The 71401-nt window shown below is 39.7% G+C and overlaps 2 protein-coding genes and 2 long non-coding RNA genes across 4 annotated transcripts in view; all 4 read left to right on the top strand.

Moving 5' to 3' along the window:
- The first annotated feature begins 17598 nt into the window (after nucleotides 1-17598).
- Nucleotides 17599-34235, top strand: LOC311096461 (uncharacterized protein). Its single transcript, XM_084135633.1, has 25 exons — nucleotides 17599-17662; nucleotides 21744-21796; nucleotides 21898-21951; nucleotides 22163-22216; nucleotides 22792-22845; nucleotides 22992-23036; nucleotides 23130-23183; nucleotides 23631-23675; nucleotides 23986-24039; nucleotides 24767-24865; nucleotides 25518-25562; nucleotides 25668-25766; nucleotides 26194-26247; nucleotides 26328-26435; nucleotides 26529-26582; nucleotides 27596-27694; nucleotides 27782-27835; nucleotides 27971-28069; nucleotides 28927-28980; nucleotides 29112-29165; nucleotides 29251-29304; nucleotides 29473-29517; nucleotides 30247-30346; nucleotides 34044-34097; nucleotides 34192-34235. The coding sequence occupies exons 2-23, from the start codon at nucleotides 21749-21751 to the stop codon at nucleotides 30310-30312; spliced, it is 1392 nt and encodes a 463-aa protein (XP_083991759.1). The 5' UTR covers nucleotides 17599-17662; nucleotides 21744-21748; the 3' UTR covers nucleotides 30313-30346; nucleotides 34044-34097; nucleotides 34192-34235.
- On the top strand, nucleotides 31373-45839 carry LOC311096555 (uncharacterized protein; the record flags this gene model as incomplete). Its single annotated transcript, XM_084135752.1, has 18 exons — nucleotides 31373-31489; nucleotides 34044-34097; nucleotides 34192-34290; nucleotides 34381-34434; nucleotides 35153-35206; nucleotides 35515-35776; nucleotides 36512-36618; nucleotides 36903-37010; nucleotides 37132-37185; nucleotides 37862-37969; nucleotides 38418-38471; nucleotides 38555-38662; nucleotides 38729-38782; nucleotides 41585-41692; nucleotides 41859-42117; nucleotides 42222-42412; nucleotides 43120-43362; nucleotides 44511-45839. The coding sequence occupies 18 exons, from the start codon at nucleotides 31373-31375 to the stop codon at nucleotides 44655-44657; spliced, it is 2181 nt and encodes a 726-aa protein (XP_083991878.1). The 3' UTR covers nucleotides 44658-45839.
- A 550-nt stretch (nucleotides 45840-46389) lies between these two features.
- Nucleotides 46390-55230, top strand: LOC311096730. The gene is made up of 8 exons (XR_014609074.1): nucleotides 46390-46645; nucleotides 46751-46813; nucleotides 46915-46976; nucleotides 47614-47707; nucleotides 51506-51717; nucleotides 51898-51964; nucleotides 53316-53442; nucleotides 55142-55230. It is a non-coding gene; the product is annotated as an uncharacterized lncRNA (long non-coding RNA).
- Nucleotides 55231-71000: 15770 nt separating this feature from the next.
- The window catches only part of LOC311096608, a 1691-nt gene continuing 1290 nt past the window's right edge, over nucleotides 71001-71401 (top strand). Inside the window, exons 1-2 of the long non-coding RNA XR_014609061.1 lie at nucleotides 71001-71145; nucleotides 71206-71295. This is a non-coding gene — a long non-coding RNA (uncharacterized lncRNA). The remainder of the gene's footprint in view (nucleotides 71146-71205; nucleotides 71296-71401) is intronic.

Here is a 71401-nt window from a genome sequence, read left to right as displayed (position 1 = left end):
GCGACAGACTTCATCTCTCTCCTAGCCTCTTTCAGTCTCAGACGGCTCATCACCACAGGCACTCACACATCAGGCAACCAACTGGACCTGGTCTACACACGGACATCACAGACAACATTCTGGTGAGACCTCTCCATGTTTCAGATCATTTCCCCATTACTTTCAGTCTACAACTCTCTACCCCTGCACCACCAACCCCCCCACCAGTCACTTTCAGACGAAACCTGTGCTCACTTTCTCCCTCCCATCTCTCCTCTGCCGTGTCATCTTCTCTTCCCTCACCCTCACAGTTCTCATCTCTGGATGTGAATACTGCAACGGACACCGTATGCTCCGTCTTAACCTCTTCTCTAGACATTATCTGCCCTCTCTCCTCCTTCTCTCCACTAACCGATGAAGAAGAATCTAAACTTCTCCTCTCCAGTCATCCTCCCTCCTGTCCTCTAGACCCCATCTCCTCACACCTTCTACAAGCCATCTCTCCCACACTTCTACCAGCACTCACACACATCACCAATTCATCCCTCCATACTGGCATGTCCCTACAGCATTCCAGCAGACTCGGGTAACTCCACTGCTTAAAAAACCATCACTAAACACATCACTTGTAGAGAATTACAGACCTGTCTCTCTCCTACCATTCATTGCGAAAACACTTGAAAGAGCTGTTTTCAACCAAGTAACATCCTTCCTGTCTCTGAACAACCAGCTGGATGTCAAAAAGGAAAGGCAGAGGAAGAAAAATGGAAATCTTTGGAGATGCTGAATGCATTGAAGAAAGCAGATAAAATCTTCATGGAAAAGCAACAACTTAAAGCTCAAAAAGCTAAAGAAGAAGGAAAAGCACTCCAAGACATCTACAAACAACAAATGGTGGGTATTATTTTAATATGTTTTATTTTATGCATGAACTCATAATTTCTCTCTAATGCAATATTGGTTTTGTAAAGGCTGAAAAATGTGCAAGGGATCTCTGTACGAGAAAAGAACAGAAAGATTTGGTGGCGAAGAACATCGCTCTCATTGTTGAGGAGGAAAACCAGTTCCAGAAATACGCCAAACAAGTAATCGAAACAGCGGAGAAGGCAGGGAGAGACATCTACCCCCTCCTGAAGGACAAGCGGTCAGTCCGTGGATACGGCAAGAGCGCGCAAGTGTTTTTTTCTTAATATCCAGTTCTCCTGTTGTTCACTTTACTATTTGACTCAAGGTAAGGCTATTTTCGATTCTCTGCGTATCAAAGAACTTGCTGACTTTCTATCAGAGTTAGTACTGGTTGCAGATAAAGTCATAATTGACCCTTCGCTAAGCCACGCCCGAAAACCACCACTGGCCAATCGTGGCTTAGCAACCGTAACTAGGCGCGGGAGGTCTGGCAAGCTTTCGAGTGAGGGAAACATGCCCAAGCGTTATGCGTATGGATTGTGCAAATCTGATACCCGGTATCCTAAAAGTTTGGACGGGGTGGTGGATTTTGTTCCCTTCCTGAAACCTAAAACCCAAGGGGAGAAATGCCGGGCGTCATCTTCATTTATATAGCGTTTTTAACAATGTAGATTGTTCCAAAGCAGCTTTACATTGATAATAGGAAATTAAAAGTAAAGTGTTTTGGCTTTATAGCAGCTCTAGAATAAAGTTATTGTCCAGCTCGTGGATCAAGCAGTGTGATTAAAGGCAAGACGGAGGCTCACTGACATAACTTAACGTTACTTAAAAATATATTTCAGCATTTTGTTAATCGACGGCTAAACTAATACCCCAATCCGATCGCGACTCTCCTAGTTAGTTCTAGTATAAGTAAAAGGTAGTTAGTAAAAGGAGGGAACATCAGGGGGCTTGCCGGAGATCTCCAAGGAAAAGGTTGGTATGCAAACTTAATCAGTTCATAACAGTAACGTTAGTCACTTATGTGACCCACGACGTGTGAGCTGTAAGTTAGCCTGGCGCACTAAAAATATAAGCGGGAGAATGTTATCATTGCAAAGTGGTCAGGCTAATGTCTTGTGTTTATTCCACAATACTTATGGATAAGCTGTTTGATTTATAAATATTAGATTTTCAAATTTCACTCACCCTGCTGTGCATGCACATAGCTGTTCCTCAATTTGTATGTTTCCCATTTGAATGGTCAGCGTATGAGGCGCTGCTGCTTGCGCTGGGACCTAACTAGGCTTTAGCTTCAATTTTGATGAAATTATTCTCTAATCGTTTGCATATTATGTCGTGGATATATCCCTCGAATGCATACTGCAGTCCCTTTTGTCTTGCTCTCTCAGATTTTCACCTGTTCGCCAAAAATGACTAATTATCTCCTTGGGAATGTCTGAAACCGGTGCATACATACTGTAATAGACGTGCCAGGCGCAAAAGCTTGACAGGCGTAGCAACAGTAACTAAAGAGGGCGGGGCTTAGCGAAGGGTCAATTGCTGGTGATTTTAATATACATATAGATAATGAAAATGATGCATTGGGATTGGCATTTAAAGACATTCTGAACTCTATTGGAGTTAGACAACACGTGTCAGGACCTACTCATTGTCGTAATCATACCCTTAGATCTAATATTATCACACAGAATCAGTGTTGATGCCATTGAAATTTTGCAGCAGAGCGATGACATAACTCTCTCTTTTCCAGCACTTTAGACTGATTTGCTCTTATCATCCGATCGTGGTTGTATCTCTTTATTAGTGTTACTCGATCTTAGTGCTGCATTTGACACTATTGACCACAACATTCTTTTAAATAGACTCGAAAATTATGTTGGCATTAGTGGAATTGCATTAGCATGGTTTAAATCATACTTATCTGACCGTTATCAGTTTGTAGCAGAGATGTCTCATCGATCACAAGTTCAGTATGGCCTACAACAAGGCTCAGTACTAGGACCGTTGCTGTTCACTGTGTACATGCTACCTTTAGGAGATATCATTAGGAAGCATGGAATTAGCTTTCACTGTTATGCTGATGACACTCAGCTCTATATTTCTTCACGCCCTGACGAAACTTACCAGTTCACAAAATTAACGGAATGCATAGCTGATATAAAAAATTGGATGACTAGTAATTTCCTACAACTTAATTCTGAAAAAACAGAGATTCTAATTATTGGAGAAAAAACTTCCTCACGTAATAATCTAGAATACTGTCTAACACTTGATGGCTGCTCTGTCAAGTCTTCGTCGTCGGTTAGGAACCTGGGTGTGCTCTTTGATACCAATCTTTCATTTGAAAGTCACGTGTCTAGTATCTGTAAAACCGCATTTTTCCATCATAAAAATATATCTAAATTACGTCATGTGCTCTTATTGACAAATGCGGAACAATTAGTTCATGAGTTCATGACCTCAAGGCTAGATTATTGTAATGCTCTACTGGGTGGTTGCCCTGCACGCTTAATAAACAAACTACAGCTGGTCCAAAACGCAGCAGCTCGAGTTCTTACCAGAACCAGGAAGTATGACCATATTAGCCCTGTTCTGTCAACACTGCATTGGCTCCCTATTAAACATTGTACACATTTTAAAATATTGGTGATTACTTACAAAGCACTAAATGGTTTAGCTCCGCTGTACTTGTCTGTACAGGTGCTCCTGTCTGCCTCGTTGCTTCTGCTGCTGTTGCGTTGGTGTGCGTCTGAAAGCTTCATATATCTTTCTGTTTTGAATCATTATTTACTATCATTCCTTGTTGTTCATACTGCTAAATATAACTTACTCAACATCACACATTAACCTGATATCACCTGATTCAATCTAAATCGTTATTGCTAGCACAACACGCTAGTAATTCGCTAGCCTGTTAGCGTGCCATCTGTGCGCTCTTTATTTATTTATTTATTTTTCTCGCTCGCGCCTTTTACAAGTCCATCAAACAACTTAGGTGAGTAAGATCATGTTTATATCAAGATATGTTTAGCATATCCTTCTCTGTCAGCACAGGATTTACATGTGATAAATGCAGGGAGATTGTAAAGCTGACAGGGAAGATTCCAGAACTAGAGACATCCAAACTTTCATCGAGGTTAATTGTAAGAGTGCAAGGGCTTAACCCTCTGAGGTCTGAGCTGTTTTCTGGGCCCTGGAGGTGTTCTGACATGCTCTGACATTTCTGGTTATTTCTGTTACTTGTGACATTTTCATGGCTAAAGTCTGATTACACTGTATTCAGCACAAACTCTGCTACAATAATATATCAGCAGCATGTATGTAAAAGTTTGTAGTTTTGAGATAATGACATTTATGCGTGGTTTGTGAAAATACAAAAAAAAATTCTCACTGAAATAAGGCCATGAAACCCATACTGATTATTTCTTCACAAGACTTTTGAAAATTGTATCACATAGCCTAGAATATTTGCTCTAAAACTATGTGAAAATCACCCCGACTGCTCATTCAGATAAGACAATATATTGATTTAAAACTTTTACGACGTGTTTTGTGTGAAAAATGCGGAGCTCATTAATATGTAAGTTTCACACCTGAGAAAGACAAAGACACTCCCCTAACGGCCCTATTAGGAGCTATCAGGCCCTGTGATTCTGAGCAACCTTGCACAATACTGTAAATGAGGAGATTTAAAAAAGAATGGCTTTTAAATTGTTTGGATTTATTTACAACACAACATAGTCCAAAGATACACAACAAATGCCAAAAAGCACTTATTGAAAACAATGATCCAAAGACAGAGACCTTTGTGCCATTCCTAAAAACATTGTACATACCTTTCATTTCCAAGGTGTTTGATTTTCATTTTACCATGTTCATGTACAGAGACTCATGTGAATGTTGAAGTCCTCAGTGGCATCTGGGCCCTGAAAAAAAAAAGTGAACATACTGATATCAAGAGAAAGGCATGCACGATTTGGGGAATAAATTTTAGATTTTTCTGGTTAAAATGGCTTTTTAAAATTCACAGAATACACACACACACACAAATGTTTCCAAAAATATATAATATAATGAACACCAGGTTTGTTGTGCCTTGTAGGCATAAGCTATGCGCAGTGCTGGATAAAATAATAATAACAATAACCAATAGCAGTATAAATCTTCCAAAAGATTTCAGTAACAACTAAGCTAGAGAAAAATATATTGATTATCATGTTACTTCAAATGTTTCCATTCGTTATGATGATATGAATTGAGATAATAGTAAAAACATGAAGCCGTTTGCTTTTCAAAAGCGATCGCGATCCAAAATATGATACATTCAAACGCGATCATGATCCAAAATATGATACATTCAAACGCGATCGCGCTCAAATATAAAACATTATGGTTACCATATACATATCTACGTTTGAGCAGATATCCACAAACACAGTAACAGTAAACACAGGTCTAAATATTATAATATTCACCATATATCTAGCAACAGTTCAACTGCAATGTGAAATTTATGCAACAACAGCAAACTAATATGTAAGAATTTCTTACCTTACACCTTTCTTTTCTTCAAATCGCGTTCTTCTTCTTCTGATGTAAATCCAATGTAAGCTCAGGCGCGTCTAAAAGCAGAGACTTGTGAAGTGTTTTGGTGTTTTGTTTTTGAGGTAGGCCTAATGAGCGCGATCGCGTTCCATGTGGAGATTTGCATGTGAATCTCTTTTGCGCGAGTGGGCGTGGTAAATTAAAAAAATAATTAGGAAGCGTTTGACAAGCTGGACATCTTGTTGGTTTTATACAAATTACTTAAACAGAGAATATTTGTTTTCAGTTTGAATCCGATCATTTAAAAGTACACACTTAAATGTTTATAAAGGTATATGGCTCATAAATGTGTGACAAGTATTCGCTGAGTTTTGTTTCAGTTTATAGACGTGCTCAAGAAAAAAAAGTTCACCGCGACGGAGAGGCAGAACGCACACCCTGTTTATTTTCTTTATTTTACAAAAGCACAATGTTTTGATTTGATTGTAAGTGGACACATACAAAAGTAGAAATATCACAGATTCTTTTTTTATATTTCTTTTTTCTGTATGACCATAAATGACGGAGTAATTTAAGTTTATAGTGCTACAATGTGGAGAAAATCCAGCAAAACGCGCCGGCGCGTTTGCCGACCTCAGAGGGTTAAGATACTGCTTTGGATGCGACTAGCTTAGTGACCTCTGTACATTGTTCGGTTCTGGCTGAAGTAGAGCCCGTGCAGCAGGGCAATTGGGTGACGGTGAGACGCTGTAGTCCCAGGACAAAACACCACTCTTCCGTTCCGATTACAACTTCAAATAGATTCTCCCCTCTCAGTGAAACACCCACTGTGAATCCTGTTGAATGTGCCCTAGTTATTGGCCATTCTATTACACAGAACGTGAAAATAAAGACACCAGCCACCATAGTCACATGTTTGCCGGGATGCCTGACATTAAAGCAAATTTAAAAGTGCTGGCTAATGCTAATCGTAAATTCTCTAAGATTATTATTCACGTCGGCACGACTGATGTTCGACTCCGCCAGTTGGAGATCAACAAAATTAATGTTAAAGAGGTGTGTGAACTCGCAAGTACGATGTCAGGCACTGTAATTTGCTCTGGCCCCCTTCCTGTTCGCAGGAGTGATGAGATACTTAGTAGATTGTGTTCACTCAATGGCTGGTTTTCTAAGTAGTGTCCGCAAAATAATATAGAATTCATAGACAATTGGAAAAGTTTATGGGGCAGACCTGACCTGTTGAAAAGAGATGGTATTCATCCCCCCTGGGATGGTGATGCTCTTCTCTCTAGTAATATGGCACATAGTCTTAGAGCTCAAACATGACAATCTGGGGCTCAGGTCAGGAAGCAGACAGACCGGCTAAACCGACCGTCTGCTAGCTGTCTCACGTCACCAAGGTCAGATAAATTCCATCACATAGAGCCTCTTTCACCTAGAAATCAGCATATAGAGACTGTGTCTGTTCCCCGAATTAGGACATACAAAAAACTTCCAAACCCATTTAAGGGTAAATATTTAATTGGATGTTCAACAAATAAAAAACAGATATAATACAAATGAGCAAATGATAAAGCTTGGGTTGCTGAATGTGATATCCCTTACTTCAAAAGCACTTATTGTTAATGATATGATTACAGACTATAATCTAGATGTGCTGTGTTTGACAGAAACCTGGCTAAAACCAGACGATTGCATGACTTTAAATGAGTCCACCCCACAAGATTACTGTTATAATAATGAACCTCGTCTGAAAGGCAAAGGGGGAGGTGTTGCTGTAATTTATAGTCATATTTTTAGAATTACTAAGAAGTCTAGTTTCAAATATAATTATTTTGAAGTGTTGGTGCTTAATATAGCAATATATAGTGTAAATGATAAATCACGTTTGAGATTTGTGCTGGCTACTGTATACAGGCCACCAGGGCACCATACAGACTTTATCAAAGAATTTGCTGACTTTCTATCAGAGTCAGTACTGGTTGCAGATAAAGTCATAATTGTTGGTGATTTTAATATACATGTAGATAACGAAAAAGATTAATTGGGATTGGCATTTAAAGACATTCTGAACTCTATTGGAGTTAAAGAAACACATGTCAGGATCTACTCATTGTCGTAATCATACTCTAGATCTAATATTATCACACAGAATCAATGTTGATGCCGTTGAAATTCTGCAGCAGAGCGATGACATCTCAGATCATTATCTAGTCTCATTATCAACTTCATTTAACCAAGGCTGCAAAGCCGACTCCGTGTTACAAATATGTTAGAGCTATCACTTCTGCCACTAAAGATTGCTTTATTAATAAACTTCCTGATCAGTTTCATCATCTCAGCATCCCAGATAGCTTAGAAGAACTCGATATTGCGACAGAAACTTTTAACTCTCTCTTTTTCAGCACTTTAGACACAGTTGCTCCTTTGCGCTTAAAGAAGATTAAAGAAAATAGTCCAACGGCGTTGTACAAAGAGCACACTCAGGCACTTAAGACAGCAGCCAGAAAAATGGAGCGCAACTGGAAAAAAACAAAACTAGAGGTATTTCGCATTTCATGGAAGGAGAGCTCGATTGAATACAGAGAGGCCTTAAAAGCTGCTAGATCTGCTTATTTTTCAACCCTGTTAGAAGAAAATAAACAAAACCCTAGGTATTTATTTGAAACAATGGCTAAACTAACGAAAAAGAAAGCTTCAAGCCTAGAAATTTCCAAGCAACATGGCAGTAATGGCTTTATGAACTTCTTCACTTATAAGATTGATAATATCAGGGACAAAATTATAACTATGCAACCGTCTACTACAGTATCGCATCAGGGAGTGCATTGTAGTCTCCCCAAGGAAAAATTTGATTCATTTATTGCTATAGGAGAGGAAGAATTCGATTAAACTGAGTATATCATCTAAACCGACAACATGTATGTTAGACCCTATACCGACTAAGCTACTGAAAGAGATGCTTCCAGAGGTCATAGATCCTCTTCTTACTATCATCAATTCATCTTTGTCTTTAAGATACGTACCAAAAACTTTTAAGCTGGCTATGATTAAACTGCTTGTTAAAAAAACACAACTTGATCCTACAGAATTAGTCAATTACAGGCCGATCTCGAATCTACCCTTTCTGTCAAAGATACTAGAAAAGGCAGTATCTTCACAACTATGTTTCTTTTTAGAAAGAAATTATATCTGCGAGGATTTTCAGTCAGGATTTAGACCGTACCATAGTACTGAGACTGCTCTCATTAGAGTCACAAATGATTTGCTCTTATCATCCGATCGTGGTTGTATCTCTCTATTAGTGTTACTCGATCTTAGTGCTGCATTTGACACTATTGACCACAACATTCTTTTAAATAGACTCGAAAATTATGTTGGCATTAGTGGAATTGCATTAACATGGTTTAAATCATACTTATCTGACCGTTATCAGTTTGTAGCAGTAAATGAAGAGATGTCTTATCGATCACAAGTTCAGTATGGCGTACCACAAGGCTTAGTACTAGGACCACTGCTGTTCACTCTGTACATGCTACCATTAGGAGATATTATTAGGAAGCATGGAATTAGCTTTCACTGTTATGCCGATGACACTCGGCTCTATATTTCTTCACAACCTAACGAAAACTACCAATTGACAAAATTAACGGAATGCATAGCTGATATAAAAAATTGGATGACTAGTAATTTCCTTCTACTAAATTCAGAAAAAACAGAGATTCTAATTATTGGACAAAAAACTTCCTCACGTAATAACCTAAAATACTGTCTAACACTTGATGGCTGCTCTGTCAAGTCTTCGTCGTCGGTTAGGAACCTGGGTGTGCTCTTTGATACCAATCTTTCATTTGAAAGTCACGTGTCTAGTATCTGTAAAACCGCATTTTTCCATCTTAAAAATATATTTAAATTACACCATATGCTCTCATTGACAAATGCGGAACAATTAGTTCATGCGTTCATGACCTCAAGGCTAGATTATTGTAATGCTCTACTGGGTGGTTGCCCTGCACGCTTAATAAACAAACTACAGCTGGTCCAAAACGCAGCAGCTCGAGTTCTTACCAGAACCAGGAAGTATGACCATATTAGCCCAGTTCTGTCAACACTGCATTGGCTCCCTATTAAACATTAGCCTGGCTAACGTCAGACCTCGTCTCATTGAGACGTGGTCTGGGAACCACATGTTCATTTTCTCGTATTTGAGGCGTGGTTTACGAATGCCCAGAGCCGTTTATTGGGCGCTACGAATGTCTATCAAATGTGCCTGTACGTAGCTCATAGCCAATCGTTTCAATTATACCAGATGACGTATGTAGAGTGACAGAAATTCGACGAGGAAGAAGATGAAATAAACTTGCGTTCTAAACTACTTAGAACACTATCTAAGGCTGCATCGAAAGGTAATTTCGTGTCTGCTGCCATGTTGGATCCATAGATATAAACAAACTGCTTCTGTGTTTTGCATAGACTTTGTCATCGTCTTGCTGCTCCCTCCCCATTCCTTGATTGGTCCCCTCGCTGAGGTGAAAATCTGGTCCATGGAATCCAGGCTGCCTAGCAGCGTGAATAAAACCACGCTGCGCGCAAGGCAGCATGGGGAAACCCAGGCTAATTAAACATCATATAAATGTTTAAATATTGCTGATTACTTACAAAGCACTAAATGGTTTAGCTCCGCAGTACTTGAGCGAGCTCATAACGCATTATAGTTCTTCACATCTATTGTGATCTCAAAATTCTGGCCAGTTGATAATACCTAGAATATCAAAATCAACTGCTGGCGGTAAATCCTTTTCCTATTTAGCACCAAAACTTTGGAACAGTCTTCCTACCATTGTCCGGGAAGCAGACACACTCTGTCAGTTCAAAGCTAGATTAAAAACACATCTCTTTGACCTAGCATTCACATAACACATTATAGACTTCTATAATTCAATGTTAGGCTGCATAGATTAGGTCAGCTGGAACCGGGAACACTCCCCATAAATCCTGATGTACTCGTTACATCATAAGAAGAATGGCATCTACGCTAATTTTAGTGTTTTTGTTTATCCCAAGGTTTTCCCGCAGCCTGCCGGATCCAGATCTGATGAAGAACCTGCGCCTGGACCCGATGTCCTAGCTGGGTGCTAAAATGCCAACTAGTTTCTCCTTATGGAGGATCCCTTTACCACTCTACAGATAAAGCGTTGTCGGGAAAATTCGGTTTGCGTATCTACCCCAAAGTGATAAAATCTGTATCAAAATGTTAAGGCCAGACAAGTAGTTTTTTAAGGCTTGGTTTGTTGGGAATTACAAACCTGCGCACATATATTCAAACGAGCATACCAATAGACTGAACTCGTAATACGCATGTGCACGCCATCAGCGTTCTCACAGGTTTCGCGTTTTAAGTCTGTGTAGAGTTTCCTGTTAAAACGGTGTTGTGTTAGCGGCCCCTAAGTTAATAACTAATGATCATTGCGACGGAAGTGAATCAATCAAATGAACTTTAGCTGGAAAATAACTTTATTCAAGAACTGCTATAAAGCCAAAACAATCTCTGTTACTTTAAACTATCCTTGTATCTCTGTAAAGCCGCTTTGGAACAATCTACATTGTTAAAAGCGCTATATAAATGAAGATGACTTGACTTGACTTAGGCCTACTTTGCTTAAGATATATGTATAATATTTCTGATTATGGCATAGCTTTCTCCCCAACTAATAAAGTAATGATTAAAAAGCACAAATGCTTGATCAAGGGCCCAGCCCGGGCCGAGGATAGTGGCGGGAAATATCGGCCTGACCCGGCCCGCGGGAGTCTCTGTGTGTTCCAGGATCAAGGAAACGCCGGACGCAGATCCTGCTGAACCTGAGTCGGGGGGTGTGTGTGTGTGTGTGCCAGGCCAGGTCTAGAAGATCTGGAGTCTCTGTGTGTCCCAGGTCCCTCCAGGATCAAGAGTTTCCGCCTGTGCCAGATCTCTCCAGTTTAGATGACAGTGAGTCATTATTACTTTGGTTCATGTTATTTCTGCCATCTGTTATTTTCTTTGTTCTATTCTTCTTGTTATTACTTTCGGTTTGACATTAACTGCTTAAAAATCTGAGCATGATATTTGTTGTACTATTTTCATCTTTAATTGTATTGATTGGTTGGTGCTGCTCTAATAGTCATTCACAGAGATGTTTCTAAGAATTTGCTATTCATTTTTCTTCATTTTAGAAAAAGCTAAAAAAGGAAGAATATAAAAAACTGGCATCGGGATCCCATGGCATTGTCCATGAAGGAATTTGAAAATTAGATGACAAACAAGTATGTTGCTCTTTTCCTCGAAAACTCCCCATTTGAGATTATATAAAGAACATGTCGAGGCAGCCCTCGCGTTCTGAATCGTCTCAATAACTCTCTGAGGTAACCCGGCTGCGCTCAGGTTCACCCTCTCACAGGTCGCACGCGATGAGAGGAGAGACCTTCTGCTCCACATTATTAGTCTCTTCGCTAACATGTGAAGCATGTAAGAACAAACTCCTCCCTGCCGATTTATGTAGGCAATCGCCGTTGTATTGTCTGTCCTGACCAATACGTGATGATTCTTGAGAAAATGCACAAAATGTCTCAGAGCTAGAAACACTGTCAGTAGCTCTAGAAGATTGATGTGCTTCTCTCTCAGTGCCGGAGACCAAACTCCTCTCACTGTTCTGCCCTCGAACACTGCGGCCCAGCCTGTGAGTGATGCATCCGTCGTCACCACTTTTCTCAGTACGATAGGACCTAGAGGGCATCCTGTCCTGAGAAAGGATTGGGCTCTCCAATGACAGAGAGCGCTCGCGCATTCTGGTGAGATGCACACTCTGTGGTTGGGGCGAATGCCTTGTGACGCTGTCCAGTTCTGAAAATCTCTCATTCGCAGTAGTCCCAGGGGAACCACGGACACCGTTGAGGCCATCAGTCCTAGTAGCCGAAGACACATCCAGAACGAGACTGTTTTTCCTCTTTGAAAAAGGGAGAGGCAGCTGTGAATCATCTTGATGCGATCCTCTGATAGGAAAGCTCGAAACGTCACAGAATTCAACCTGAGACCCAAGTAGATGGAGGTAGACAACTCTTCGGGCCCAATTTTAACGATCTGAAATGCCAGTATCAAGCTCGAAACGCAAGTAACTTTGTGGGCGGGTCTTGGGCGCTGTTGCTATTATACCGGCGGGATAAATGACTCTTGCGCCCGACGCAAATCTAAAATGGGTTGGTCTGAAGTAGCTACATTATTCATAGGTGTGGTTTGGGCGTAACGTGAAATAAACCAATCATAGCGTCATCTCACATTCCCTTTAAGGGAGCGGTTCACACCCGAGGAGACCGGCGTTCTCGTCAGGGCCGTAAACAAAGAGAAGTGACATTGTATGGGGATGGGAGAAACCCACCCAAATTAAACCGGCGTATAAAAATTTGGGTAAATGTATAAGCTAGATTTATGCCTATTTTTTCACATCTTCATGGACACAACAATGGTTTCCCTCGTGTGTTAATATTTTTCCTTGTAATAATGTATGGTTTTCTAAAAATGAGAACTGCTTCGTCTGTGTGTAGATGAGATAAGCAAAGTGCATGCGTGTTGTGCACATGCTACATTGATTATGACTACAAGCATGCGCCCTTAAAGGGTCATGAAACCCCCCCCTTTCAGCTCAAGTCTAGCTCACAATCTTTTTGAAAAATGCAACTTAAATGGGCGTGGATGGCTGTGAGAAGAAGGGAGGGGAGTGGGTGTGGCACGGCAGGGGAGAGGAGAGGAGAGGGGGGGGGGAAACTGTCATCGCCAGTGGCCCATGCATATCGACTGTCACTAAAAAAATCTGTGGTAAAACGTGAGGAAATGCTAGATTTTCTTTATAGCTGACAAAGTTAAAGTCTAATGAAATACACTGACACCTTATTTTTGTCCTTTCAAAAGTAACTGAATGCCCTGCTACATTCATTAGCCTACAGTAATCATAATTGTATTAAAAACATATAAATGTACATGTATATGTATAATTATGTCATTATAAAATATATATTTGTTTATATACACACTATAAATGCATATGTTTGAAAATAATACATTTTCTACTTAAAAAAAAACCTAGATCTACGAGCCCCCTAAACCCACATAATAAAGATGGACAGTGACATAGAAATTTGCACAAATTAAGCATACGTTCCATACACTTGAGGTATTATCAAAATATCAAAATTTTAATAACGAGTGATTATTTAACAAAAGGCAAGTAAAACGGTCAGGGTTACATTTTAGACACACACACACACACACACACACACGCCTCTGAAGCGATAGAAAAGTCCTCGGGACCGCATCACTCGCAAGACGCATTGCTGTACAAGGCTGAAGTCCACCATTCTCCAGTTGAATGGTTGCTACACACACATAGTTTAGATGTGTTGTGGTTGATGGCCAACCAATCGCCCACAGTCAGAGTCTAGCCCTGGCAGCATCGTGGGGAAAGTTCCACGTGGTGTCATGAATAATTAAGAGAAAGCGTCTTCTCTTTGGATAAGAAAACTCAGTCACATGAATAATTATGAGACACCGATGAGTCATCAACGTACTATACGCTGATTTCACGCAGCCGTTATTTTGAAATCGAAAGCGAGGCTCCGGTAGGAAGAAAACCGGAAGTGTCGCCTTTAATCATAGGAGAGTCGAATGTGAAGGCGTATTGTTGTGTTTAATGATGTTGTGTCAATTCTAAAACTGTACATACATTTCTTTCGTACTTTAGACTATATACAGTGAAATTAATTTATAAATAAAATAATTTTTTCATATAATTCAGAAAGTAAAAAAAGAAGCAGGAATGAACTATATACATATCCTATATTGGATATTAACATCCAAAAGTGTAAATCGCGGCAGCAGCTTCAGGTTGGTAGTCCAAAGGCATTGTTGTTTATCTTTACTTCCGGGGTTTTTCCCACCGGAGCCTCACTTTCGATTTCAAAATGGCGGCTGCGTGAAATCAGCGTATAGTGCTCTGTGACGTGGACACGATGAAGATTTTAAACCCGGAAGATGAAAATAGCAGAAAAAAACAAAAATGTAACCATTTTCCCCCTACTATTAAATCTAACAGATGCTAACATTGTCTTCAATGGTGTTCAACACACATACCTCTGTTAAAATCTCAGAAAATTTGGTTTAGGGTTTCATGACCCTTTAAAATAGCATATGAATAACATGTGCAACGCGCCACTGACTTTAGACTAGGTTTTTCCTGGTCAGTTTTCTAGAAAGTTCTAGAACTTCTAAGAACTTTCTAGAAAGTTTTCTAGTTTTCAGAAATTGTTTTCTAAACCGCCAAAATAGCACCAGGGAACGTTTGCGCCAGACCACGCCTCCTCTTTTCGCTGAACCGCTACCGGGAGCGCAAATGCATTTCCTAGTTTCCCGACGTGTGTCTGTGGAGGGAAAAGTCCGCTGTGTGCGGGTGCAAAATAGGAATGAGACATGCGTCGGTGTACAAAGTCAATTGCGCTGGGTGCAAGATAGGGCCCTATATCTGGTTTATTTTGAAACCTGATCTCTTCAGATGCGTCGCTAGTGTGTGTGTGTGTGTGTGTGTGTGTGTGCGTCGCTCTCTGCTTGCCGTTGGCACGGCGCGCAGAGGAGAATATCGTCCAGATATGATGAAACCCTGAGCCGTAATAACCTCAATGGTGTCAGGGCCACACACTTGCTGAATACTCGAGGGGCTAAAGCGAGGCCAAACGGTATTCTCGTAAACTCGTATGCTGTGCCCTGATAGGCGAACCTCAGATATTTCCTGTGCGCAGGAAATTTGTTTGATTTCAGGCCTCTAATCGTTTGTGGCGACTTCAATGAAGATCAGCTTTCTCATTGCAACAAACCTATTCTCAATTTGTTTGAAGATAAAGGATACACACAGCTAATCAGCACCGGGACAACAGAAAAAAACTCTCTTCTAGAACCTGTCTTTATAAGCGGCGCACACTCAAACGTCAGAGCAGGAGTTCTACAGACGTATTACAGCTATCATGATCCTGTGTAAAGTGTTTTGAAATCAAGTCATCAAATAAATGTAAAGTGTTTTGAAAAGTGTCATCAAATATATAAAAATCTGCATAGATCACACATGCAACGCTGCTGTAAGATAACATCTTTATTTAAAGCTGCAGTCCGTAGCTTTTCCTCCTTGTCAATCACCGCGCTGGTGGTGTGGATACTGTCATTCAGAATCAAAGAATATACTTTTTGGAAGTATGACCAATATTAGAATTTTCAATGGAAAATCCAATACTTGACAACGGAGGAGGCGGGTTTGATTTTCTTGGAGTAGAAAATTCTCTCTCATAGCTAGCCCAAAATAATTCATATTTACCATAATAGCAAAACGAGAAAGGCACGACAAAGGAAACTCCGTAACTGTGTAAATTAAGCGAACAAGTGCGCTACTGTTACGTAATTAAACTATTGAAATGTCTTACCTGTCCAGCAAAATAAAGCCGTCTCTGCGTCCGTTTTAAACCCCTTTAAAACACGGAGTTCACGCCATCCATAGATGTATACACTAGGGATGTTAACCGATGACCGTTTGACCGATGGTTGACCGTATCAACGTTAACCGATCAAAGTTGTTGGTAGTCTGTAAAAAAAAAGAAAAAAGTAATCTCTAAATTAGGCTATTATAGACAGTGGACTAAACGCTACTACATTTAGCCATCTCATTCCAAGATCTTTTTGTGTGAAGTGAACAAATCCCTCACACTCAATTTTTCATAACTCGCCTGTTTGTACTTAATAAACCAATAAAAACATTTGGCGCAAGGTCACAGCGTTTGGGTTCGCGCGCTCACAAGGTTTGCAAAAAGTAAATGCTACAGGCTAAAACACTCGAGGTTAGAGCCAGGGCAGACGACAGGATGAAGCGTGCAAAGAAAAGTAGTGTGTGTGACCATTTCACCAAAAAGAATGACACAGATGTAAGTTGCAACTTGTGTGATACAGTGTTTAAATACAGTAGTAGCACATCATCTATGATGTAAGGTGATGATGATCATCATCTTTCTTTATTATTGTTAGCACTAACGTTACCTCAAACTAAAGCGGCGTCTCTTCAGAGCAGTCATTTTCTTAAATGAGCCGCGGCAATGTTTCAAATGAGCTTCTAACGCTAGACAAACGCCTTTATTTTCAACGCGATCACCTTGTACCCAAACCATTTCGAAACTAAGGAGCCATTTGTCCTCCGATTACATACAAGCTCCTCGGCGCCGCGTTTGCGGGACTCATGTTTCGCGCTGTAGGGGATTTAAAAAAAGTGACGTGAGTGGAAGGGCGGTAGTGTGTGTGTGAGCGAGCGGGAGGCAGAGCGGCAAAGAGATGCGACAGAGTTGCGAAATTGCAGGCGCGGCTCGAAATGGCTGTTATTTCAAATAGCGTAGCATATTTTAAACTAATCGGTTAACCGGTTTCAACCGGCTAATGAGGCTCGGTGGTCGGTCAAGAACATTTTTAGTTTTCGCCATCCCTAATATACACGCCATCTTTCAAAAGCCCTGCCGATGTTTATCCTTGTTTTCGTAGGGGCCGGTTGCACTCTCTTTTTTTTTCTCTAGCCACTCCGAAGTCTTTTGGGTTTTACAACGGGTGAATCTCCAGTTGTCACTGGTGATTGTTGTTTGAAACATTCTGGATCCGCTATAAGTTTAATTATTTCAAGTGCTGTGAGAAGAGGCTATAAATCTCCACCTCCAGCATCCTCACACGCAATATAGCCTGCTAGCCGGCACTCCTTCTTTATGTGGACAGATGTGACGTAATAACGCAAAGACATGCTCGAATTTCCCGTGGAAATCCACCAGTACCACTGGAATTAAAATCATTATTAAAAGCTAACCGATTTTAATCGAGCTACGGCAAACAGAGAGTTTTGAACACTGGCTGGTGATGTTTTTTTTATTATTATTTTGGATCATTTTTAACACAAAGTTACGGACTGCAGCTTTAAAGAAAAAATAATGCTAATACAAATAAATTTAATAAATGTATACCACTAAATTGTTCACATGTTGTCTACTTTGTGTGTGTTTGTGTGTGTGTGTGTGTGAATGTGTTTGATATAGTGTGTGTGTTAGATAAGGAATGAATGGAGAGTGAATGTCTTTTCCAAAGATCGCCACCTTGACGTGGTGGAAAGGCTTGTGTGTTCCAGTGATCCCAAGAGTGAGTAATTCTGGAGTTTTTACTCAGTTTGACTTACTTAAGGGTGAGGTTCCAGACTAAGTGCGATCCAAATGGGCATTAACTAAATAAAAGAATTTTTGAAGCATAATTACTTTCTTGATCCACACACACATTCAGACACACTCACTCACTCACACACAGACATGCTCACTAACTCACACACGCACACACTCACACATGCACACACACACACAGAACACACACTAACTCGCTCACACACTCACACACATACACACTAACTCGCTCACACACTCACTTACACACTCAGAGTTTATATGAGTTTAGAGTTTATAAGTTTAAATGAAGTAGTTAGTTATTAGTTTTATGTGTTAGAATAATCAATAAAGTCTTGTTTGTATTTTAAAGAGAAGTGTTACTTGTGTTATGTGCTTACGAATTTAATGTCTTAAACTGCTGATCTAAGTTACCTTGCTAATAAATAATGTTTCACTATAGTTTGGATATTTATATCCGCTGCAGCTGATAGTTACGGCCGGTTCAAATGAACGCTGGACGAGTCATTTCACAGATAGCAAAATTTGTCTGGCCCACCACAGTGCCACATCCTTGCTTCAATTCTGGCTCAGTTCTGGCTGGGTCCCTGGCCCAAAACTGGTCCACACATGGAAAATAGACACAAAAAGTTCCTCCGGCCCAGATTACAGACATCCCAAGTCTCCCGGAAGTTCCGGGAGTCTCCCGCATGTCGATAGCAGCTCCCTGATGCCCGCAAATCAGTTAAAATCTCCCGGAACCTAGAGCGAGCGAGCAAGAGCGCGCGCACGGCAGAGAGAGGGAGCGAGAGACCTTGCGTGTGTGTGCTAGTGTGCCCCACGAAGCGCATGTAAGGACCCAACCAATCAATTGTCAGTGCGGGGGGGCTTTTATCTATACTATCGAACCGAATTAATCCAACACGAACCCCCCCCGTTGGAGATTTCTGAACTCCCGAACACCCCCCACCCCCGTTGGAGATTAATTCCTGAACACACCCACCCCCTCCGAGATTTCTTGACTCCCGGAAATGACTTTGTGCAGGTTGGGATGTCTGAGATTAGGCCCACACCCTGTAAAATGATTTGTTTTGTTTATGTGGCCCAGTTCTGGCCCAGACACTGTAAAGCAACTTTATTGTTTTATTTGGCCCAGTTCTGGCCCAGACACTGTAAGACAGATCTGGCTGAGACTCGGCTTGGTCCCTGGGCCAGATGTGGTCCAGAAACTACGACATGTAATAAATTTTAGCAGGAAAACACAAATTCAAACACAGACAATTATGTTCACATTCATGGCACAATTCAAACGGGACCAGAAAATAATTATTTTCTCACATTCACTTGCATTGACGATTTTTCAACCTAGGTTTAACGGATGGGCGGGACTTACCAGCTCTATAACCATAAAACATGGGGCACGTACAAGTTCAAAACGGTGCGCAACGTTTTGCTACGGTTTCCGGGTTGAACGTCATGTTTCCTGGAAACGGCGTGCACCGGTGTGCTACCTTTATATACTGTCTATGTGTGCAACGGGGTTTGAGATATGTTTTCTCTTGTTTGGTGGGTGTGTCAGAACCATAGACAGTATAAGAACTGCAGTCCAATCAGCAGCAACGTGTATAAAGCACGCGGTATTAAAGTGAACTCGCACAATGGGTTCAAGGAAAGTAATTTACAAATGTGTTCGATGCAGCTCGGTATACGCAACAACTGAGGATATTAGAAGACATGTTTGTCGTAAGTTTTATTGTAAAAATATAGGATATCAACATAATGATGTAGTTGTTTATATTTTTAGCTTCATTGCAAGTGTATGACATTTGCTATAGAAACAAACAATGGTAATCAAGTGCTTTTCCTAAAAATGAGAAAGAAAATACAGGGTATTAAAACAGTATGAACTACAAATAAAGTCAGTATGTGAGGCTAAATAGATGTGTTTTAGTCTGAATTAGGTAAGATGTCTGCTTCCATTTCACTTTCAGCAATCCCTTCACTCGATTGGGATGTTCTCTTTTGTTCTGGGCGGCAAGTGCAGTAACTGTAACATCGGGCATATTTTGTAGTATTAAACACATATTTATACCGACTTCATCAGGCTCTGAAAATTCTTCACAAAGAACACAAAGAATGGCCTTCTCAGCTGCCATAGTTGCAACTCTTGCGTCATCAGAACAGTGTGTTCAACGCATCACCGTTTCTGTTTAAAAAAACGTTGTGCAACGTTTTGTCCGGGCTGAACGCAGCCATGGTAAATCATGTTAAACCATACTAGAACATTTTCAAACTTTTTCAAACTTTCTGGCTAGGCTTTTTCAAGCCAACTTAAAGTTTGTCTACGAACTTTACCATCTAGTTCAGGATTGTGGTCTATCATTCTGATTTCAGAACAACAAATGCGAAACCTGAACCCCCCCTCGGAAAAACCAGAGCCCGTCTACGGAGAGCCTTGGCACTTCCTATTAAGCCCTATTGTACCGAATTGTGGTTGTAGTTCCACCAGAGTTCCACTGGAGGTGATCGCGGGCGAGTGCAGACTGAATTGGAGTCTATATGGGGCTAGACGGCTACATTTGTCTCTTTCACCCGATTGCCGTTGAGAAATCTCAGATTTGATTGTAGGTTTTGCAAGTTCAACATGGGTTATAGGTCGAAAGTTGAATGAACAAGTACTTATGTCCTTTCGATTTCTTACAGGTTGAGTTGTTGTTGCCCATAACACGCTAGCATTCTGCTAATGAACGCTGATTGGTCAGTGAAGGACTGATTACGACCAGAGATACCGCTTGATGGCATCGTGGCATTCGAAGCGGGACCAGAAACAAACAAAACAAAAACTGTATTTACCTGTGTCAGCTGTGTTGTCGATGCCTCGAGAGAAAAGAAAGTGCAGAGCGCGAAAGCACCAAAACGACTGAAGGATTGCCGTAAAGCAGTATCTCTGGTCGTACGATGTGTATGACGTCATTGACATTTTAAAAGACTTTTTAAAGCAAATAAGTGACTCTAAAAAATCTAACACCCAGCAATGTGTAATTTCTTTGCATCTCCTTTCGAATACAACATTCAAATTACTAGACCAAAAATTATATCCTGAGAAAAGTGGATTTTGATGGGTATAGACCTCCATTCATTCTGCACTCGTCTGCGAGCGCCCCCGCATGGACAGAGACGTGTTACTGCAGCCAGTCCAGAAACCGGAAGTAACCAGAGAGTGCCAATTCTTCCTATAGAGAATATTTGGAGACCGTGAGAAGGATGAAAAGTCCTAAAGCAGTGTATTTGTACTCCTTATTGGAAGATTTTGGTTTTATAAATTGAATAATGTCCTACTCCCCTACTTTATATATTTATTTGTTTGTCTATTTTTATTTTTATTATTATTATTTTATTTTATTTATTTTTTCTTACATTGGCTTCAATTTACTTAGCCTACTGATGGGAATGATATGTATATTGTGATGTAATATTTGTATGTACGCTCAGGTTTGTTTGTAAAATCTGAAACTACGAATGCCTTTTTGTTAATGTACTATAAATATGTCAATAAAAAAAAAACAATAAAAAAAAATTCTTCCTATATAGAGCCTAAGTCCCTCCCCTCTGCTTCCGGCTCATGGGACCTTATTTCGGAAAGAATATGTATGGTAGTCAATGGCGAGAGACAACTTATCTTTTTAATTTAGATAACGCACGTCTAAATTCTCCTCCCCCTTCACATCGGTCACAATCATTTTAATTTATACTTTACCTTTGCAGTTTATATAAACCACACATCTCACATATTTCAACAGGGTATCTTGCTTTATTATTATTTATTATGAATTTCTTAAATAAACAAACTTCAACAACATAAGGGCAGATCCTTTGAGCGCTGCTGATGACGCGATGAAGTGACGCTTGAGTGATCAAGTATTCCAATGTATAAAAAAAGTTATGTTCGATTCCTCCGTCCTCGCGTCTTTTCCTTGCAGCCTTCCATAGATATAATCATTTTACAAAACATGCGTATTTTACCAGCGGCTTGTGAACATTATTCTTCTGCTGTTGTTGCCTGCAAGGTCCAATGGGTTCTCGCGGCCCTGCCGGTCCTCCTGGAAAGAACGGAGAGGATGTGAGTTTTCTTTTTCCTCACTGCATCCACTCCATTCGCCTCTGAAATAATCCAGCACAGGCCTTTAAGCCTCTTCTCATGTCTCTTCTGCTCTTCCTCAGGGTGAAGCTGGCAAAGCAGGACGTCCTGGTGAGCGTGGACCTTCTGGGCCTCAGGTGCTCACACACGCTTTCCTCATTTATACACACAAATTACTGCCATATTGCAGACATGGTCAACTTATGAAGCGTTACACTAGAGTATAAGAATGCTCACTGGAATGAAAACATTTTAAATGCGCATTATTTCTGATTAGTCAAATAATCAAGCGTGGTGGAAAGAGATTCACACTTTCGTCATGATTATATTCTCTTGCTTGTTTCACAGGGTGCTCGTGGATTCCCAGGAACCCCTGGACTCCCTGGCATCAAGGGACACAGAGTGAGTATGACCCTACCTTTTTACTGTAGTTTTAAATTGGTTAATTATTTATTCGTGTTTAAGGTAACACTTTAGTTTAGGGTCCGATTCTCACTATTAACTAGATGTTTATTAGCATGCATATTACTAGGATATTGGCTGATTATTAGTACTTATAAAGCACATATTAATGCCTTATTCTGCATGACCATATTCTACATCCCTCAATCACCCAATAATTTGAATCTAAACTAAAGTGTGACCATATATATTTATAGATATATAGATATAAAGAGATATATAGAAATTGATAGATTAATGCACATATTTTATTACATTTGATTAATTATTATATCCATTTTTTTAATTTTCTATTTTATTACATACTACATATTTGTATCTGTTTATACATTAATATTGGCCACCATATGTGTTTTTCACTTTTGTGTTTTGCATAATTAATGTACATTTACATTTACATTTAATCATTAGCAGACGCTTTTATCCAAAGCGACTTACAATTGAGGAGAGCAATAGCAGCAGTTAAACTACCAATAGTTAAGTAACAATGCAATGTTTTCTGTCGCCTCTTACAGGGTTTCTCTGGTCTAGATGGAGCTAAGGGAGACGCCGGCATTGCTGGACCCAAGGTTAGATTTTTCTTCAATTGTATGCTCTTGTATGTTCTTGTGTACATGCAGATATCAGATTCGGCCTGTGAACACGCATGCTAATTTGACTTTACAGATGTGCTGATGTAGTGTGGACTCTCTGTTGATTGTGTTTCTGATTACAGGGAGAGACTGGTTCTTCTGGTGAGAATGGTGTTCCTGGAGCCATGGTGTGTGATTATAGATGGCATTTAAAGTCCATGAATAGTTCTTCGAAATGATGCCATTCTTCTCACATTTCCTCTTCCATCTGCTTGTTTCAGGGTGCTCGTGGTTTGCCTGGTGAGAGAGGTCGCCCTGGTCCCCCTGGCCCTTCTGTAAGTGTCACATCCATGCATTATTGTCTCTGTGGAGTAGAGAATAAAAACCTTCATTTTTACTGTACAGTATTACATATTCACCTCTACTGAGTTTGTACACAGTATGAGACTCATTTTATACTGTCTAATATACTGTTCAGCTTATCCAATGCAGTTCAACTCAATGCAAATTAACTCTTAACTCTGATTCACCATGAGCAACCATTTATAAATGTCAAAATGAGAATGCACCTGGTGGTACACCTTTTGTCTAAGATAATGAAAACTAATTAAAATACATCTGCCACTCGTTCTGGAGAGTTCTTGAGGCATGACGTTTAAATGCTCTCTTTTGGACAGAGTTGTTGATCTTCAGGCAGGGTTCAAGGCCATCATTCAGTGTCATTATCGGTTCATAAAAATGAACGATTGTAATGTTTTTGTTTATTTCTTTGTTTTCTGCAGGGTGCTCGTGGTAATGATGGCAACACTGGCGCTGCTGGACCTCCCGTAAGTCTCTTAAGAGCAATATTCTGGTAATACAGCAGTTATTTACTAGAAGAATCTACTGATAATTCAAATATCACAATACTCTATATTTATTGATACTAAATACAATTTAATGTTCAAAGGACTCATTTTAAGATGTGAAAATGAAGCAGTGGATTTGGAGGAATGATTCAAGTAATCATGATGTTAATAATAGTTTAGTTATTATTAGTACTACAACATATTGTTACACCTGATCAAAGTCGAATTAATCATTTTGATGTATTATAGTGTGTTTAATTCACTGATTATTATTGTTCTGCTACATTAGGGACCCACCGGCCCTGCTGGAGCTCCTGGTTTCCCTGGAGGTGCTGGTGCTAAGGTATGGTTCACATGACAAATGATGGACCCACTTCATTATTGAACATTTCAATTAATCGTTTGATACAGTGCACTTATTGTGTGCATACATGTTTTTACATTGTACTTATATTTAAAAATACCTGCATGTCATTACATCTGTAATTCATTTCTGTAGTTACATCTATAATTACACTGTTGACCTTCCATTACACCTTAAACCTACACATACCACTACACCTGTCACTCATATGCAACCTCAAAAGCAGCAAAATTGTTTTGGGTAACACTTTATTTTTTTATAGTGTCCTTGTTACATGTACTTGCTGTAGTAGTAACACTAAGTTGTGCATAATTGCATGCAGCTAACCCTAAACCAAACCCAATTCCTAACCCTAACCCTATAGTAAGTACATGTACCTTATACAAAGTACAAGTACATTTGCAATACAACATGAACTGAATAAGTGCATTGTACATAACAATTAATTTAAGTAATGTTTTTATGGTCATCATTGGTACAGATGCCAACAGTTGTCATGTTCATTAAAGCAAAGCAAAAATAATTAAACAAAGCTATAAGTACTTCCTAATTCTAATTGATTGTTTCTTGACCCTGTTGTTGCATGTACAATATTCTTTGGATAGAAGTGTCTACTAAATTAATAAATGGAAACGCCCGTGGGAGTCACCCTCCTATAAATAAACTGACAATTCACTGTTTTCTTCTTCTTCTTTGGCTTCTATAGGGAGAAACTGGCGCTGCTGGAGGCCGTGGTTCAGAGGGACCCCAGGGAGCCCGTGGTGAGCCTGGTAACCCCGGACCCGCTGGTGCCGCCGGTCCTGCTGTGAGTATTCGCATCACAAAACACCACTGTGTATTTGCTAGAAAGATTTGAAATGAACTACATTTCAAAAGGAAATTTGCTTGCATAGTAGCAACAGAATAATGGTACGTTTAAATTACAGTTGTAGATTCAAATGTAAACTATATTATCTGCTGACATGAATATACAACATTTATTACTAAAATAGTTTTCTGTAAAAATGCTTTGAAACAATGTGTCTTTTAAATACAAATAATTTTGACTTGAGAGATTGTACGGAGCCCCTAAAGGGACATGGTAATGGAAAAAATATGAAATGGGAGGAAATGTATAAATGTCAATGCTTTTGAGAAACTTTTCAAACTTTTGAGTTTGAATGCAAAGTTTCTCAGGGGAATGCAAAACTTTTGCAAGGGTACCCAAAAGCATTGAAATATTTTTTTTTCACCCATCTCATATTTTTTTGTCCCTTTAGGGACTCCTTAAGTTTAAGATATCAATGGATGAATATGATCTTGTATAAAATGTACGACAAATGCATGGATAGCCCACCTAAAGCTGAAATTATCTACAAAACAAAGTGTGATTGGAGTATAATTTAAATGAATTGAAATAAGTTCATTTAATGGTGTGGAGAATAAGATGAACATGACTTCACTTGTTTTCTGCACAGGGAGCTCCTGGTAGTGATGGTGCTCCTGGTGGCAAAGGATCTCCTGTAAGTATTTATATGTAATATATAATATCCCACACCAATCTGTCTATATCTTTTATTTATGCTGTTGCCCTCTTTACAACGATGATTTGCAATGATGTTTTGTAGGGTGCTGCTGGTATTGCTGGCGCTCCTGGTTTCCCAGGATCCCGTGGACCAGCTGGACCCCCGGGCCCTTCTGGTGCTCCTGGCCCCAAGGGAAACAATGTATGTACACTGCATTTTATTAAGAATGCATGAAAAGTATAGTAATGTTTCAGTGCTTTCAGGATTGCAGATATGCTATCTTTAGTTTTGAAACTGATATTACAGGAGGCGTGACTTACGGCTGGATGCAGCACAGCCCTTTTGCACAGATTTTCGCTCCGATTTGCAGTCTGATCAGTAGATGCTATTATCCGAAAATCAAAGCCAGTCAGCAGATTATTGGCAGTCAGAATTGTCACAGCAGTGTATGATGGGTACAGGCTCCGTCTTTAGGCTGTGATTTCATCCAGTTAGTGCAGATCAAGAATATTTGATGTTTTCAGTTAACATCTTAACCTCTTAACCTCTTTCCTGTCTTATAAATGTACATTAAGTTGCTTTGGATAAAGAGGAGTGGATACATTAGAGTCTTATGCTCTAATTCCAGGGTGATCCAGGTCTCCAAGGCCCTAAGGGAGATGGCGGTCCTAAGGGAGAACCTGTAAGTAGCTTTGAAGCATTGATAATTTCCTAATATTTTCAGAAACCTGTAATAGTAATAGTTGCTATTCTCTGTTTTAGGGCCCAGTCGGACCCCAAGGTCTCGCCGGACCTTCTGGTGAGGAAGGAAAGAGAGGAGCTCGTGGTGAGCCCGGTGGTGCAGGACCTGTCGGACCCCCTGGAGCCCGTGTAGGTTAACCTTACCAAAACTGTGACAGTTCGATTCCAGCATGCTTTTTTTGCTTGTTTGTTTCTCACCTTTTGTCTTTTTTCTTTCGAAAGGGTGCCCCTGGCAACCGTGGTCTGCCTGGCAGTGATGGAGCACCTGGACCCGGGGTAAGATTACTGAGCTCGCAAATCAAGGCCGTGAATCTTGCTAAACTGAAGCTCTGAACACTTTAGTAAATGGTTCATCTGGTAACCTTCAAATGTGCTTTACACTACCAGTCAAAGGTTTGGAATCATTAAGGCTGCATTTATTTGATAAAAAAAAAGAAAAAAGTAAAATGTTTAAAAGGATCATTTTCTATTTGAATATATTTTGAAATGTAATTTAATCCTGTGATCAAAGCTGAATTTTCAGCATCATTACTCCAGTCTTCAGTGTCACCTTCAGAAATCACTATAATATGATGATTTGATGCTCAAGAAACATTTATGATTATTATCAGTGTTGAAAACAGTTCATATTTTCGTGGAAACCGTGGGGTAAGATAAAAAAAAAGAGATATTAATAATTTTATTCAACACAGACACATTAAATAGATCAAAAGTGACAGTAAAGACATTTATAATGTTACAAACGATTTCAAATTTCAAATAAATGCTGCTCTTTTAAACTTTCTATTCATCAAAGAATCCTAAAAAGGGTTTCCACAAAAATATTAATGCCATCACAGGAATAAATTACATCTTAAAATATATTAAAATAGAAAACTATTCTAATAATATTTCACAATATTATTGTTTTTACTGTATTTTTGATCAAATAAATGCAGCCTAGGTCAACAGAAGAGACATCTCTCAAAAACAATAATATATCTTAATGATTCCAAACTTTTGACAGTAGTGCACGTGGCAACAAACTGATTTTAAGTTAGAAATATTATTTAATGGGACTGAAATTACATAAGAGTCAAGTTTACATAGTTCTGTTTAGTCTAGTTTAACCCATATATCAACATTCAAATCTAAAATTGAAGGGTTTAATGTATTAATTAACAGCACAGCACTCAATCTAGTCCTGACTGCTCACTGTAATGCTGTTTAATGCATTGAGAAGGAGCTGTCCAGGGTCCTGTAGAAGATTGCTGTTGGTAAAATACTAAAAGTGGCCATTTAAATCACAGGGTGCCCCTGGTGAGCGTGGAGCTAATGGACCAATGGGAGCTCAAGGAGCCACTGGAGAGTCTGGTCGCCCAGGAGAGCCAGGATTGCCTGGATCTAAGGTGAGAATTAGGCTCTTTAATGTTATGTAAAACCATATTAGTAGAATAAATAGTCTGTATTTTCGCCTAACCTGATGCTTGTTGTAGGGTATGACTGGTGCCCCTGGAAGCCCTGGGCCTGAGGGCAAAGCTGGACCTTCTGTAAGCAAATATATATATATATATATATATATTATAATTCCCTGCTTGTTTTTGTTTGTATGCAATATAAGACTCATATTAGACTCTAAATCTTGTTTTTAAAGTAATGTTTGCGTGAACCTCTTTTACCCGTAGGGCAATCCTGGACAAGATGGCCGACCCGGACCTCCAGGACCTGCTGGATCTCGTGGTGCTCCTGGTGTGATGGGATTCCCTGGTCCCAAAGGAACTGATGTAAGTTACTGCAAAAAAAGCTATGAATTATATATTTAAATAGCTTTATCTTGATCAAAACCAAACCTTCTCTAAACAACACATTAACCCTGTAGAGCCTACTGTATCAAGGCCTCTAAATGATCAACATGATCAAAACTTTGCTGAAAAACCTGTTGCACACAATCTACTACATGCCTTCTGTCGTCTGATTGATAGTTTAGACTTTTTTAATATTTGAAGATGAACATTTACTGGACTGAAGCAAAATACTTATCCATACATCATTTTTAGAAAAATTAAGTTCAAATGGGAGAATCAAATATGATCCATCAGGCTTTTGATACATCATCCTTGTATTGTATTGAATTATGTGTTTTAAAACTACAGAGCTTTGATCATAAAACTATGCATTTAAATATCATATTATTGGAAGATGTAGAGTTATGACTGATATTTATATGCATTTTATGTAAGTAGTCTGTAAGTAGTAATTGATTTACAAGCGATCAGAATTTCATCTTACTTTTTAGCCATATGAATATCAGCATCTGAACCAAACTTCATAATTGTGCTCAGTTTGGGCCTGAGGTGTTTTTTCCTCAAACATGAGCTTCATATTCTCACTATATCATACTAAATGATCCATAAAAGCCTGATGTATAAATATAATTCTCAACAAAACACTTATGCAAACTTTGTTTATATAGTATATATTGTCTAAAGCTTCAATAGATTGTTCCTTTTCGGAATATTATTTGATATGTCAGGTTTACAGGGTTTATTTCTTACTCTCTTGTGAAATAAAAAGATTATAAAAATATCAGATTTACAAACTGCTCAATGACATTTTTAATACCTTGATTTATTTCTCTTAGGGTGAGGCTGGTAAGGGTGGTGAGAGAGGTGTTGCCGGACCCCCTGGTGCTTTGGTACGTACTGAATCACACAGATCTGTAGTATTTTCTGAGCTTTATGCAGCCTTAAGCATTGCTTTAAGCACTTGAATCATGTCTGAGCAGGTGCATTATGATGCAGTGTTTGTTTCTGTGTGTTTTTATAGGGCGCTCCTGGCAAAGATGGTGATATTGGTGCTCCTGGTGTTCCTGGACCTGCTGTATGTGTGCTTAAACCTCTTAAATTTGATATGTGAACTGTTTATGTTTCTGCTCTAACTTTCTCACTGCTCTGTGATCTCATAGGGTCCATCCGGAGAGAAGGGAGAACAGGGATCTGCTGGTCCTCCCGGGTTCCAGGTACGCTTGAACACCCTTTTTATATTTACTTTGAGTGTAATTTAGATGAAAATATGATGATATGTTGCCCTTACTTCTTTATTTATCCTATGCAATCACAAATATGTTGGTTATAAAGGAGTGCAGTATTTTTGTTCAGTGTTATTTATTATGTTCACTGTCCAACAGGGCGCTCCTGGTGAAAGTGGTCCTTCTGGTCCTTCTGGTCCAAGAGTGAGTATCTCTTTCTAAATCAATTCACCTATTAAACTATAAGAACAATCTGACTTCTATTTCTACCTTATTTTCACTATTACTATTACTACTCTTATGCTTACACTGCAAAAACACAATCATTCTCTTAGTGTCAGCATTGTTTTTCAGGAAAAATATCTTAACATCCTTAAAACAAAATAAATTCACTTGAGAAGCAGAAAAAGTATTCTAGGAATATATCTTGATTTATTTTAAATAAAAGTTTTGAGAAGATAGATATATCGCTTTATATATACAGGTGAAACTCGAAAAATTAGAATATCGTGCAAAAGTTATAATTTTGATGATTATGGCTAACAGCTTATGAAAACCCCAAATTCAAAATCTCAGAAAATTAGAATATTACATGAGATCAATAAAAAAAAAGGATTTTAAATACAGAAATGTCGGCCCTCTGAAAAGTATAATCATGCATATGTATATAGTTATACTAAATATATTAGTTTCACCTTTTCATTTGAATTACTGAAATACACAAACTTTTGCATGATATTCAAATTTTTCGAGTTTCACCTGTATGTATTTTTGGTGTATAAAAAAAATTATACACCTCAATAAATGTATTTTTTTATTAAACAATATGGTGGCTTTTCCTCTTCCCGCTTTCCTCACTGCTCTAGTATACCGTTTCTGTTAGTCAGCTGGGATGAAATACAGCAGAATGATATTTCTAAATGTGTCACGCAGGGTGACCGAGGTTTCCCCGGTGAGCGTGGCGCCCCTGGACCTGCCGGCTCTACCGGTCCCATATAAAACTCCAGGACTGACTGGCCCTCGTGGTGCCCCTGTAAGTTATTAGGATGCTCCCGAAAACCTCATGAAACATGGACATAAACACAAAAAATGCTAAATTGCACACACAGTTTTGTCACAGTGTCTGGTTTGTGTTCCCTGGGTGTCCACTAGAGGTCCTCTTCCCGCACGGTGTCCTACACTCTGTTACTACATTTCCCATGATCCTGTCTGTCACTGAGTGTTCATTGTGTTCAGCTGTTTCTCGTCACCTCATTTAGCACTTGTGTATATATACCCTGTCAGTTTCAGTGTTTGTCACGGAGTCCTTGTTTAATGTCCTCACACTTCTGTTCGCTGCCTGTTCTTGTTCGTGTTTTATGTTCTTGGATTGACTTATTGGAGTTTGACCATTTGCCTGAACTGATTGTGAGTACGGATTACCCCAATAAATTAACTGCACTTGGATCTCTCTCTTTTGTGTGTGATTCGTGACAGAAGGACTCCGTCACCTAAGAGATCCAGCATGATGGGGTTCCGTATCCTCCCTCCTACCACTGAGAAAGAGAGGATGGGGCGTGTCCAAAATTTGATGAGCTTTCGTCAGCAGGGCCTGCCGGTGGGTTGCATAGCTCAGTCATTTTGGACGCTCTCGAGAGGAATGGGATACAATGAGGCAGCATTAAAAGAAATTTTTAATACCTGTCTTGATCCATTGCCAGGGTGGGAAATGAAGGGTCTGGAAGTCTTGGACTTTTGGAGTTTTACCAGATACCTTGAGCATCGGAGTCAGTGGGATACTCCAGTGGTCCCAGTTCCGGTGGTCCCGAAACGGAGAAGGAAGACTCCCTCCGTGACTGTCCCGGTGGTCCCAGTTCCTGTGGTCCCGAGTCCGGTGGTCCCGAGTCCGGTGGTCCCGAGTCCGGTGGTCCCGAGTTCGGTGGTCCCGAGTCCGGTGGCTCCAAGACACAGGAGGAAGAGAAAGGCTCCCTCCGTAACTGTTCCGGTGGTCCCTGTTCCAGTGGTCCCTGTTCCGGTGGTCCCGAGTCCGGTGGCTCCTAACACGGAGACCATCCCGGAGATGACTGCCGTCCCTGATGCACCACCCAGGCGTCTTGCTCTGCCCGCGCCGCCCAGGCGTCATGCTCTACTGGCCCCGCCCGAGCTGCTCGCCTGCACCACCCCAGCGATCCGTCACGTCTGCCGGGCCTGTGTCTTCGGACAAGATGGCCGCCACAGAGACTGTTCACGTCACGTCTGCCGAGCCTGTGTCTTCAGACAAGATGGCCGACGCCGAGCCTGTTCACGTCACATCTGCTGAGCCCGTATCTTTGGACAAGATGGCCGCCACAGAGACTGTTCACGTCACGTCTGCCGAGCCTGTGTCTTCAGACAAGATGGCCGCCACAGAGACTGTTCACGTCACGTCTGCCGAGCCTGTGTCTTTGGACAAGATGGCCGCCGCCGAGCCGGTGGTGTCTGTTCCTGAGCCGGTGATGTCTGTTCCTGAGCCTGAGCCGGTGGTGTCTGTTCCTGAGCCGGTGATGTCTGTTCCTGAGCCTGAGCCGGTGGTGTCTGTTCCTGAGCCTGAGCCAGTGGTGTCTGTTTCTGAGCCTGAGCCGGTGGTGTCTGTTCCTGAGCCGGTGGTGCCAGTTCCAGTGCCTGAGCCGGTGGTGCCAGTTCCAGTGCCTGAGCCGGTGGTGCCAGTTCCAGTGCCTGAGCCGGTGGTGCCAGTTCCAGTGCCTGAGCCGTTGGTGCCAGTTCCAGTGCCTGAGTCGGTGGTGCCAGTTCCAGTGCCTGAGTCGGTGGTGCCAGTTCCAGTGCCTGAGTCGGTGGTGCCAGTTCCAGTGCCTGAGTCGGTGGTGCCAGTTCCAGTGCCTGAGTCGGTGGTGCCAGTTCCAGTGCCTGAGCCGTTGGTGCCAGTTCCAGTGCCTGAGTCGGTGGTGCCAGTTCCGGTGGTACCAGTTCCAGTGCCAGTTCCGGTGGTGCCAGTTCCAGTGCCTGAGCCGTTGGTGCCAGTTCCAGTTCCTGAGCCATTGGTGTCTGTTCCAGTTCCTGCGCTGTGGCCGCCTGAGGGGTCTTCACCGCCGTGGCCGCCCGAGGGAGAGTCTCCGCCCTGGCCGCCCGAGGGAGAGTCTCCGCCCTGGCCGCCCGAGGGAGAGTCTCCGCCCTGGCCGCCCGAGGGAGAGTCTCCGCCCTGGCCGCCCGAGGGAGAGTCTCCGCCCTGGCCGCCCGAGGGAGAGTCTCCGCCCTGGCCGCCCGAGGGAGAGTCTCCGCCCTGGCCATCCGAGGGAGAGTCTCCGCCCTGGCCGCCCGAGGGAGAGTCTCCGCCCTGGCCGCCCGAGGGAGAGTCTCCGCCCTGGCCGCCCGAGGGAGAGTCTCCACCCTGGCCGCCAGATGAACTGTCGTCTCCGCCCTGGCCGTCAGATGGACTGTCTGCTTCACCCTGGCTGCCGGCTAAGCTGTTCCCCCCTATTCCTGTTCCCCTCCATGGACCTGGCCCCCCATCCCGCCCCCTGATCCTCCACCATTTCACCTCCCGCCTGGACTCTTGTTTTGTTTGTCTTGGAGCGTCTGGTAGCCGCTCCGTAGAGGGGGGGTTATGTCACAGTGTCTGGTTTGTGTTCCCTGGGTGTCCACTAGAGGTCCTCTTCCCGCACGGTGTCCTACACTCTGTTACTACATTTCCCATGATCCTGTCTGTCACTGAGTGTTCATTGTGTTCAGCTGTTTCTCGTCACCTCATTTAGCACTTGTGTATATATACCCTGTCAGTTTCAGTGTTTGTCACGGAGTCCTTGTTTAATGTCCTCACACTTCTGTTCGCTGCCTGTTCTTGTTCGTGGTTTATGTTCTTGGATTGACTTATTGGAGTTTGACCATTTGCCTGAACTGATTGTGAGTACGGATTACCCCAATAAATTAACTGCACTTGGATCTCTCTCTTTTGTGTGTGATTCGTGACAAGTTTATGATCAGCATTGCTCTGTAACTGCACTTATTTATGACCCTAAAAACCCTACACATTTTTAAGGCCGCTAAACCATCAACATGTTCAAAACTTTGCTGAAAAACCTGTTTCACAATCTATTACATGTCTTATGTCATCTGATTGATGGTTTCTATCAAGCCTTCTAGCAAAATTCTATAGCTATCATCTTACTAAGACTATCTTATTGGGAGATATAGAGTGACAGACAGCTGATATTTATATGCATTTCATGGAAGTAGTCTCATACATTCATAAAGATCTCATTGATTTATATTACAAGCTATCAGAATTTCATCTTACTTTTTGGCCATATAAATATCAGCAAAATGCACCAAATTGCATATTTCTGCTCAGTTTGTGCCTCTGTTTTTTTTTCCTTCTTGAGTTAATTTTTTTTTTTAGGTTTAACATAAACTGTTCCATTTAAACATAAAAGTTTGTGTTTACATAATGTGTGTGTGTATAGTATAATTTTTTACATCTCATGTACATATACACACATGTGTTTGTGAGTGTGTGCATATATACACAGTATATACACATAGACATATATATACACACACATTATGTAAATAAACTTTTTTTAAATTGTTAGATGTGATTAATCGCGATTAATCGATTTGACAGCACTAGTTTAAATGGATTTTTCAGATTTTTAATTGATATGTCAGGCTTTACTTGATTGCATTGCATTTAAATTTACAGAATGTGAGTGATTTATTGCAAGTCATTGAAACATTTCTGTGCCGTATCTTCACAGGGTGGGCGCGGTGAGGTCGGTGCCCCTGGACCTGCTGGTTTTGCTGGACCTCCTGTAAGTATAACAATCTCATCCTACATTTGTCAGTCAGTTCTTACCTTGTGGTATTTAAAATCACTGAGCGTAAGTGTGTCTGTTCTGAATGCAGGGTGGCAACGGACAACCTGGTGCTAAGGGAGCGTCTGGTGACACCGGACCCAAGGGAGATGCTGGAGCTCCTGGACCTGGTGGACCCGCCGGCCCACAGGTATTTCATATTACATATTACTTTTCTGTTGTGCTTAAATAGATGTACATCCTATATAATATCCTTATCATCGGTTGTTGTGTTTAACAGGGACCCGCTGGTGCTACTGGAGCTAAGGGTGCTCGCGGTGGTGCTGGACCTCCTGTAAGATTCAATGCTATCCGTCATTTATTACCAAATTAGATATTAGAAATTTGTCACAATTCAAAGCCTTGACTCTATACTTTTAAAACAATATTTATTATTTGTTATTTTAGTATTATTGAGATCCTATTATAGTTCCAGTATATATTATTTATTTATATTTTATGTTTTTTCTGTTTTGGTAATTTTGTTTTTTATGTCTAGTTCCCCCCCCCCCCTTTTTTAGTTTTAGTTATTTTATTACATCAGGTTAATCTGTTGCTTTGGCGACTAGCTCAAAATAAAATAAATGTAAGATTTTTTTTATTTATTTACATTTTTATTCCATTTTATTGTCATTGCATAACTTTCAACAAAATTAGTTAGCAAACCTTACGGTGCATCCACACACGACAGCACAGCAACAGTTAACAGTGATTTTATTTCAAATTACATTTTTATGGTTTTAGTTTTAGTCTAATATTCTGGACTTTTAGGGGCTTTTTATTTAAAGACCTCAAGACATATTAGCAATTAAGCATATCAACTTCCATTGCATAAAATATTAAACTTATATGATTTAAAGTCAGTTCTATTCAAGTTCATTTTTTAATTGGTTTGATATTTTATTTAAATACACATACAGCCATACTAAATGTAGCAATACTTGTTTGCTCTGATATGATATTGCATAGCATGTTTCTGTTGCACGGTTTCCAAGTGTCTTTGTTTTTAATAGGGTGCTACTGGTTTCCCTGGTGCTGCTGGTAGAGTCGGACCTCCAGGTCCTTCTGTAAGTATTGTCTGTTCCAAACAATGTCTAAACCAGGGTTTCCCAACCTGGGGTTTCCTGGGAAAAAATATTAAATTATTTATTTGTGTGTCAAGTGACCGTTAAGTGACATCAGAGAACCATTTACATGTGAATGTGTTGTTAAATTATCAAAGTATACTCGAAGTAAATATTTCAGGCCAAAATGGGTTCGGCTGACAAAATTGTTTGGGAATCCCTGGTATAAACAAATACTTAACATATATTGACTTAATATATTCAGTGTTTACGAGCTTCAAATCATTTAATTTCATGTCATATTTTCTCAGGGTGCTGCTGGACCCCCTGGCCCAGGTGGTGCTGCGGGTAAAGAAGGACAAAGAGGTGCCCGAGGTGAGAGAGGTCCTGCTGGTCGCCCTGGAGAGGCCGGTGCCGGTGGACCCCCAGGACCCTCTGGAGAGAGGGGTAGCGTTGGTCCCGATGGTCCCGCTGTAAGTAATCATAGTTTCAACCATAAGCCGCTTTTCCACAATCAGGCCAAACCGTTCTCACTGCTTAAGCGCTCCATTCCATGCCGATCCGGCCCAGCCGGTACGGATATGGTTTCATTTGTGTATAGTTGGTTAACCGTGCTGAGAACAGGCCGATAATTGTTTGTGATCGCGCCGTACCGAACCAAGCTCAAGTGGAAAATAACTGGAACCGTTCAGCCGGTGTAACTGTGGAAAAGCATCTGTGATGCTAAGTTGAAAGTAACCTTCAGTTTGCTCCGCTGTCAAATCACATGTATAGCGCTTTATACAATACAGTCTGTTTGCTTCACAGTAAAAAAAAAAAAAAAGCAGGAAAGTTAATCAAAGTTCGGAAATGAATACAATTTCAGCTCTAAATCAGCTCTGAACAGAGAATAGGATCACTGAACCACTCAATTTGGTTCAATGTTGATTAAATTCAGTTCAATAACAGTGTCTTAGTTTTTGCAAAGCGAATCAGTTTAGAAACCAGTTAAATTTCTCTAATTATGATCATCTAAAGATCATCAGTGTGAAACAAGCTCAAGTCAGCAATACGCAGCGCTACAGAAGAATCGAATAGTGTTGTTATCAAGCTCAAGTCAGTTCAATGTTGATTCAGTTCAATTCAAAACAGTGTTGATGTTGCAGAGTCCATCAATTATGAAACTAATTCAAATCAGCTATAAAGCAGCTGTACGGTAGACAATATTGTCATTATCCAGCTCAATTTAATTATTATCCCGTAGTGTTGGTGCGGTCAAATCGATGGTATTACTGAATATTAAGAGTCTTTTAAACCCATTGTCTTTAGGGTCCTGCTGGTTCTCCTGGACCACCTGGTGTTATTGGATCCCCTGGTATTGTTGGTCTTCCTGGACAAAGAGGAGAGAGAGTTTCTCCGGTCTCGCTGGACCATCTGTAAGTGCTTAAATAACAGATTAAATTTAATATAGATAAAGTCAATGTAAAATCTAATGTAAAATCTAAATGGCCCCTGTTTGCTTTAATGTGCATTCCTCGTCATATTGTGCTTGAGTCGTTGGTGCGTTTGTCTGCATAATCTAATTGTTCATCCAAGGCCAAACTTTTCTCCTCATTCTCATGTGAAAATATTCTGTTACTGTTTTAAACTGGGTTGCAAATGCAGTTTTAATGCAGTACACTTTTGACATCCCTCATAATATCCATCCCTATCACCCCAGGGAGAGCCAGGCAAGCAGGGACCCTCTGGGCCTCTCGGTGAGCGTGGACCTCCTGGACCGATGGGCCCTCCTGGACTGGGTGGAGCTCCTGGTGAGGCTGGACGTGAGGTGAGCAAACTATAGATTTCAAGACTTATGTTAAACCAGATTTGTTCCGGTCAGACAACAAAAGGGCCACATACTGTACAGCGTGATGGAGTTATTTTCATTACGTCACTCCTCTCTGCAGGGCAATCCTGGACATGATGGCGCTCCTGGCCGTGATGGTCCACCTGGACCAAAGGTAAGCGCAATCACACACTCTTACATAGGCATCCTATCCAATCAAGACATTCTTTAAAATATTGTAGCTATTTGACATGAAATATATACATTTTTTATTCTTTTTATAATTATTATGCATGCAGCTTTTATGACCTTATTTTGAATTCAGAGGTTATTAATTGGAAAATGTGTATTTTGTACGTTAAAAAAATTATTTGTCTCATCGCAAGACCATTTATGTTATCTAGTGAAGAAAAGCGGCCCACTTCATATTAAGTGTTTTTAACTACTATGTACTAATATTTAAATTAATAATTCGATACAGTGCACTTACTGTGTACATACATGTAGTTATGATGTACTTATATTTAAAAATACCTGAATGTAATTAATACATCTTAACTACTCCTTAACCTTCCTTTCAACCTAACCATATCCATATCCATATCCCAACCCCAATAGCAGCAAACGGTACAACATGAACACAATAAGTACATTTCTTTAGATGCATAGCATTAGACACCTTATACAATTTATATATACAGTATATACAAACACATAAATATTTATAAAATCGGTTAATGGTTATAGGGTAATATACAGTCATTATCACCCTACTGTCATGCTATCTGGGTTTGTTTAGTATCCCTTACGAAATAAATGAATGCATATAAGTTGTTTTCTGCTTGGCGTAGGGAGACCGCGGTGAGTCTGGCAACCCTGGTCCTCCTGGTGCCCCCGGTGCTCCCGGAGCTCCTGGTCCCATGGGTCCATCCGGAAAGAATGGTGATCGTGGAGAGGCTGTACGTTTTTAAATCCCAGAATTGTTTCTGAAAAATTTGCCAGAATTATTTTATAAAAAAAAAATGAATAAATACACGTAATGCATCCATACCAAAATTACAGGTTTTATTATTATTTTGAATGATTTTATTTCATTCTCACTTTAAATTTAGTTACAGTTTTAGTACTTTTAGGTTAATTTGAGTTATTTTTGTACTTTAACTTAATCTGAATGGAAATGAGATATTTTATCATAGGTCAAGTAATGAAAATGTTTTTATGGTTTTAGTTTTAGCTACGATTATAACGCCGCACTGTAACACTAAAAACATTTTATGACATATTGATATATTATCCTGAATTATCTCATGCTATGATTGTGTTCAACATTGTTCTTTTCTTTCTTTCTTTCTTTCTTTCTTTCTTTCTTTCTTTCTTTCTTTCTTTCTTTCTTTCTCTTCCTTCCAGGGTCCTGCTGGTTCTGCTGGTCCGTCCGGTCCTGCTGGTGCTCGTGGTGGCCTGGTACGAATTTCTCATTTGTATCAGTTATTCATCTTGTAGTTATTCATCTTGTAGTCTGATCATTGTCATCTCTCTTCATGCAGGGTCCAGCTAGTCCACGTGGAGACAAGGGTGAGGCTGGCGAGGCTGGAGATAGAGGCATGAAGGGACACCGTGGCTTCTCTGGAATGGCTGGAGTTCCTGGACCTCCTGTAAGTGAGCATAATATCACAGTTACACACTGAATCTGAACCGCTGAATCCACTGAATGTTTTTAGGGATCTCCTGGTGACCAAGGACCTGCCGGACCCTCTGGCCCTGCTGGACCTCGTGTAAGTAGCACATCACATATCATGGGTTTTATATGACCTCACTTAAATAATAGTCAAAAAAATTATTTTTATAACGCTTTATACAATAAAAAATTCATCAATTATGAAATTGCTTTAATTACAAGCTCTACAGAAGACATTATTGTCAGTTATTATCCAGTTCAGTTCAGTTCCAGTTTTGTTCTCATCTCATAGTGCATTACATATTTCTAAATATTAAAGACAAAAGTGACATTAACCAGGTTTCCATCCAAGTGTTTTTTTGCGAAAAAAGGTTTAGCGCATCAAAATGTTGACCGATATAGCTGATGGAAATGGCAATTATCGATATTTTTTTGCAAATGTCGACACAATCCTTTTCCGTTTAACTTGAGCGCATACATTCTATGTCGATACTTTAAATGACGCGAAAAACTAGTTTGGAAACACTTTTTGTCGAAAAAAAGGGCTTTAACGCAAATAAATGTGGTGTCACATGATTTTCATCACGTGCGCACTAGTGGCGCCAGGATTTTGATTGTAGGTGAATCAAAGAAAACTGGATGGGCCAGTTAAAATAAGCAACAAAAAAAAACGGGTTCCCCTTCATCTCCGTTTCAGCGCTTTTCTGCGGCACTGAGGACAGCGACTCAGTAGCCTACCTGAATTTAATGCGTAATTAGCATAGGTTTAAAAAAAATTAAACAGGAATTTTTTGTTGCTTTTTTAACACAATTACAATTTCATTTAATTTATTGTTTAATAAAATTATAGGCCTATTATTTTTAGTTTATTAACAGCAACAACAGCTGTAAAGATGAAGTTGACGATCGCCATCTCCGTAGTACGCGCCTATAGAGAGAAATGCACATCATGAATTACATAACCAGAGAGTAGCCTATTTCTTTTCATTTTAAATTGTTAAAAAGACATTTCAAGCTTTCTTAAGATAGGCTATATTTTATGTCTGTGAGGCATATGCTGAGTTTCGTTAAGTTAGGATGAGATGCGCTCCTGTTCACGAGCAATGCAAGTGACCGCGCGGGCGCCTCTATGATTGTTGTCTGTTATATTTAAATATTTGTATTTATTAAATGCAGGCAATTGGTTGATAAATTTTTTTTTTTAAATTAAGATACAATTTATACAAAACGAAATTCACTTTAAAAAAAGTCTTTCAGCAAAACTTAACTTAATTAAGTGGTCAAAATCATGTCTGACCCGCTCCATGTCTCTCGATATTGCTCATCCTATCTTACTCGTGCGGTTCACTTTTCATAATCAACATAGATGAAAAAATAACATTATAATATTTTAACAAATATGAAACTAAATGCGCTTATTTAATGGCAACAACAGAGTAGGCCTACAGACTCTCTATTTGTACAACTTGCTGCACATTCATTTTATTCTGAATTTTGCACACATAAGTTGAAAGGCATTTGTTTGTGCATGCATGTAAAACATATCTGCAACATTCATCAAGTTCACTGATAATTATGCGTGCATTTATTAATTATTATCAGAGAGAGAGAGTGTGTGTGTGTGTGTGAAACGGCACAGGTTTTGTGATTTTGGCTAAAAACGGCATAATCATCATTTAAAGACCACTGAGAATGTTTAAAAATAGCTCAAAATATGATCAGAGTGGGACTTTAATGAATAATGTAACAAGGAGCATGTAAACTGCGTTGTTTGTTTATGGAATGGATCGCAAATAGATCTGAATGAAGAAACGTAGCCTACCATAGTAGAAAATGTACCAGGCCCACCCGGGCCCAATGGTATCAGGACCAATGAATCCACACAGCATCTCAAACGTCGGCCGTGTCATTCTAAAATGTTGCACCCAGAGACTTTCTGTAAAGTGTCTCTCCACAACTTCCTCCCAGAACGCCGTATTGCATGGTCTCTCCCAGACCCTTGGACTTCGTCGCGTAACGGTATAGTTAATTTGAGCCCTATCAGATGAGCAACTGTTTAATTCTGCCGTCGTCTTCTGATATTTCGGACACTTGCAATTATTTGTGAAATTGAAATGACAGTAAGCTGGCAAATTTCAATTAACTGCCTGAATACTCTCTCCATTATTATTATTTTTTTTTTGTATTTGTTTGTTTGGTTTTGGGGGGTGTGCTGACTGGAACCCCAAAAGGTAGAATTTGCGATAAAAAATAAAATAAAATAAAAGATGTATGGAAACGGCTCAAGGGCACATTTTTTTTGCGATACACCAAAACATATGCGACAAATCGCTTTCGTCATTCGTGACGTCATCACGCACACAATCTTATCGGTAAAAGGCCAATTGAATGGAAACAGTCTGGAGACGGCAAAGTTCGTAATGTTTTTTTATCGCATATTCACTTTGTCGATAACATAACAGCGCAAAAAGTGGATGGAAACTAGGCTATTGACGATAGTAGAGAAAAAAAACACATTTACTTTCTTTGGCTTATACTACATGATATAAAGACATGACATTCTGTCATTGTTTATTTACTTTAATGTAGTTACAATCTCATATGACTTACCTTCTTATGTTGAAGACTAAATTAGATGTTTGGCAGAATCAGGGTTGCCATATCCCAAACCAAACAGTTTAAATGTAGCCCGATTCTGCGGGAAAACTGCAAACTTGGCAACCCTGGGCAGAATGTCCTCACTGCTCTTTTCCATACGACAATAGCAGTTGACAGGCTGAATCTGTGTGATAGTTTGGTGTGTTTTGCTCTGAAAACATTGCTCTGAAATGAGAAATCACAGGACAAGCTTCTGCATGCAAACATTGTAATATTCCGAACGGTTTCATCTACTTAATAGGGACCTTCTGGTTCCAATGGATCTCCTGGTAAGGATGGCATGAATGGTATTCCTGGACCCGTTGGACCCCCTGGACCCGTGGTCGCTCTGGAGAAATGGGACCCGCTGTAAGTCTGAAATCAACACAATTTTACTGCTAAATTATCTCTTTTAAGATTTTTTTGTGGTCTCTGTTTTAGCCATAGACTGTAAAAAATGGTTTTAGCGTGGACTTCAACAGATCTAAATAACATCCAATTGGATGTACTCATGTGATATTCTCTCTCTTAACTAGGGTGCTCCTGGTCCTCCTGGACCTGCTGGCATCGGTGAGCCCTTCCTTCCCATGCCACAGAGCGAGAAGGGTCCAGATCCACTGCGTGGAGGCTACAGAGCTGATGATGCTGGCGTTCGTGACCGCGATGCTGAGGTTGACACCACCCTGAAATCTCTGAGCCAGAAGATTGAGAACATCCGTAGCCCCGAAGGAACCCAGGCCAACCCTGCCCGCATGTGCCGTGACCTGAGGATGTGCCACCCTGAATGGAAGAGCGGTAAGCATGGACTCGATTTAAGGCAGTAGATCAAATGCAGATGTATTGAAATGATCGTGCATTTCGAAGCTCTGAAATTCACTTAAATCTGTTTTTCCTGCAAGGATCTTACTGGGTGGACCCCAACCAGGGCTCTCCTCTGGACGCCATCAAGGTTTTCTGCAACATGGAGACTGGCGAGACCTGCGTCAGCCCATCTCAGACCACCATCCCCATGAAGAACTGGTACACTAGCAAGAACATCAGAGAGAAGAAGCATGTTTGGTTCGGAGAGTCCATGCCTAATGGCTTCCAGGTACGTCAAGGCCTTATACTGGGATATACAGAGATACATAGACTGTGAAAAGACCAGAAACTAAAAAAAAAATATTTAGCTGATAATTTATAAAATGCATTACGTTGTTTAAAATATATTTTATATTTCAAATACAAAACAGTGAATGAAAATCGAAAATTTTCATTACTTACAAATTTAATTAATGGTCTTGAAATACTGCAGAATTGAAAGTATTTCTTTCATTTGATAAAATATATTACATTTTACATTAAAAATACATTTTAAATGTTTATGTGCGCATATATACATTACAGATTATTATTTTCTTTCGGATCAAAGGTCTGAAACCTGTTCCAGCAAACCATAAATAACAAAATAAACAAATAAATAGTTTTAGGATTTTTAATGGAAAGTTTTATGAATTTTATTAAAATTTTGATTAGTTACAAATTTGATCATTTGCTCAAATAGTGCAGAATTTTAAATATTTTATTTTATTACTTCAAATTAAAGAAATATTTCAGATTCTGCACTATTTTTAAGACATGACTCAAATAATCACATTTTTGACATTGACATTTTGTACAAAAGCTAAGATTTTCTAGCTTCCACTCAAGCTCAAGATGCTCTCTAGAACCAAACACAAGCATATTCATTAGTTGTCTCAGAATACATCATGGTCTTCGCTGATGAATACAGGAAGTAATGTGGTGTCCTCTATGTAGTTCCAGTATGGCAGCGATGGCTCTGATCCAGAGGATGTTAACATCCAGCTGACCTTCATGCGCCTGATGTCCAACGAGGCTTCTCAGAACATCTCCTACCACTGCAAGAACAGCATCGCCTACATGGACGAGGCCACGGGCAACCTGAAGAAGGCTCTGCTCCTGCAGGGCTCCAACGACATCGAGATCAGAGCCGAGGGCAACAGCCACTTTACATACAGAGTCAGCGAGGATGGCTGCACGGTGAGCACACCACCATCTCTGCCATTGCTTTTTCTTTTGCCCCCATATGTCATGATTCTGCACTCATGTCCTTGATTTTCTTTAGTCTTGAGGCAGAATCATGACAGACCCGTGTTTTATGTGCAAGCACATGGCCTTTTGCTGGGCCATGTGCTTGTGTTGTCTCGTTCTCTTGCCCCGCCCCCTTGTTATCCTCGTTTTGTCATTATTGCTTCACCTGTGTCACCTGTTTCCCTCATTAGTTTCTCCCTATTTAATCCCCTTGTGTTTGCTGTCCTGTGCCGGTTCATTGTCATTCATTGTATGAAACAATCTGTGAGTAACCTGTTGAAAGTCTTGTCTAGTGAGAAGAGTTTGATCCTGTCTTAGCTGTTAGTTTATTGTCTGAGTCTGAGTCCTAGTCTAGTCTAGTCTTGTCTGTCTAATATCTACCCTGTCTTGTTTTGCCCCCTCGTGGGTTTTGTTTTCCCTGTTTTTTCTGTAATAAATGTAGTTCACTTGCATACTGTCTGCGATTGGGTTCATCCTCCAACCTCATAACACCATATTTGTGTTCCTTTGCTTCCTCATAATGTTACTCAAACAGAGCACTGCAGAGATGACGTGTTTTTGTAGTCCAGCCTATAAGTTTGCATCACCCTCGTTCCTCCGACAAAAAGCCAGTAGGATTATTGCAGAAAATAACGTTTTGCTCATCATGATAAACTTAATTTTATGAATTTTGATGCCTAAACACAATAGCTAAGCTAAGTAAAAAGCTCAATGTAGGCTTTAAATGAACTGCACCACAGTTAAGATTTCGACAACTCTCAGTCTTAAAAAAACAAAACAATTTCTCTGAACATTTGAGTTAGTTTGCAAGCGTGTGCGATTATAAACACAATGAGGCTGTGAAAGCACCTTGTGAGTCGATGAGTTTGTGTTCGGCTGATGATGTTTAATGTCTATTTGTTAGACAAGTAAAAGAATTGTGCTTGTGAAAAGAAAACAGCTCGTGTTCACCACAGACCTTATTTCAGGCATTTAACTAAAAACCCACTGACTTCAGGACGATTGCGTGCTAAACTACACAAATACGTCATCCCTGCAGCATTCTATTAATCTTATCATAATTCATTTGTCCTTTTTTGTTTGTTTGTTTTCCACAGTCACACACTGGCACATGGGGCAAGACAGTCATTGACTATAAGACAACGAAAACATCTCGTCTGCCAATCATTGATATCGCTCCTATGGACATTGGTGCTCCCGATCAGGAATTCGGTGTAGAAGTTGGCCCAGTCTGCTTCTTGTAAAAAGAAAAATCTGGACATGACTTTGCTGTTTTTTTTCTAGCAGTCATCTTCAAATCTTTTCCTGTTCATTAAAAAAAACTCTAATTCGGTTGCAGTCGATCCATGTGCTTAAACCTGAATCCTTGAAGACGGTGCTTGTTGCGATTCCCATCTTGAGAAACATTCTAAAAAACAAAATCGAGGACCGCTACATTAGCCTGTATCACCATCATGGACACTTCATGAGAATCCTTTGCATCAGCTGACAACAAGAAAATAATATATACTTGTAAAACGCCCCGCCCCCTGGAGTCCACAGGAAAACTACCACCTGGTGACTTTTTTTGACCACTGCAAAAGGACAATGAAAAACAAGCAAATGCTAATGTACCATTCTCTGGTGTTGAATAAATATGACAAACGACAGCCAAGTGTCTTGTTCCTTCTAACTGAAAGTAAAGCATCACACAGGGAACAGATTTAGGTCAATGGTATGACATCATCTTGATATAACGGCTACCTCAGGACAAAAAAGTGCATGGAGATTTTGGGGGAAACGAGGGCAGTTTTTTTTTATTCAACCGAAGTGACCGATTAGTAACAGGAATGAAAAGGTGCTACTTCCTCTCCAGGTCCTGTCTGTGGTGTGTTTGTATCTGAGAGAAAACAAACTCATTTTTATACTGTCACTTACACTTGCAGGGCCTTTTTGGTGCTAAATGTCAGCAGAATGTCTTGATGTCAATGTGATGCAATTGCTCTTATCAAAGTGTCAGCGGATGAGGAGAATAAAACAGCAGGATAGGTCGGTTACTGTAGATTTGCACTTAATCTGATACGGGTTAAGTGGATGGACTGATTGCCAGTTCGTCTCATTTCCATTTCCCCTTCCTGAAGTTTCTAGAGAAGTCTTATTTTTGTCTGTACGTGCCGCTCCCCCCGTTTCCGGATTTTATTTCTACTTTCAAAATGCAATGCACATCTTTTTTTCTATTTTATTTTTGTTTTAGTTTGTTTGATTTGTTTTCAGTGAAAGGTTTCTTTATAAAAACTTAAATGAGGCGGCAAAAAGAAAAGTGCACGGAAGAAATAAACCCTCCAATGGTTCCAACAAAGGATCTGTACTTATTTTGTACATGTATAGTATTTCAAGATGTTTTTAATTATTTTGGATGTTGAAATAAAGCATGTTTATGTGGTCAACTGGATGCTGGATATGTTATCTTCTTGCCATGGCCTCGGTGCCTTTCTCTAAGCATGAATTAAACAAACTAGATGCTTTCACTCAACTACCTTAATTTCTACTTTATTTCCAGGGGTTGTGCTTGGGTTGCATGTTGATAATGGGTAGGGAACTGTCATATTTCTGAAAAAAAATGAAATGTTTTCCTGTTCATAGTTAAAAGTAAAAATGACCAAATTAATTGGCAATCAAAATATTATTGCATTTGTACACCTCTCTTTTTAAACAAAAGTGCAGTAGTTCTTCAATGTAAATTTTAATACTCATGAGTGAGGCCCCTTCCCATTCTTTTCCATTACAGTCTGGCAAACAAATGTTGGGTACTATTGGCCTTTGTCAAACCAAAAATTCACTTTTCCACTCCTGCTCACCTACATCATAACTGAACTCAACAAAAGGTGTATCAAATATTTTAAACAGCGACATTAAACAGACAACATGTTGTAATTCATTCAACATGTGATTCTCGCATCAATGTATAACTTTAAAGAGTTAAAGTGTCGCGAGAGTGGTCTTTGAGCAGCGCGTTTTCCCAACGTGGTTTGGATGATGCTCATGTGGACGCTGTGTCGAATCAAGGCCAAAAAAGTCGACGATATAACAAAAATAGTGAGAAATATGCACTTTTAATAGTTTGTGAAGTCCTCCTCAGTGTTTGCTTGGCCCGGATGGCTGTGTATTGTATTGATTGATGGTAATTGGTGGTGATTTCTGTCGAGACGCATCTCTGTGTGGGGAAATCCCAACAACACAATTCTCTAGAAGCGTAAGTGATGAACTATCATCAATACCAGCGTAATGTTAAGATTATTTTGTGTATAATTTGATGTGAACTAGTGTTTTTGATTTGTGGTAATTTTGTCTTATTAAGAGGGGAGAAGAGTGCTCTGTGTAGGCCCTCAGTGTGTTTCTGGGGCGAGTGTGAAACATCAGAGTGAGTGTTGTTCACTTTAATTGATTTCCAAGAAGTGTTTATCAGTCTTGTGTTCCAAATATTGAGGAAGAGTGATGTATTGTTTATTTTACTGTCTGCAGGGGAAAATCAAGTGTGTCATTCACTGTGAAAACGTTTACAGGTTATAGAGTGGTGATGAAAAGTAAGTTTGAATATCATTCATTTCATTTTTGAAGTTGTACAAGTGTTTATTTGCTGATTTAAGACTAAGTGTTAAATTGTTTAATCATTTTTGAAAGGTATTGCAAATACTCAAAAATGTAACTTCTAATTTCATTGCCATGTATTTTGCATGTAACATAAGTAGCCTTTTCTTGGTCCTCTGTGCTGACAAATGTTATAATTATTTGTGCATTTGTTTTCTAGAATGAAAGGCTGCTACTGTTGTCTATGTTAGCTAGCCTAGTTTTTGTAATTGATACATTTAATGTTGTGACTGAGAACAAGAGAGATAGAGAGACTCATTTTGATGTGAGAAGCAAACTTTATTGATTTCAATCACTTTACACAAACCTTTCTACGCTAAGTTCCCGAAATTTTGCTTAATTAACGCTGCGCTGTTTCAAGTGCAGTCTGGAATAAAATACCCCTTTATATACTTTTCATTCTGTGTCCGGTGTTGTCACTATCTCACATACCGGGCTACAAATAGTATATTATCTACAAGCACAGTTAAAAAGTACACATTTAATACAATCAAGCACACTTATTTTCACAAGGGGTTCTTATCAAAAGAAGTTCAAATGTGTGACTGTGTGTCTTGATGTCTGAATCCACAGGGAGGAGTGAACACAGGTCTCCGTTATGGAGGGATTTACATCAAGAGTCTGGTACCTGGCGGAGTGGCCGAACAAGATGGCCGAATCCAGACAGGTACATGTGCATGTTACTGTTCTTACTGCCATTACAGAGACTGAGGAAAGTGACATGGATCTGCACTGAGATTTAGTTTAGTAAATGGATGCAAGAATGCGTCGGTTTGGTTGAGTCACTTGAATGATGATTGTGTGTGTGTGTGTGTGTGTGTGTGTGTGTGTGTGTGTGTGTGTGTGTGTGTGTGTGTGTGTGTGTGTGTGTGTGTGTGTGTCAGGAGACAGGCTGTTCCATAAGCTACTCACAGAGACAAAAGCGCACCTGTAGCGGTGATGTTACTTAGTTTGTTTCTTTATTAATCCATGCTTCGTGGTGTTTGCTAAAACTGTGTGTAAGTTGAAGAATCTTTTTTTTCTTTCTTTGACTGTGAAGATTGCTTCTGGGAAATGACTCTGCCGTTGGTTGAGAAGTAGGGTAAAGTGGTCAGTATTACTCTGTATTCTTTATTAGCATTAGCTACTGTGCTGCTAAGCCGTGCTATTCATGTAATGATTGCAATATTTGATGTTGTCTTTTATTTTTTTCTACCTGAACTTTTAGTTCTACGGTGTTAATAACCATCTGTAAAGGGAACCGGAGTCTCGCATCTAATCAATGGGCGGAATAGCTTCCTTCTAGGAATTTTCGACATGATCAAAACTTTCACACAATCGACTACATGCCTTCTGTCATCTGGTTGATATTTCAAACTTTTATTAGCAAGTAAAATGCATTTTAGAATCATTGTTAAAACGTCCACCTTCAGCTCGTGATTGACTTGTCGTTTTGCTGTGAAATCTTTATTGAAGTAAATGTAAGAATAACTTTAATATTGTCTTGTATATTGCAAGATGAACACTTAGGCTAGGCCTACTGGAATGAAGCAACTTTGGATTACTTGATTATACATACATACATATTTTTCTTATTTATTTATTTGTTTATTTATTTATTTAGTCTTGTTAAATGTCCCAAATATGATCATCAGGCTTTTGAGGAAGGTTTATTTGTTCAACTTTCAATCATCATTGCATTGCATTAAGTTTTTTAAACTACAAAGCTTTGATCATAAATCATTTAAATCAAGTATTTAAGCAATATTGAGCAAAAAGCTGAGAAAATCACGTTTTCGTCAAAGACAACGTCTGGATGATGATCAGAACACAGATGGAGTAGATCGAGTAACACAATGCTAAATCATAAAACAGATGTAGGCTACAATAACATTACGATGTCCAGCAATCGATTTAAATAGTACATTGATTGGGTTTAAGTGGTCATTCAATGAGGGCTATTACATGTTGATCCGACTTTAAGCGTGTATTTAAGTGGTCCAGTGGTAGAACTTTTGCCAAGCGTGTCAGAGGTTCTGAGTTCTAATCCGCACTCATATGGTTTTTTATTTTATTTATTTTTTATCAAAAACGATTATGTTTTTCAGTGGTTGTATATCATGCAGGAACACGTTTGTGTGCATTTTGTTTTGTAATTTCACCGGAACGAATAGAGTCTCTCCACAACGGATTGAAGCGCGCGTCCGAGTGAAGACTGTGCGCGAGCCACAAACTAAACACAGTATCCGCGCCACTGATCGCAGCGGCAACGAGCACTTTGATCAGTTGATTAAAAAAAAAAACACATTTCAGCGCTAGACTCTTATTTAATAAAAGAATGAAACGAATGCGCTAGTTAACTGGAGATATTTTGTTTATTTGTATTGGTACATTCGTGCCGCGAGATGTTTCAAAAGTGGTGGGGACAATATTATGGGATCAATTTCCCGCCTAAAGTATTGCAGCCACAGATAAAAAAATAAGCGTGAATCAAAAATTTTAAAACACATGTAAAAATATATTGCACAAACTGAAAAAAAATAATGCAAAATGATCAGAATAGCGATTAACGTTCCAGTTTCATGTAAATTAGGACGGGCTTAAGTGTCACCATTGGTCCACTAGTTCTAGATTGACAGCTCCTCCTCTAGCCAATCAATCGAAGAGGGGAGTTGACGTCACATGACTCATGGCTACTGATGCTTACTTATACAGGGGAAGACGACAGTTTCATTTAACTTTACAAAGACTTTCAAGCAGTAAAGCTATCTGAACTCTGGAAATAAATAATTCAATTCATCTTTTTTGAGTAACATGAGAATGTTAATGTGCACACTGGTAATTGGTGTTAAACAATATTACTTGGCTCATGATGTCAATATGCTAAGGCTGCTGTAAGTGAAACATCCCGCAGTTATGAAATGCTACAATTCTTTGCAAAAACTAAGTTAAAAACGGCCATTGTCAGAAGACTTTAGGACTTTGACCTGTCACCGCTAACGTTACGAATTACCTACCTATTTTATTAACCTCGCCAAATTTGACAAAAGGTTATTGAAAATTGTGTTACAGAGAAGATATACAGAAACCAGTTGGATTTAATATACAGTGATTTATTACATACTTATTGTGTTTATTTATATAGCTACAAAATTGCATAGTACTTTAGGATTAATGTTTTAAATATAGCTTCAAATTTGAATACAGCAACATCTCCATCAGGGATAGGTAATGTTGTTTCTGGAGTGCCGCTGTCCTGCAGAGTTTAGCGTCAACTCTGATTAAAAACCTCTGTAGTATTAATTATCCTAAAGACGATGATTAGCTGGTTCAGGTGTGTTTGATTAGGGTTGGAGGAGCTAAACTGCACCCAGGACCGACATTGCCCATCCTTGTTATTGATTAAATATGAAAGTAAAACGGCCAGTAGGTGGTGGCAAGTTACTGTTTTTATGAGCGAGTTATTCGTTCAAACTTCTCGTTCAAATTGGCAATTCTTTGTTGAAACACTGTAGCTTTACTGCTTGAAAGTCTTTGTAAAGTTAAATTAAACTGTCGTCTTCCCCTGTATAAGTAAGCATCAGTAGACATGAGTCGCATTGGTGTGACGTCAACTCCCCTCTGCGATTGATTGGCTAGAGGAGGAGCTGTCAATCTAGAACTAGTGGACCAATGGTGACGCTTAAGCCCGCCCTAATTTACATGAAACTGGAACTGCAACATTTGGGAAAGCAAGCGCAGAACATAGAAAGAAGAGCGAAGAGAAAAACAGCACAAGCGTACAAAAGAGTAAAATATGAGCAGAAAATGCAAGAGAGCACAAAGTACAGAGTAATAAAACCAATGAAAACATACTTTTTAAGAAAGCTTGACCATAAGTTTAAGTTTTGTGCAAAATAACTTTTAATGCGTTTAAAGTTTTTATTCATGCTTGTTATTTCTTGATTCACGCTTATTATATTTTGATCCGTGAACACGGTCTTTGCTATTCGGATTATTTTGCATTCTTTTTTTCAGTTTTTGCAATATATTTTTACATGCGTTTTTACATTTTTTATTCACGCTTATTATTTTTTGATCCGTGGCTGCAATACTTTAGGCGGGAAATTGATCCCATACAATATCGACCTTAGAAAATAGTGGTGGGGACATGTCCCACCCGCAAATTACGCCTATGTATGCATATGATTACATATGATATAGCTTGTTTCTGCTTTTCTTCGACTGTTTTGATCCTGAGATTCTGTTCTCTTTCAGAAGTTGTCATAGCGACCCCTACCGTATAACAGTGAAAACACGGAAAGCCGTCAATGGCGGGGAAAGAGTTAAAATCTTGGAATCATTGACAAACCTTGAAATGTCTTAAAGATTGTATTCCCTGAAACACACAGATGCCCTGTTCACCGCGCTTCAGGATTACACAAACACAGGTAAAGTGACGTCACCGCCACAAGGCTGGCTTAAATGTGTCTAATTCCATCCCCAGAGAACATTCAGGAGGTGAAACTTAAGAAGACCCTGAACGGTCTGGGCTTCAGCTTCTTCATCTCAGAGCTGGACACGTCCCTCGACTGTGGCTCCATCGTGCGGATCAGAACGCTGTTCCCAGGTCAGCCTGCAGAGGAAAGTGGCCAGATTCAGGAGGGAGACGTCATTCTGTCGATTAACGGGCAGCCGCTGAAGGGCTTGTCCTATCAGGTGACCAGAGCTTGTCTTTAACCATTACAGACATGATGGGAATATTAACGTAAACCATGTGAAGGGCCAGGATTTGTTGATAATAGTCCAATTATTCCTTCCTGGGCAATCAAAGTGATGTCAGCCAAGACCATATTTACTATTAAACTGATATTTGGCCTGTGAACTCTGACCCTACAGCAAGTGTTGCAGTGTTTGAGGATTTCTCCTTCAGAGGTGCAGCTGGTTCTCTGCCGTCCTGCTCAAGGTTTGGAGAGAACGCACAACACCCACTATACACTTCATCTGATCTTTTTTATTTCATTTTATATGTTTAGTGATAATTATATAGACACACACACACACACACACACACACACACACACACACACTCTCACTCTACAGGTCAAAAGTTTGGAATCAAATTTTAAATATTTAATCAATTTTAATGTTGTTTTTTTAAAGAAGTTTATAATAAAGAAGTTTTATAATCTTAATATAAAAGAACTTTAAATAACTTTTTCTATTGTAATAAATGTTAAAATGTCATTTATTCCTGTGATCAAAGATGAATTTTCAGCATCATTACTCCAGTCTTCAGTGTCACATGATCCAGGGTTCCCACGGGTCCTTGAAATCCTTGAAAGTTTGTGAATCTGAAGGAAAAAAAAGTCAAGGCCCTTGAAAGTTTTTGAAAATAAACACACATAGATACAGGTCATGGAAAGTGCTTGAATTTATTTTGTGCAAGAAGTTTTCTGGAAAGAAATCTGTATTATTCCGCTAATGTGTTATTTCGGCAACACTTGGTGGCCTATGCATACTAGCTTGCTTGATTTACGTTAGTTATGCACATTTACGCGTTACGTTAAGTGGAAAATAGGCTGGTTACACGAGACTAAGCTCTTTTCAAAAAAAATCCATGCAAAAGTTAATATTAGATCATTTTAAAATACAGTGTAGGATGTACTGAATATTCTTCAGTTTTATGCAAAACAGAAATACGACTAATAGAATATCAGATCTCTGTCATATGAAAAAGCATATTTGTGTTTGACACACAAAAACTGTAACAATGTGTCTTACAAGGTAACATGATGTAACCTTGCTCTCACTTGAAATGTGTCCCCACATTAAGTCCTTGAATCAGAAGGTATTGGACCTGGAAAGTCTTTGAATTTGAAGTTAACCAGGGTGTGGGAACCCTGTATATTATGATGATTTGATGCTCAAGAAACATTTCTGATTATTATCAATGTTGAAACAGTTTGAGGTAAGATGTATTTTCTTAAAAGAAACTCGTACTTTTATTCAGCAAGGACACATTACATTTGATCACTGAAGACTGGAGTAATGATGGAGACATTTTTTCAAATAGAGAACAGTTATTTCACAATATTACTGTTTTTACTGTGTTTTTGATCAAATAAATGCAGCATTGGAGAGCAGAAGAGACTTCTTTTTAAAAATATAAAACATCCTGATGATTCCAAACTTTTGAGCGGTAGTGTAGCCTATGCAATGTCATATTTATGTATTTTTAATAAAATATTCAAAGTGAAGTCAACATCACTGAGTTGTGTTTATAGTAACTTGGAATCATGTTTTATGTTGTTAAGGAACCTATATCTGAGAAAATAGGCCAACTGACCTGCAGCTGATCCATGAAAGATATGAAGGTCTTCTCCTGGGAAGGTCAAAGAGGAATCCTGGTGCATTATGGGAGAGGATGGATCCTTCAGAGGGGTTAGAAAGTTCTAAACAGAGTGGAGCTGGACTGATTTTCCTTTAAGGAAGTTAATGATACACACGAGTAGATGTAAAAGTAGAATTTCTCTATACAGCCAAATTGATTTCTGTGACTTTACTGAAATTCTTTGACAGGGAAAATCGGGTAACTAGTTCTTGCACTTTAATTTCCTTTGAATTTTTTTATGTTAAAATCGCAATGCAGACATTCTCACACACACACACACACACACACACACACACACACACACAAAGACACGCTACTATTGTAAAGAAAACATCCAAAATACACATTTAAAGCTAGGGTAGGTAATATTTTTCTAAAAAAAAAAACATTCCAAATTTGTTTAAACTGTCTTTATATACCAATACATAATTAAAATGTAAGTGCTCTGAAAAAGAGAATATAAAAATCGAGTGACTGTAGACCTTTTAATCTGCAATAAACACAGCTCATTATTTCCATTCACTCCCACCCCCTCCCTTCTGAGCTCCTTCCAAAGCCACGCCCCCAAAACACATGAACGCGCGACGCCAAACGCTCAGGCTCAGCTGGAAGACGCATTTATTACCTGAGACGAGTGGAGAGGACGGAGCGCAGTACATACAGTGACATCATGTCAGAATCACATGTAATAAAATACCTAACTTTATCACTATGAATATAAACAAATAAGATTTCTTTTAGTACTCACTATCAAGCTAGCATATCGATACTGGTAAAGTTTGATTCGGTAACGAGCTATATTTATAAGGCAAAACTAAAAACAGGTTGCATTGATACACGTTTTTCCATTACCATCAGTTGCACTGTGATGAAGGTGAATTTCGTGTGAGATTCATAACATATAACTTACGGTGTTTTGCATGTAAGAGTTTCCATGATGAAAACATTGTTGACTCTAATGAAGACTAACGTACACTCCGAGTCCGGAGACAAGTACCGCATCGTCGGTTCGAGGACAGGTCCGGGGTTGAGGGCGAAGCAGAGGAGGTCGTTCAAGAGTGCGGGCAGGGTCCGAGGAAGTAGTTTTTGCCTTGTTTGCCTTCGCTGACTGCATATGCAGGTGCTTTGAGCTGAATATTTCCGGGAACGGTGACATGTGATGAGTGCACGCAGGGCAGCGCGCGCAGTGGGGCTCGGGCACGAGACATGATAGAGACATCTGATTGGTTCTTTACATTCGCACCGAATGGCAGTGATTGGTCAGAGTTTTTACTGTCCTGCAGCTGCTACAGAGGTCTGATTTTTTTTTCATTCCTTTTTCTGAACACATAATGTATTGACTACTCTCAGGATGGAAGGACCATTTCACCCAGTAAAAAAAAAAAGTGTTTCTGAACAGGATTACCTACCCTACCTTTAAGTGTTAATCTTCTTAATTGCATCTGTAGATTTACATATCTCGGCCGTGAGTTTTTCAGAAAATCTCCACATCAGCGGCTTTATATACACCAAACTTGACTGTTTTGTTCATATCTGTATTCTGAAGTACTGAGGGGTTTGTTCATGTATATCATTCCCCTGGTTTATATAGTACTTTATTGCTAATAGCATGGTGGGAATGGGTTTTTTGGCTGTTTACAGTATTTTCTGATTTATGGAGTGATAAAAATAGATATCCCAAATCCCCTCTGTAAATCCATTCTTTATCCAATGTTCTCATGGTGTCTTGTCTGTTCATTTCACTTCTAGATCCCAAAGTCCAGCTCTACAGAGAAGCTCTTGTAGTTCTCCGAAGCGTTGCTCTGAAGTCCCTTCAATGTACTCTCCTTTAAGAGGTAAGATTGACAATCAACCCATAACATGAACATTGGTAAGTGTATTATGGATCATTACTAACTGATATGCATTGAATCTACTAAAAAAAAATTCATTTGCACTCTATTCTGATGGGTAGATTTAATTCCATGTTTTGAGTAAAGACTACCTTCATTTATCAGCCATGACACGCTAAAAGAAAATAGGTAAAGTCCACATAACATTTGTCAATGCATAAAAAAAATTACTTTTCGTAAATTGTTCGCCTTTCTTTAGTGTGTAGTGTTGCTGTTTGAGCATGAAAAAAGGTCTGAAAAGTCACAAAGTCTTTCCAGCGGGAGTTCTTCTCTAAATCAATGTCAGTGTTTCTGAACTCCTGAAACGCCTCCATTGTAGTCTTGAGTTTCTTCCGGGAACGAACACGTCACAATATTCCTCATTTAAATAATTAATACGCAGAATAAAGGGGGGGGGGGGCTGGTTGAGTTAGTTAGTAGTAGGGGTGTAACGATTCATCAACTACATCGATGTATCGATTTATATTCCTACGATCCAACTACATCGATCTGTGCTCGGCAAGTTGGTCTTCCGGACGACATACAGTGAGGAAAATAAGTATTTGAACACCCTGCTATTTTGCAAGTTCTCCCACTTGGAAATCATGGAGGGGTCTGAAATTGTCATCGTAGGTGCATGTCCACTGTGAGAGACGTAATCTAAAAAAAAAAATCCAGAAATCACAATGTATGATTTAACTATTTATTTGTATGATACAGCTGCAAATAAGTATTTGAACACCTGTCTATCAGCTAGAATTCTGACCCTCAAAGACCTGTTAGTCTGCCTTTAAAATGTCCACCTCCACTCCATTTATTATCCTAAATTAGATGCACCTGTTTGAGGTCGTTAGCTGCAAAGACACCTGTCCACCCCATACAATCAGTAAGAATCCAACTACTAACATCGCCAAGACCAGAGAATGTCTAATAGGAAGAGAATTGGCACTCTCTGCTTACTTCCGGTTTCTGGACTGGCTGCAGTAACACGTCTCTGTCCATGCGGGGGCGCTCGCAGGCGAGTGCAGAATGAATGGAGGTCTATGGCGAAAAACCCTCAAAATCCACTTTTCTCAGGATATAATTTTTTGTCTAGTAATTTGAATGTTGTATTCGAAAGGAGATGCAAAGAAATTACACATTGCTGGGTGTTAGATTTTTTAGAGTCACTTATTTGGTTTAAAAAGTCTTTTAAAATGTCAATGACGTCAGAATGCTGACGTCATTAGCAGAATGCTAGCGTGTTATGGGCAACAACAACTCAACCTGTAAGAAATCGAAAAGAAATAAGTACTCGTTCATTCAACTTTCGACCTATAACCCATGTTGAACTTGCAAAACTTACAATAAAATCTGAGATTTCTCAACGGGAATCGGGTGAAAGAGACACATTTAGCCGTCTAGCCCCATAGACTCCCATTCAGTCTGCACTCGCCCGCGATCACCTCCAGTGGAATTATAATGGAACTGCAACCAAGATCGATACAATGGGGCTAATAGGAAGTGCCAAGGCTCTCCGTAGACGGGCTCTGGCCAAGACCAAAGACCTGTCCAAAGACACTAGAGACAAAATTGTACACCTCCACAAGGCTGGAAAGGGCTACGGGGAAATTGCCAAGCAGCTTGGTGAAAAAAGGTCCACTGTTGGAGCAATCATTAGAAAATGGAAGAAGCTAAACATGACTGTCAATCTCCCTCGGACTAGGGCTCCATGCAAGATCTCACCTCGTGGGGTCTCAATGATCCTAAGAAAGGTGAGAAATCAGCCCAGAACTACACGGGAGGAGCTGGTCAATGACCTGAAAAGAGCTGGGACCACCGTTTCCAAGGTTACTGTTGGTAATACACTAAGACGTCATGGTTTGAAATCATGCATGGCACGGAAGGTTCCCCTGCTTAAACCAGCACATGTCAAGGCCCGTCTTAAGTTTGCCAATGACCATTTGGATGATCCAGAGGAGTCATGGGAGAAAGTCATGTGGTCAGATGAGACCAAAATAGAACTTTTTGGTCATAATTCCACTAAACGTGTTTGGAGGAAGAAGAATGATGAGTACCATCCCAAGAACACCATCCCTACTGTGAAGCATGGGGGTGGTAGCATCATGCTTTGGGGGTGTTTTTCTGCACATGGGACAGGGCGACTGCACTGTATTAAGGAGAGGATGACCGGGGCCATGTATTGCGAGATTTTGGGGAACAACCTCCTTCCCTCAGTTAGAGCATTGAAGATGGGTCGAGGCTGAGTCTTCCAACATGACAATGACCCGAAGCACACAGCCAGGACAACCAAGGAGTGGCTCTGTAAGAAGCATATCAAGGTTCTGGCGTGGCCTAGCCAGTCTCCAGACCTAAACCCAATAGAGAATCTTTGGAGGGAGCTCAAACTCCGTGTTTCTCAGCGACAGCCCAGAAACCTGACTGATCTAGAGAAGATCTGTGTGGAGGAGTGGGCCAAAATCCCTCCTGCAGTGTGTGCAAACCTGGTGAAAAACTACAGGAAACGTTTGACCTCTGTAATTGCAAACAAAGGCTACTGTACCAAATATTAACATTGATTTTCTCAGGTGTTCAAATACTTATTTGCAGCTGTATCATACAAATAAATAGTTAAAAAATCATACATTGTGATTTCTGGATTTTTTTTTTTTGATTATGTCTCTCACAGTGGACATGCACCTACGATGACAATTTCAGACCCCTCCATGATTTCTAAGTGGGAGAACTTGCAAAATAGCAGGGTGTTCAAATACTTATTTTCCTCACTGTATATCGATCTAACATCGTTTTAAAAGGTAATGAATCGATTGTATCGATACTAGGAAATAACGCATTGGATTTAAGAACGTCAGACTTTATATGGATGTTTTTTCTTAGCACTTTTAATGATAAAGGCGTTAAACGTTACTCGATTCAGTCTGCCTATCTGTGATGTCGTCGCCATGCGTGACGCGCCAGCAGCAGCGCAAAGACAACAAGCAGCGCAAAGTCTCTCACCTCAGAAAAACGGACTTTCCTGTCCTCTCAGCCGCTATACTGCAGTAGCGCACACTCTTCAATTGCACGCGCAAATGCGCCGGCGCGCGCTGTATCACTTCACTAAAGTGCAAAAGACATACGAGAATGCAACGTCGTAAATTAGTAAGTTAAGAAATAACAGTAAAATACCAATAAAATTACGTTATTGGTACGTCATGTGTGTTGCTATTTATCAGGAGCAGTTTCCATGTTTCTTTACCAGTTCTTCTAAGTATTGTGTATCACCATGGTCGCCTAATTGTTGTTTGTTTCCATAACAAAATGCCACTTACTGGTTATTTTGTATATTTTTATATGACTGTGGCTCATACCAAGATTGTATTAACAAAAACTAGTTTGGGACTGCTATTTAATAGCTTAACCTCGCAGTGCCTACTGTTTATCAGTATTTGTCATATTCGTAAAAAATTTTTTTGTATGTTAAGTAAAGGGGGACAGAACTTGTATGTCAACTATTTTTGTGTAAACAAATGTATTATACTAGGCCTATATAATTCCTAAAAAGGTGGGCCGTGGCTTGATGACCATGAGGAAATGTGGGTCCCATGGCCAAACTATTCAAAACATCATTCAATGTTGTGATAATCGTAATTAATAATCGCAATTACAATTTCAAGGGAATAATCGACAATTATCATTTGTGTAATAATCGTTCAGTCCTACTTTATTCAAATAAAATGTGAATGCATTTGACATTAATTGTTGTTTACTTGTTTGTTTATATCCATAATTAATTGATACCTGATTCCCTTACAAGAATTTTTGGCTAAAAAGTCACTGAATCGATTTCAGGTCACTGAATCGTTTCGGATCGTATCGTTCTAAATGAACCAATATCGTCCTTGAATCGTATCGACAACCACGAATCGCGATACAAATCGAATCGTTGTTAAAACAAATCGTTACACCCCTAGTTAGTAGCGTTTTAAACTGGCAGTTATTGTAAATGCGGGGCATTTCCAAACACACTCGAAGCACTTGACCAATCACAACACACTGATCCAGCCGACCAATCAGAGCACAGTGTGCTTTTCAGAAGGCGGGGCTTCATAGAGACAGGAACTAAACAGAGCGTTTACTGACAGACTGGGAAGAGAGGAGCTGCAACAATGGAGAATATAGGGAAAATAATGTGTTTTTTGATACTTTATTAGACCCCAAAAACAAAATCAAGCCTTTGAAAAAGAGCATAATGGGTCCCCTTTAAATAATAGATAAAGTAAAGTAAACCTCCATTTTACATATTTAAGTGGATTATACACAATAAAAGTACAAGCTGCGTAATTTTTCACAGCATGCATACAGAATATTAATTCACTCTTTCTTAATTTTGCCTCTAGGTATTGTTATTGTTGGAGAAGACAACACTGGGAAACTGGACCTTGGTATCTATATTGCATCAATTGTACCCGGAAGCCCAGCTGACCAAGATGGACGCATCAAACCAGGTGAATCCTTACAATCATTAGATTATTTTGTGTTAATAACATCAAGACATGACCTCAGAAGTCGCTGTATGAACATTTGTGAAGACGAGCTCCATGTTTCCGTCAGGTGGTCGACTGATCTCTCTAAACCAGCTCAGTCTGGAGGGCATGTCCTTCAGCGAGGCCGCTGACATCATGCAGAACAGCTCCAGTGAGGTGGAGCTTATCGTCTCGCAGCCAAAAGGTACGATCATGCTTTTAAATTAGTTATATTCTGCTGCACGTGTGATATAACATCAGTACACTCTAAAAATTGTTGTAAAAAAATGTTTCCTACACTGAAAAGAATTTCACTCAGAAATTGCTAGTACATTTAATTTCATAAATAATAAGAAACGGCAAGAGACACATTGATATAAACTTAACATTTGTAAGACTGAAAGAGTGTTTTCTTGTAAAACATACTCCAATAATCTTTGCAACTTATTTTTATTTTTTTTATATATATATAGTGTAGCCTACATTGTTTTAAAAGAACTTAAATTTTGAGTAATCAACTCAAACAACTGTTTATTCTACAAATTTCAACACAATTGAGTGGTGACCCTAGAACCAAACCAATGCATAATAACTAACATAGGATGTGTTAAATGTAATTTATTTATTATGTAAATGTAATGAACAAGTAAGGCATCAGCACAGTCATTGTTCATTTGCTCAGTGTAGTTTATATCAAACACAAACTATCCATAAGCAGCATGATGGTAACCACAAAATCTTCAACATTACAAAACTCTTTTAAATGTAAAACATAAGAATAATAACAATAAATAAATAAAAACAACTTAAAATAAAATTTTTATCAATTATTTTCCTTATCCAGTCCTATGCAACGCATGCTGGGAACTAGAAATTCACTCGCCAAGTTACCAAGACAATTTCTACTCGATTTCTAAAGTTCAAAAAAATCTATTTAGGCAAACATTTCAGCTTAAATAACACAATATTAGATTGATGTAATGATCAACATATTGTCAACAGAACTTTTATTTTGTTTGATTAAATCAATAAATTAGAATTTTTAAGATGCAACCATACATGTACAGTATATAAAACTGGCGTTGTGAAATCATCAGCTCTGTCTAAGCGTGAAGGCGCTGGTCATCTGGCGGAGAGGAACTACACGTCGCAGAGCACTTTACTGGCTGACAGTCGAGCAGGGGACGAGTACCTGGATGAGCTGGTCAGTGTCATGATGACCCCGAAAGGCTCCAGCAGGCTTCACATCCCTGAGGTTCGCATTATAAACGCACAGGTACTGAACATGTTCCTTCAGAGGCTGGGGAAATCTGCCTTGTTTTCTATGAATGTTTCTATATATTTGTGCTGTGTAGATGCATGATTGGTTCTTTATCTATAGGTCATTTTGGCCTAAGAAAATTATCTATTTTATGTAAATACATAAAACCTATTTAGTGTTTTATAGGTTCTAAATACACAGTTAAACATTTTTAAATGACACTTTTAGCTTAATTTGAAAATTAGAGTTATAAAATTGATACATTCAACAAATACATCTATTTTTTTTCTTTACTTGTTTAGAAAATATAGTATGGTTCATGACTATTTCACTGTTTAGATCATCAATGTTTTTAAATATGTAATATTTTTAAGGTGGATTTATGGGTAATACGTTAAGGTTTTATTAACATTAGTTAACATAGTTAACCTGAACTAACAATGAACAATACTTCTACAGCATTTATTAATTTTAGTTAAAGGGTTAGTTCACCCAAAAATGAAGATTCTGTCAGTAATTACTCTCCCTCATGTTGTTCCAGCCCCGTAAGACTTTCGTTCATCTTCAGAACACAAATTAAGTTATTTCTGATGAAATCTGAGAGCTGGCCCAGAAAATGCATTAAAGACATCGTTAATATAGTCCCAGTGACTCCAGTGGCTCAATCTTAAGTTTATAAAGCGACGAGAATACTTTTTGTGCGCAAAAAAACACAAAAATAACAACTTTATTCCACTATACGTTTCCTTCTCTCTGGGCCTCGAGTTAGTTCACGTAGTGTTTTAGCGCAGCGCGTCTGTGTTGTACGTCACACGTAGGCTCACTATTGGCCGACGTGCAACACAGAAGCGATACGCAGTTACACTACGTGAAAAAACTCGAGGCCCAGAGAGAAGGAAATGAAAAGTGGAATAAAGTCGTTATTTTTGTTTGTTTTTTGCGCACAAAAAGTATTCTCGTCGCTTTATCTTAAGATTGAGCCACTGGAGTCACTTGGACTATATTAACGATGTCTTTAATGCATTTTCTGGGCCAGCAAGTTATAGTGTCTATGGAGGAGTGAGACAGCTCTCAGATTTAATCAAAAATATCTTAATTTGTGTTCTGAAGATGAACGAAAGTCTTACGGGGTTGGAACAACATGAGGGAGAGAAATTACTGACAGAATTTTCATTTTTGTGTGAACTAACCCTTTAATGCTCATCTCAACATATACATTTTTATGATCAAAATGTGCATCTGTTAACATTAGTTACTGCACTGTGATTTCTACAAAGATATGAAGCAGCACAACAGTTTTCAACATTGATAATAATCATAAATGTTTGTTGAGCAGCAAATCATCATATTAGAATGATTTCTGAAGGATCATGTGACACTGAAGACTGGAGAAATGATGCTGAAAATTCAGCTTTGATCAGAGGAATAAACTACATTTAAGAATACATTAAAACATAAAACTATGGAAGCAGATTAGTCTCAAATATAATTCACGCAAAAAACATGATTCACAAATGCGTAGACAATTTCACATGCATGAAACCTAATTCACGTGCACACAAATCCACGTGCGTGAAAAATATATATTCGCAAAAAGCAATTCACATGCGCAAAATAAAATTATATACTCATAAAATACATTTCACAAATGCAAAACACAATTCGTAGATATACAACTGTGCACAAAAACCTTTGAATGTTTAAAATGTACGAGTGTATTCTTGCATTTGAATGTGCAAATCGTCATTCACGTACGAATCGCCTTAGGTGTGTGTGTGTTTTTGAGACTTTGCTGGCAGCATAACACAGAGCAGTCGTACTCTTTAGCCAATCAGATTTAAGCTTATCAATCGACCAATCAGTATCACGTGAGGGCGGGCCTACCTACATGTTACGTCATCAGCTTTCGACCAGTTCATGGCTGAGCAGAGGTAAGTGCAGTTAATCGTTCATTTCTGTGTTAACTGAAGTTAAAGAAGTTTGAGATCAGTTGAAGCAATAGTTTATGAACTATTAACTGATGTAAGCAATTGTTGTTGTAATCAGATGTCCCATATCGTGTCAAAAATGAAGAAGAATGATGCTTGTTTTGTTGTATTTTAGCTGAAGGTACAGACAGCTCTCACAGCTACAATCACGCTAATGATTGCAAAACAATCATCTGTGGTCAATAATACCCATCGAGATTGTTCTTTAAATAGTGAATAGACCTATTTTAATGAGCACCCAGTGTTTTTTGCCATTTGTGTATGATGTTAAATTATTATTAACACTTGTTTCCCTGCATTTTATCAGGATTACTCACCTTTGGTGTGACATCTGGATAGCAGTCACGAACATCTTAATTCATGTTGTTTCTTAATTCTCTTTTATACTTTTTTTTTTTTATGTCTTAATTGGTAACACTTTATTAAAACGTTTCATTAGTTAACATGAACTAATAATGAACTGCACGTGAACAGCCTTTATTATTTTTTGTTAATGTTAACATTTACTAGTACTTCATTAAAATCTTGTTAACATTAGTAAATGCACTGTAAACTAACAATGAACAGCTGTATTTTTAACTAACGTTAATAAAGATTAACAAACACAGCAACAAATGTATTGCTCATGGTTATTTAATACATGAACTAATGTTAACTAAGTTATTGTACCTTATTGTAGAGTGTTAGCAATATATTCAACATGCATTTCCTTATGTTTTGTGCTGTATTGTCATCGCAAGGTTTTTAAATAAGGTTTTTTATTGTCATCTTAAGGTCTCAGGACAATATTGTGAAGCATTAATTTTACTTTGCCTAGTAAAATAGGCAAATCTGATTTTATGCTGATGAGACAAAGGTACTTATCATAGAGAGGCAATTAAGATTATGTGACTAAGATTACTCAGTAAACTCTATTCAAATACCATCACTTAATTTCCCACGTCCTCTGTCTGCACCTCTTGTACTATAGGGTTTTAGTACTTTAAATATCAGGACAAAATCTGATATGTCCTAACCGAGAGGTCTACTGATGACCGGACTGAACACAATTCATTTGTTAACTTTTCACTTGATGTATTGCACTTATATTTATATACTCTAAAAGCAAAGTACACTCTGACTGGATCTCACAACTCCTGAAGAGACGTATATTTCTCTGTACTGAATATTGTGCTTCACAGTTTAGACTGTCAGTTCATGATCTTCATATGTAACAGGAACATTAATCATGATCAAGTCATTTTATATATTTTATTCCCAAAGGATTCAGAAACTTTCAAATTAATAAAACGTGTACATCAAATTGAACTATGTCTGAATCTTTTAATTCTTACAAGAACATTTAATAATGTGTAGCGGGTGATATCAAGGCGGTAAAGTTATGAATCAAGGGGGTGTGGTTAGCCAAGTATAAATATCAGAGGTAGGAACGAAAATAGTAGGTGCGTTTGTTTCTGGCCGGCGGAAATAAATCAACACTCGTGGTGTTCGTATGCGAGAGGTTCGCATGTGAATTTGTTTGGATCTCAAAAATAAATCTTGGGTATTTTTCTATATAATGAACCTGAGTCGTGCTTTGTTTACTTAAGGGTGGGTCATGTAACAAATGCATGTATAGCAAGGCTTTATTCCTAAAGCGTGTACATATAGTCCGCAGGAGACAAATTAATACAGTAACAATGCATCACTTTCAACCACTTGTTGAAACAACTGTCAAAATGGATGGCTTGCAACATGACTGTTTTCAGAGAATTACAGTAGAAATGGTAAGATCACAGTACTGGATGTCTGAAACTTCATACATCATCTGTCTTGGAAATCTGAAACAATAAAACTACATAATATATGCAGATCAAAACATGTCTCCTATATATGCACGTCATTATGTCACAGGTCGGGATGGGCTAAGCCGGACTGCGCCCACCCCTAAACCAGGACCACCCTTACCCCTTTTCCACCAAGGCAGTGCTGGTGCCGGTGCCTACTCGCGAACCAGTTCTTTGTGTTTCGACAGCCAAAGAACCGGTTCTCGGCCAGGAAAACTGGTTCCAAAGCGGCACCAACTCTTTGCTGGACTAGAACCGTTCTTTTACCACGTCATGCTTACGTCGGGGGCTGGGGCGGGGTTATTGTCAAACTTCTTGAACGTAACCTCCGTCTATAGTAATCAAGACGAGCAGCACAAATGTGTTCTAAACGTCTTCTTCTGACCCCAATATAGGATCGCAATGCCAGGAGAAACATTTGCAGAAAGACGATGTAGTCCGCCATTGTAATTGTTATGCTTGAAGTTGGCGCAAGCGTTTCTAGGAAAGCTAAGACGTAGCCTATGGCAACGTACACAGTGACGTAACGACGTCGTTCTCTGGGCTCTCTAGTCAGTGGAAAAACAAACAGGTTCTGAGAAGGTTCGCAAGTTGAACCAACACCAGTTCCGAACCAGTTCTTTTTTGGTGGAAAAGGGGTACCTGAGGAGCGTGTCAGAGACGAGACGGAGTTTAAAAGAATAACAGTTCTTTTTATTAAAGTTAAAAGTAATTTGAATAACCTAAACTAAATCTTCCTTTCTTCTTCCCAGGAATCGAGGCAATGCAGTAGTCTCCGGGGCCCACTCCCACGCCGGTGCAAGGTTCACAGTGGCCTGTGATGGACCGGTGGGTTTCCACGGGTGAGTATGCGGTCGGGGCTGTTCCTCTTCCCACACTGATGCAGGGTTCACAGGGACCTACAACGGACAGGTGAATTTCCACAGGTGAGTAGACGGTCGGGGCCTTTCCTCTTCCCACGCCGATGTAGGGTTCACAATGGTATGCGATGGACAGGTGAGTTTCCACAAGTGAGTAGATGGTCAGGGCTCTTCCTCTTCTCACACCGGTGCAAGGTTCGCAGTGGCCTGTGAGAGACAGGTGAGTCTTCACAGGCGGGTCGGTGGTCAAACGGGATGCAGTTGTCTCACCCCGACAGCCTGGACAAGCTTCCTCGGGGACGAACAGAATGGCGACTTCAAGCAGCGTGCACAGTTCTCACATTCACTCTCTTGAGATGTCCACTTTTCACTATGCGGGCAGACTGACAGGTGCACAGTGAGCTCAGGTCAAACCGGTGGGCGGGGCTTTGGCGAAGGATAGCAGAATCAACACTGCGGGTAGAGTGTGCAATTCTCACGTGTGTTGCAGGAAGATGGACACTTCACACTAGACAGGTGGGCTCTGGAGCTGCAGCAGACTCGAAGTCCACAGGCTAAGCGGGCCTTCTTCTGAACAGGCAGTATCGACACTGGGAGCAGAGGATACAGGTTTCACGTGTGTTACCGGGAGATGAACACTTTACCTCAGACAGGTGGACTATAAGGCTGCAGCAGGCTCGAAGCCAACAGGCGGAGCAAAGCTTCTTCTAAGACAGACAGAGTCAATACTTCAAGCAGAGGGTGCAGTCCTCACATGTAATACAGAGGGATGAACACTTCGCGCCAGACAGGTGGGCTATGGGGCTGCAGCAGAATCAAAGTCGCAGGCTGAGCGGAGCTTCTCTAGGACAGGCAGAATCAACTTCAACAGCAGTATACAGTCCTCACGTGTGTTGCAGGGGACAGATAACTTCACACCATGCAGATGGACTTGGGGCTGTAGCAGACTCAAGTCGCAGGCTGAGCGGAACTTCTCTAAGACAGACAGAAATCAACTTCAACAGCAGTATACAGTCCTCACGTGTGTTGCAGGGGACAGATAACTTCACACCATGCAGATGGACTTGGGGCTGTAGCAGACTCAAGTCGCAGGCTGAGCGGAACTTCTCTAAGACAGACAGAAATCAACTTCAACAGCAGTATACAGTCCTCACGTGTGTTGCAGGGGACAGATAACTTCACACCATGCAGATGGACTTGGGGCTGTAGCAGACTCAAGTCGCAGGCTGAGCGGAACTTCTCTAAGACAGACAGAAATCAACTTCAACAGCAGTATACAGTCCTCACGTGTGTTGCAGGGGACAGATAACTTCACACCATGCAGATGGACTTGGGGCTGTAGCAGACTCAAGTCGCAGGCTGAGCGGAACTTCTCTAAGACAGACAGAAATCAACTTCAACAGCAGTATACAGTCCTCACGTGTGTTGCAGGGGACAGATAACTTCACACCATGCAGATGGACTTGGGGCTGTAGCAGACTCAAGTCGCAGGCTGAGCGGAACTTCTCTAAGACAGACAGAAATCAACTTCAACAGCAGTATACAGTCCTCACGTGTGTTGCAGGGGACAGATAACTTCACACCATGCAGATGAGCTTGGGGCTGTAGCAGACTCAAAGTCGCAGGCTGAGCGGAACTTCTCTAGGACAGACTGGATCAACTTCAACAACAGTATATAGTTCTCACGTGTGTTGCAGGGGACAGATAACTTCACACCGTGCAGGTGGGCTTAGGGCTGCAGCAGACTCAAAGTCAACAGGCTGAGCGGAGCTCCTGCTAAGACAAACAGAATCAAGATTGCAGATAGAGTGTGCAGTCTCACGTGTGTTGCAAGGGGGCGAACCTTCTCACCATACAGGTGGGTTGACAGGCAAGTAGCGAACTTAAGTCAACAGGCTGGGCAGAGCTTCTTCTAAGACAGTCAGAATCACTACTTCAAAACAGAGAGGTTAGTTTGACTCACGGATGCTGTTCCTTCTAGTCCTCAACAGATGGGGCCGATCGACATTATTAAGCTCCAGTTACTGACAGTAGACCAGCATAGCACGTGGGGAGTGCACGGCAAGAGAAAATAAATCTTCCACACACACACACGGCAATTTCACTCCAAACATGCACCGTGAGGGGGGGAAACGTCAATTTAGGCACTGCAATCCACTTCAATAAGTGCAGATAAGGCCAGCACTCACCCAGAGGTCTCCGTGTCACAAGCAACGAGCTTCAATGTTGAGAAAGGATGTTTCGGGGTTTTCCTCCACAGACATAGACAGGATTCACATCACCGTTCCAACACGGGGGAAGAGGGTAAGAGATCGAACATGAATCAGTATAATTCACTCAGTGACGTTTCAATAGCACAATCAAAGCACTCCAATCCACCTCAAATTCAGTGTTGAAACATGTAGGTACGAGATACGATGGTCGATTACTTATCTCTCTCCCTTCCAGGCAAACGGGGGGTTTTCACAACTCTTCCACGCTCCTCGAGTCCCCTCCAACAACACTTTCCCTTGCACACCACAATTCTTCTCTGCAACACTCAAATGGAACGACTTCTCACGGGGGAGAACCACACAACAGTCTCTCTTCACTGGCTTTTTATATCCTTCTCAATGCCCACATGGCTTCGTCATGGCTCTAGATTAATTCCCCACACCTGATGTCGATTTCCTCATCCCGGTTGGCAAGGCAACAGATACACATTTACACGGGGGGGTGGTGTGTCCTTGTTATTGTACCGGAGGGGACACAATTGCGGCGAACTTTAGTTCCGCCCTCTCATTTGTCACACCGTGACAATTACATACATTATCATAGGTTGAATGTGTGGTGGACAGGACATGAAAATCCATCAATACTAAAAATAAATGTTTATATTCACATGTGGACTAAACAGCAGTTAATAAACTATTGCTTCAAATGATCTCTAACTTCTAAACACAGAAACGAACAATTAACTGCACTTACCTCTGCTCAGCCATGAACTGGTCGAAAGCTGATGACGTAACATGTAGGTAGGCCCGCCCTCACGTGATACTGATAAGCTTAAATCTGATTGGCTAAAGAGTAGACTGCTCTGTGTTAGGAGTGTTGTGCTGCCAGGAAAGTCTCAAAAACACACACACACATATCCAAGGCGATTCGTACGTGAATGACGATTTGCACATTCAAATGCAAGGATACACTCGTACATTTTAAACATTCAAAGGTTTTTGTGCAGTTGTATATCTACGAATTGTGTTTTGCATTTGTGAAATGTATTTTATGAGTATATAATTATATTTTGCCCATGTGAATTGCTTTTTGTGAATATATTTTTTTTGTGTGCACGTGAAGTAGGTTTCATGCATGTGAAATTGTCTACGCATTTGTGAATCATGTTTTTTGCGTGAATTATATTTGAGACTAATCTGCTTCCATAGACACATAATTCAGGGCAAGAGCGGCTCTGTAAAAATAAGCTGAGATCCCGCAGGTCCTTTAATGGATTCTGCAGATGTTTCTCCTCGAGAAGCTGAGGAACTGAGAAACTCAGAGATATTACTGATCGCTGTCTAGTAATAACAGTGTGTTGAGTGTGTGTTGATTAGCCAGCATAAAGACGAGATGAAACCCTTGGAGAAACATATCAATTCATCTATCTATTTGAAAAAAAAGAATAAAGTTTACATTTATAAACATCTTTAATCTTTATTGCAAACTTAAGGATAAGGCTGAAGATTGAATACGTACAGTACATAATTCAGTTATCGAAACAGGCATATCTGAAATTTGTAACAGTTGTAATATCTTGTTGTGACTGCAAGGCACCAAAAATAATAACTTTTTGTTTGCAGTTGAGGTAAATGTGTAGCTGCCTTCAGCAATGTTTGATGCTCAGAGTTTTACACACTTTTCTAGCAACGCTGCGTAAGTGTCAATGCTACAGAAAGACATTTTAAAAGAGTTTCTAGTGAAAGATTTCAAGCTCAAAGTGGCGTGAAGTGTGCTCAGTATATTGGTTTAAGAGTTAATACAGAATGCATTACGTAGTAATGTAAAAGAGAACAAAAAAGACAAACAACTCATTCTTAGAGACAAAAATTAGTCAAACAATTTAGAGATGGGTCACATGATTTGTTTATGAAGCTGTAATGCCACCTTGTGGAAATCCTCTGGAACTGCAGACACTGTTGAAAATAAAAAAGACTGAATTTATGGCTGCGTCCGAAACCGCGTACTCAATGAGTAGGTACTTATTTTCAATGAGTACTTACTTAACGAGCGCTAAAAGAGTAGGTACTTTATAGCCAAATCTCGTTGAGTATGAATGCGAACCGGACATCTGCCATGTTGACGTTATCATGTGACCTACGACGCATTATCACACGCGCAACAACTTAAAAGATTTGAACGACACGTTTAATTCATCTATCTGTAAATATTGATATTGATTAAACTTGCTCATTTTGAAGAATCTGCTGCCCATTTATTTTGTGAATACATTTAGGGTTGATTAAAGTTCTTATATTTAACCCTACTAATGTGACCCACCGTTTTATCCTTACAATATTATTTATTTTTATTACGAAATCCCAAAATGGTAATCTCTTGAATGTTGTTAATTTCTTTATTTTATATCCAAACATTTTTATCCACAAGCAAAAGTGGCTAACTGCTTTGTTTTCCTCTTTTTCTTGTTGAATTTAATTCTCGTTTCATCCCTCAGGCCTAGGCCTATAAATATATTTTTTTAAATGCATTTTAAAATGTATTATAATGAATTATTTAAGAAAAAATATATTAAAATATTCAACCTTGTACTAGGTTATTTTTTCCTGTGTAAAAAAATCTCATATTATGTATGCAAACCCATGATATATATATATATATATATACCTCATAACATCAGTAACTCGACAGCCCTACCTAGAACGGGTTTCCTCAGCGTTTGTAATGTCTGCACAAAGGGCAGCTGTGCAAAGATTTGCCTTTGGAGAAAACTGTTGATTTTATACTCAAAAAAATTTAAGTATCATTAATATTAAATTAATATTACCCCAGAATGAATTGCATTGATATCCCACCCCAAAACATACAATAATAACAACGATAAATGCTGACCAATACTTAATTATATTACTTTTTACTGAAAATAGTAGTAAAAAGTATATAGTGAACATATCTACATTTGCATTCAAACAATTAAATAAAGCATTAATTAAATAATTATATTGTATTTACTGACAACGAGAAATATTAATAAATTAGTAAAAGAATGAATGAAAGTCACCATCACACAATAAACAAATGCATATACAAGTCAACACATGAAACAAAGCTTTATTCAAACTACAATCATGTATGTAGGCTGAAGGCGCTGAGGTTGTTGCGTGTTGTGTTGAGCTTCACAATCTGAGGCAATAAGGGCAGGTGGAGTGATGGAGGGACTCGTAAGGGCTGGTCTCGTAAGGGCAGGTGGAGTGATGGAGGGACTCGTAAGGGCTGGACTCGTAAGGGCAGGTGGAGTGATGGAGGGACTCGTAAGGGCTGGTCTCGTAAGGGCAGGTGGAGTGATGGAGGGACTCGTAAGGGCTGGACTCGTAAGGGCAGGTGGAGTGATGGAGGGACTCGTAAGGGCTGGACTCGTAAGGGCAGGTGGAGTGATGGAGGGACTCGTAAGGGCTGGACTCGTAAGGGCAGGTGGAGTGATGGAGGG

This window comes from Abramis brama, assembly GCF_963993115.1.
Source record: "Abramis brama genome assembly, chromosome: 14".
In the NCBI taxonomy this organism is placed as follows: domain Eukaryota; kingdom Metazoa; phylum Chordata; class Actinopteri; order Cypriniformes; family Leuciscidae; genus Abramis; species Abramis brama.
Note: the sequence above shows the minus strand (reverse complement) of the source record. Positions and strands in the feature narration are given on the sequence as shown.

Bases quoted from the DNA above. Each gene is read 5' to 3' on its own strand.
- LOC311096461 (XM_084135633.1), top strand. From the start codon at position 21,749: ATGGGTTCTCGCGGCCCTGCCGGTCCTCCTGGAAAGAACGGAGAGGAT. The intron at 26,583-27,595 runs GTAAGATTACTG...TTTAAATCACAG, and splicing joins ATGGAGCACCTGGACCCGGG to GGTGCCCCTGGTGAGCGTGG. The intron at 27,836-27,970 runs GTAAGCAAATAT...TTTTACCCGTAG, and splicing joins AGGGCAAAGCTGGACCTTCT to GGCAATCCTGGACAAGATGG.